At 48.8% G+C, this 70,733-nt stretch overlaps 1 protein-coding gene across 3 annotated transcripts; it reads left to right on the forward strand.

The window, feature by feature from the left end:
• Positions 1 to 23,971: 23,971 nt before the first annotated feature.
• On the forward strand, positions 23,972 to 56,452 carry TBX4 (T-box transcription factor 4). 3 transcript variants are annotated; one of them, XM_054457130.2, is made up of 9 exons: positions 23,972 to 24,101; positions 27,997 to 28,182; positions 29,043 to 29,137; positions 37,289 to 37,408; positions 38,979 to 39,126; positions 50,095 to 50,247; positions 51,344 to 51,432; positions 51,543 to 51,772; positions 54,348 to 56,452. In XM_054457130.2, exons 2-9 carry the CDS (start codon positions 28,000 to 28,002, stop codon positions 54,965 to 54,967), a joined length of 1,638 nt encoding a protein of 545 aa, XP_054313105.2. In that variant the 5' UTR covers positions 23,972 to 24,101; positions 27,997 to 27,999; the 3' UTR covers positions 54,968 to 56,452. The 3 variants fall into 3 exon arrangements, with proteins under 3 accessions (XP_054313105.2, XP_054313104.2, XP_063513154.1); XM_054457129.2 differs by having other exon boundaries at positions 54,351 to 56,452; XM_063657084.1 differs by lacking the exons at positions 23,972 to 24,101; positions 27,997 to 28,182; positions 29,043 to 29,137 and adding an exon at positions 35,460 to 35,881 and having other exon boundaries at positions 54,351 to 56,452.
• Positions 56,453 to 70,733: the final 14,281 nt, after the last annotated feature.

A 70,733-nucleotide genomic window follows, 5' to 3' on the forward strand; every position in this document is an offset into this window, starting at 1 on the left:
GATTTATATCAAGCATTTGATGCACTGGTATATGGTGTTTAATGTTAGCTATTATTTATTACTATTGTTCTTATTTCTATTTTTCTTATTGAGTATATGAGTATACATTTTTCTTATTAAAACAGCAATGTATACTCATTACAGAAAAATTTACAAATGAGCCAAAGAAGAACACCCACAACCCTACACTCCCAGAGAGAACCACTGGTCACACCTTGCTGTGGATCCCTCCCGAGGTGTCATTAATTTTTATAAAGCTTGGATCACTCCATACATACAGTTCAGTAAATGGCCATAATTTATTTAAGTAACCCATAAATTATTTGATATTTAGGTTGTTCTAACTCTTTGCTCTTACAAATAGGCAAGAGCACAAGTAATTGACTAAGCATTAATTAGGAAGATAAAAGAAAACCCTGAAAAATTATAAAAACTGGACACTAATGCTGAAATAGGCACAGAGGATGCTCAGTAGTTAATCAAAATGACCTCATCCGAAAATCCAATGGCTGACTTTTCTTTTCTAGATCTGTTTTATTTCATAATTTAAAAATATTTTTTTAAAGTAAAGAGGGAAAGATTACCTGACAAAATTTGTTTTTAGAGCTTAAAAACTTCATGTATTTATGATGATGAGAATTTTTTTAAAAAGCTAAATTTGCTCAATGGATTAGTATAGGCATTTTATCCCTACCTGTGCATTCTTTTTAAAAAGTATTTATTTATTTGTCTATTTCGAGAGCATCATTTTATCCTTTTTATTGTATATTTTAAGGTGTACCACTTGATTCGATATACATTGTGAAATAATCACTGCCATAAAGACAACTGACATATCCGTCACCTCACATAGTTACCTTTTTCATGTGCATGGTGAGAAAACTTGGGATCTACCTTCTTAGAAAATTTCAAGCATATGGTAGAGTATTGTTACCTATAGTCATGAGGCTTTATATTAGATCTCCAGAACTCGTTCATCTTGCATAACTGAAACTTTGCACCCTTTGACCAACATCGTGTAATCTTCCCCTTCCCCCAGGCCCTGGTAACTATCATTCTCTTCTTTGTTTCTAAGAGTTTGACTATTTTAGGTTCCACATACAAGTGAGATCTTACAGATTTGTCTTTCTGTGTCTGGCCTATTTCACTTAGCATAATGTCCTTCAGGTCTATCCATGTTGTTGCAAATGACAAGATTTTTTTTCTTTTTTAAGGTGGGATAATATTTCATTGTATATGTATGCACCACATTTTCTTTGTTCATTCATTTTTTTTCATTTTTTTATTTTTTCTTTTTTTTAAGACTGAGTCTCATTCTATCATCACCCAGGCTGGAGTGCAGTGGTACAATCTCGGCTCACTGCAACCTCTGCCTCCCGAGTTCAAGTGATTCTCCTGCCTCAGCCTCCCGAGTAGCTAGGATTATAGGCGTCCACCACCATGCCCAGCTAATTTTTTATTTTTAGCAGAGATGGGATTTCACCATGTTGGCCAGGCTGGTCTCGAACTCCTGACTTTAAGGGATCCACTGGACTCAGCCTCCGAAAGTGCTGGGATTACAGGAGTGAGCCACTGTGCCCGGCCTTATTCTTTCATTGCTGATGGACATTTAGGTTATTTTCATATCATTGCTATTTTGAATAATGCTGCACTGAAAATAGGAGTGCAGGTAACTTTTCCAGACCTTGATTTCAATTCCTCTGGACAAGTACCTAGAGGTGGGATTGCTGGATTATATGGTACTTCTATTTTAGTTTTTTGAGAAACTTTCATACTATTTTCCATAATGGCCATACCAACTTATATCCCCACCAACAGTATACATAAGGGTTCCCTTTTCTCCACACCCTCACCAACACTTATCTTTTTTTTTTTAATACAAGTTGAGTGTCCCTTATCTGAAGTGCTTAGGACCAGAAGCATTTTGGATTTTTTTAATTTTTTTTGAGATGGAGTCTCACTCTGTTGCCCAGGCTGGAGTGCAATGGTGCGATCTCGGCTCACTGCAAACTCCACCTCCCAGGTTCAAGCAATTATCTGCCTCAGCCTCCCGAGTAGCTGGGGTTACAGGCACCCATCACCATGCCTAGCTAATTTTTGTATTTTTAGTAGAGACGGGTTTCACCATGTTGGCCAGGCTGGTCTTGAACTCCTGACCTCGTGATCCACCTGCCTCGGCCTCCCAAAGTGCTGGGATTACAGGTGTGAGCCACCATGCCCAGCCGTGCATTTTGGATTTTTTTTAAAAGCTTGGAATATTTGCATATACATAATGAGGTATCTTGGGAATGGAAACCAAGTCTAAACACACAATTCATTTATGTTTTATATATACCTTATACATATAGCCTGAAGGTAATTTTATACAATGTTTTAAATAATTTTGTGCATGAAACAAAGTTTGTGCACACTGAACCATCAGAAAGCGAAGGTGCCACGATCTCTGCCACCAATGTGGACAATCTGTGGTTGTTTGGCCTCACCATCATGCCTGAATCTGAATGTATATGCTACTAATTAAACAATCGTGTTCTTACATTTATTCACACATAAGTACTTAACAGTAAGAAATATGACACACCTTTTTTTTTTTTTTTTGAGACAGAATCTCACTACTGTGTCGTCCAGGTTGAAAGGCAGTGGTGTGAACATGGCTCCATGCAGCCTTGACCTCTTGGGCTCAAGCAATCCTCCCGCCTCAGCTTCCCAAGTAGCTGAGATTACAGGCACACAACACCATGCCCTGCTAATTTTTTAATTTATTTCTTATTTTTGTGGAGACAGAGTCTCAGCATGTTGCCCAGGCCTGTCTTGAACTCCTGGCTCAAGCAATCCTCCTGCTTCGGCCTCCCAAAGTGCTGGGATTAGAGGCATGAGCCACCACACCAGCCAACAACAGATTTTGTCTTAGAAGTGTCTTTTTGATTTTATAAACGAACATGATTTCTTGTTCTGTTATGAATGTATGCTGCTTTAGTCCTTCAATAAGCCCATCATACATTTTCACCATGCCATCTACAGACATTTTTTCTGCAAAAAATGTTAACAATGTCATCTTCATTGCCACTATTATCATGATCACTTTGATTTGGAGCCACTTGGCTATTTCATCATCAGCCAATGAGTAAATAACTGGAGCCTTATTATCAATGTCAAGAAACCTTTTGCTGTCTACTTCTAACTTACTGGCAGACTCTGAAGGTATATTTTTTGCATATGAAAGAAGGTCAGATATCATTTTGTTCTCACTTGACACCAATTCTTTCTCACTTGATACACAATTATCCAAAGTCACCACCTTGTTCATCATCACTGAACATAGTCAAAGGTCAGAGGTTGCACCAGGCATGCACAACTATGTCTTTAGTCACTGTGTTGCAAGCACTGGCAACAGTATACGCGGCATCCTTCATATCACCTCCTTTTGAAAACCGTCTGCACTCATGCCTCTGTTCACTGCTGCTAGCATTCTGTTCAATAAAGTGTTTTTACATCTACTCTTCATTGACCTAAGGATACCCTAGTCACATTGAATTAATGTAGTCACATCTGAGGGAAAGTACACGGCATAAACATTATTTTTTTGTGAGAATTTCAGCTGGAGAATGAGCAGAACAGTAATCAAGGAATAACAAAGTCTTACATCATCGTGCATTCCAGCTTCCCTGCAGTGAGTACTAGCCACTGGTACAAAATGTTTGTGAAACCAATCATAAAAGATGTCCGTGATGATCCATGCCCTTTTGTTAGCATAATAGCAGACTGGTAAGAGATCTCCTCCTTGATAACAGTGAGGATGCAAGCTTTTGCCAATCACAGCAAGTTTATACTTACAGATGCTGGCTACATTAACACATCCCAGCAGGGTTACTCTATCCTTGGCATCTTTTTTTTTTTTTTTTTTTTTTTTTAAAGACAGAGTCTCGCTCTGTTTCCCAGTCTGGAGTGCAATGGCGCAATTCTGGCTCACTGCCAACCTGTGCCACCCAGCTTCCAGCGATTCTCGTGCCTCAGCCTCCCCAGTAGCTGGGACTACAGGTGTGCGCCACCACGTCCTGCTTTTTTTTTTTTTTTTTTTTTGTATTTTTAGTAGAGATGCAGTTTCACCATGTTGGCCAGGCTGTTCTCAAACTCCTGACCTCAGGTGATCTGCCTGCCTTGGCCTCCCAAAGCGCTGGGATTACAGGCATGAGCCACTGTGCCCGGCCTATCATTGGCATCCTTAATTCCTGTCTCATCAAGTGTAGTCAGCGTGTTTGTGGGGCAATAATGCCAAAACAGTGATATTTCATCAGCATTATAGACTAGTTCTGGTGTCAGATTTTTGTTAGTGATGACTCGGGCAAACTTGTCAATGAATTTCTCTGCTACTTCATGATCAGCAGATGCTTTATCACCACAAATCTTTAAAAATTTAATGCTGTCTTTTCTTAAATTTCTGAAACCAGCCTGTTGAACATTCACAGTTCCCTTCAATTTTCTGTTCACTGTGATAGATCTTTGCTTGTTTCATGATCAGTAGCCAGTATTTACTGCAACACTTTTGAACCCATTCTTTCAATACATGATCGCGATCTTCATTATTAACTTTATGCACTGTTTTTCTTTTTGTTGTTGTTATTGTTTTTTTGTTTTGAGACAGTGTCTATGTCACCCAGGCTGGAATGCAGTAGCTTAATCTCAGCTCACTGAAACCTCCACCTCTCCAGCCCAGGCGATCCTACCACTTCAGCCTCCTGAATAGCTGGGACTACAGACACGCATTACCACACCTAGCTAATTTTTTGTTTTTTTGTTTCTTTGTTTTTTCAGACAGAGTCTAGCTCTGTCGCCCGGGCTGGAGTGCAGTGGTGTGATCTTGGCTCACTGCAACCTTCACCTCCCAGGTTCAAGTGATTTGCGTGCCTCAGCCTCCCGAGTAGCTAGGACTATAGGCACATGCCACCACACCCAGCTTATTTTTGTGTTTTTAGTAGAGATGGGGTTTCACCATGTTGGCCAGGCTGGTCTCGAACTCCTGACCTTGGGTGATCCACCCACCTTGGCCTCCCAAAGTGCTGGGATTACAGGAATGAGCCACCATGCCTGACTGATTTTTAAATTTTTTTTGTAGAGATGGGGTTTTGCCATGTGGTCCAGGCTGGTCTTGAACTCCTGAGCTCTAGTAATCTGCTTGCCCCAGCCTCCCAAAGTGCTGGGATTATAGGCATGAGCCACTGCACCCAGCCTGTTTTTCTATTTTGTTTTTTTTATTAACTTCTGTTTATTGCTTTCAGCATAGAACTTCAACAGTTTATCCTTCTGTTTCTTCAGGTCATATATGGTGGTCATTCCAACACCATACTCTTCTGTAAGACATTTCATACTTACACTGCTGTCCAGCTTCTCCAATAGCTTGATTTTCTGTGCTATAGATAAACATAACTATGTCCTCTTTTTCTCACCACTGTTGCCCACAGGAGTATCTGAAGGCCTTTTTGACATTTTCAATAATATCTTTACGCCACAGAGCAGAGAATAAGCCAAAAGAAATATCACAGTAAGTAATGCACATAGGTATTGGCCCCATGTGGGGCACTGTGGAGAACCTGAAATTGGTGCATCTGGCCTGCACACCATTTTAAAAATGAGTTTTTAAATGGGTTATGCCATTTTATAACCCTTGGTGGATGTGCTTACATGTGGAAATCTGGACATGTGCAGAAGACATGTCACAGCCGAAGGGGGCTGAGGGTGGATTCCCCCTTGGGGATGCTGAATAAATTGTGTGTTGTGTGCCTGCATTTTCATTATGGCCAATCATATGAGGTTAGATGTAGAATGTTCCACTTGTGGTGACATGTTGACGCTCAAAAACTTTCAGGTTTTGAAGCATTTCAGGTTTTGGATTTTTAGAGTAGGGATGCTCAACCTGTAATGACCATCCTGACAGGTGTGAGATGATATCTCATTGTGGCTTTGTCTTGCATTTCTCTGATGATTAGTGAGCACCTTTTTATATACTTGTTGGCCATTTGTATCTCTTCTTTGGAAAAATGTCTATTCAGGTCCTTGGTCCATTTCTAATCAGGTTATTTGTGTTTTTATCGTTGTTGTTTTTGTTTTGCTATTGAGTTGTGTGAGTTCCTTATATATTTTGAATATTAACCCTTTATCAGATATGCGGTTTGCAAATATATTCTTCCATTCCACAGGTTGCCTTTTCAGTTTGTTGGTTGTTTCCTTTACTATACAGAAGCTTTTTAGGTTGATGGAGTCCCACTTGTTTGTTTTTGCTTTTGTTGCCTGTGCTTTCGGTGTCACATCCAAAAGTTTTTGCTATGCTCAATGTCAAGGAGCTTTTCTCTTATATTTACTTCAAAGAGTTTTACAGTTTCAGGTCTTATGTTTAAGTCTTTAATGCATTTTGAGTTAATTTTTGTATATGGTTTAACAGTGGGATCCAGTTTCATTCTTTTGCAGGTGGATATCCAGTTTTCCCTGCAACATTTATTGAAGAGTCTATCCTTTTCCCCCATTGTGTATTCTTGGTGTCCTTGTGAAAGATTAGTTGACTATAAATGCATGGGTGTATTTTTGGGCTCCCTATTGTGTTTTATTTGTCATTGTCTGTGTGCCAGTACCATATTTCTTTGATTACGATAGCTTTGTAATATAGTCTGAAATCAAGGAGTGTGATTCCTCCAGCTTTGTTCTTCTTTCTCAAAATTGCTTTGGCAATTTGGGGTCTTTGGTGGTTCCATATGAACTTTAGGATTGTTTTTTCTATTTCTGTGAAAAATGCCATTGGAATTTTATAGGAACTTCATTGAATCAGCAGATTGTTTTGGAGTATGGACAATGTAACAATATTAATTCTTCTAATCCATGTATATGGTATATCTTTTTATTTATTTGTATCTTCTTCAATTTTTTTCATCAATGTTTTATAGTTTTCAGGGTACAGATCTTTCACCTCCTTGGTTAATTTATTCCTAACTATTTTATTTTTTTGATGCTATTGTAAATGAGACCATTTTATTAATTTCTTCTCTGGGTAGTTTGTTGTTGGTGCATAGAAATGCAACTATATTTTATATGTTGATTTTTTATCCTGCAACTTTAATGAAGAAGTGTATTAGTTCTAAAAGTATTTAGGGTTTTCTCTATATAAGATCATGTAATCTGCAAACATGCAATTTAACATCTTTCTTTTTGAATTTCTTTTTTCTATTCTTCTTGCCTAATTACTTTGGCAAACACTTCCAGTACTATTTTGAATAGAAGTGGTGAGGGTGGGCACACTTGTTTTGTTCCTGTTCTTTTTTTTTTTTTAAATTATACTTTAAGTTTTAGGGTACATGTGCACAACGTGCTGTTCCTGTTCTTAAAAGGAACAGTTTTCAGATTTTCTTTGTTGAATATGATGTTAGATGTGGGCTGTCATATATGACTTTTATTATGTTGAGGTACATTCCTCCATAACTCATTTGTTGAGAGTTTTTAATCATGAAAGGATATTGAATTTTGTCAGATGTTTTTTCTGCATATATTAAAATGATCATATATTTTTTATCCTTTGTTTGTTAATGTGGTGTACTTCACTTATTTTTTTGTATATGTCAAACTGTCCTTGCATCCCAGGGATAAATTCCACTTGATCATAGTGTATGATCCTTTTAATGTGCTATTGAATTCAGCTTGCTAGTATTTCATTGAATGCTGTTTGTTTATTGATTTTCTGTCTGGTTATCTATCCAAGGTTGAATGTAGCATATTGGAATCTTCTATTACTATAATATTGCTGTCTGTTTCTCCTTTCAGTTCTGTTGTTATTTGCTTTATATATTTAGGTGTTCCAATGTTGGGTGTATGTACACTCACAATTGTAATACCTTCTTAGTGAACTGACCCTTTTATCATTCATTATATGATGACCTTCTTTGACTGTTGTGACAGGTTTTGACTTAAAGTCTATTGTGCCTAATATAAGTATAGCTACCTCTGCTCTCTTTTGGCTTCCATTTGAGTGGAATATCCTTTTCCACCCCTTTACTTTCAGCCTGTGTGTGTCTTAAAGCTAAAGTGAGTCTCCTGTAGGCAGCATATAGCAGGATCTTGTTTTTTAGTCATTCAGCTATTCTGTCTTTTGATTGGTGAAATTAAGTCATTTATATGTAAGGTAATTATTGATAGGTAAGGACTTACTATTGCCATCTAGTTGTTTTCTGTTTTGCAGTTCCTTTGCTCTTTTCTCTATTGTTGTCTTCCTTTGTGATTTAATAATTTTTTATAGTATTTTGTTTTGATTCCTTTCTCTTTGTATTTTGTGTATCTACTACAGAATTTTTTCTTTGTGATTACCATGGGATTACAGAAAACATTCTAGTGTTATAATAGACTATTTTAACCTGATAAAAACTTAACTTTGATCACATACAAAAACTTTAACTTCTTTTCCCCTACATTTAATATTATTAATATTACTGTTTACATTTTTGTAATGTGCATTCATTAGTAAATTATTGCAGCTATAGTCATTTTTAATACTTTCGTCTTTAAACTTTTACACTGGTGGTAAAAGCAATTTACATACTACCATTACAGAATTAGACTATTCTGAATCTGACTATACATTTACCTTTGCTAGCAAGTTTTATACTTTCATGTTTCTTATATTTAGTGTCCTTTCATTCCTCCTTCTTCTTCTCCTTCTTCCTTCCTCCCTCTCCCTCTCCTTCTTCCTTCTTCCTTCTCCCTTCTTCATCTTCTTTCCAGTGCTCACTGATGTCCTTTCATTTCAACCTGAAGAACTTTCTTTAGTACTTCTTGTAAGTAGTAATGAACTCCCTCAGCTGGAAAAGTCTTTATCTCGCCTTCCTTTCTTAAGAATAGATTTGCTGGGTAGAATATTCTTGGTTAGCAGTTGTTTTTGTTGTTTCAGCACTTTGAATGTGCTGGAACTTCGACTCATAATGCAAATGTTGTTTTGTTTCATGTCCCGTAAGTTACACAGGCCTTTTTCATCCTTTCTTCTTATTGTTCCTCTGATTGGATAATTTCAAATGATCTGTCTTGGAGTCCACTGCTTCTTTCTTCTGCTTGAGTCTCCTGTTGAAACTCTCTATTGAATTTTTCAGTTCATTCTTCATATTCTACAGCTCCAGAACTTCTGTTTGGTTCTTTTTTATGATTTCTATCTTTTGGTTGAATTTCTCATTTTGTTCTTGTATTGTTCTCCTGATTTTGTTTAGTTGTCTGTGTTCTCCTGTACCTCAGTGAGCTTCTTTAAGTCACTTATTTTGAATTATTTATCAGGCAATTCATAGGTCTCAATTTCTTTGGGATCAGCCACAGGAGCTTTATTTTGTTCCTTTGGTGGTGTCATGTTTTCTTAATTCTTCATGTTCCTTGAAGTGTTGCATTTCTGTCTTTGAAAAAACAGTCTCCTCTTCCAGTCTCTACTAACTGGCTTTGGAAGAGAAAGACATTCACCAGACAATCAAGAGTTTGACGTCTTTCAGGCCTTTTCTATGGATTCACCTATTCCACTCTCTTGTTCCCCCTTGTGGGGGTAAATCTTAGGATTGTGTGCCTACTCTCAATCCTGTAAAGTCAGGCCAGGTGTTGAGGGCCTCCTCTTAATTTTCTCCAGGATAGTGCCTTGAAGTGTTCAAGGTTGTGCACCTTCTCTCAACCCTGCAAAGTTGAGATAGCTGCTGATATCTATGTGCTGTCTGGGGGGATTTGCGTGTGTCCTCTGTGGTGGCTTGCACTCACTATCTGTGGAGGCTCGGGTGCTCTGTCTCAGGAATGCATAAATGCCATCTGAGGACTTTTTTGCATGTGCCATTTCAGGGGCACATGCAGAGTGGTGTGAGTCATCCAATTGAAGGTGTTGAAGATGAGGCATCCCACAGGGTTTTCATGGTTTTCAGACTCCTGGTGGAGTCTCAAGCCAATTAATAGGGTCTACAGCTGGTTTTTGAGACTGTGTGGTTGCTCCTAGCTCCCCCAAGACTATTAGCTGTGTGATCTTCTCAGTGATCTGGGTGGGGAGAGGCAGAAGTGAGCCTCTTGGGTAACAACCTGTGAAGTTGGGGAAGCTGGACACTCACTTCACTCTCACTATCCCCCATGGAAGAAACTGTGGACTTGGGGACTGAGCTATGCTGCCTTGGGAGTAGGGTGATGTGGGTTAAGTGAAACTGTTCTTCCTCTTTTTCTTTTTTTTAGGTGGAGTCTCGCTCTTGTTACCCAGGCTGGAGTGCAGTGGTGCAATCTCAGCTCACTGCAACCTCCGCCTCCTAGGTTCAGGTGATTCTCCTGCCTCAGCCTCCAGAGTAGCTGGGACTACAGCCGCCTGCCACCATGACAAGCTGATTTTTTTTTTTTTTTTTTTTTTTTTTGCAGAGTCTCACTCTGTCACCTAGGCTGGAGTGCAGTGGTGTGATCTCAGCTCACTGCAACGTCCGCCTCCCGGGTTCAAGCTATTCTCCTGCCTCAGCTTCTTGATTAGCTGGGATTACAGGGGCGTGCCACCATGCCCGGCTAATTTTTTGTATTTTTAGTAGAGACAGGTTTTCACCATGTTGGCCAGGCTGGTCTCAAACTCCTGACCTCAGGTGATCTGCCTGCCTCAGCCTCCTAAAGTGCTGGGATTAGAGGCATGAGCCACTGCATTCTTACCTTCATCAACGTATCTAGTTTCAATTGTTTTTTCTTTTCTTTCTTTCTTTTTTTTTTTTTTTTTTTGGCTTAAACAGAGTTCTATAATTGCTTCACTGGACTCCTGGTTTCCTACTTGAGGTACTCTTCTTGTCCATGGATGGCTGTCAAAATTGATGTTTCTATGGAAGTATGAGGACTGGAATCTCCTATTCCACCATCTTGCTGTCATCACTCTGGCAAAAAGGTCAAGTGGTTATCTCTTTTGTTTTCTTTGCAGTCTGCCATAATTGCCAGATTCTTTCCAATGAGGACATTTTACTCTAAAGTAGTAGTAATACCATGGACAATGAATGAGTCTAATCTTTTTCAACCAAGTTCATTTCACTTTCAAGTAAATCTATTTACTCTGTAGTGTTGTAAATGCTTCCCAAATATTTAGTAACTTGAAATAAATGAGTATTATTTTGCTCATTTTACAGATGAGGAAACTGAGGACCAGAGAAGCTAAGTAGATCACCCAAGGTAATACCTGAGATGTATGCACCCAGTGGCCAAGTTCAACCACCATGTCATGCTGTCCCCAAACCCCCTGGGCCAAATTGCACGTAGTTTACAGCCTGTCCCAGGCTGACAAGGAGGTGACAATTGCACTAAGCTTTATGATTCTGAAGCCTGGAATCTGGAAGCCATGGAATTCCAAAAGTCTGAAGAGGCCCCCTCTAAGTTGTGTGGCTTTGGGAAAGTCTCTTACCTCCCCTATGCCTTTGTTTCCTTATTTGTAAAATGTGTGTGATACCATCTGTATTCTTTCCTCCTCCTCAGGGTTGTTATGAGCTCAGGTATATGTGAAAATGTTACATAAACTGTGAAGGATGTAGGTAGGCAGGAAATCAAGGGAGCGATATCAAAGAGATGCCGTGTGAACAAAGGTGCATTAAAAGGACTGTGAAGGCCATTGTGAGGGAGCTGTGTGAAAGGGAATTTGGTTCCTGAGGAGGGGTAGTGGGACTGGGGTAGAAACAGGTTTGGTGTTAAATCTTAGAGGACTTTAATGTCAGGTGATGCACGGGGATGTTACTGACAGTGAAATAAGGAGGGTGGGCTATGAAGAGTCATCCACTGAAAAATACAGCATGATTGTCGGGTTGTCTTCAGCCACTCTGCTGGGTCTCTAGGCCCGACTCTTGAGTGAGTGTGAGAGAGGGAGCTCCCCAAGACAGGCCCTCTGGGCAGGTGAGGACTCCAGTGATGTATAGTGACTTGCTGGCAAGTTTTAGTCAATGCCCATGAGAGGGAAGCTGGCACAGGAGGCCAGCATTATGGTTCTTTCCAGAAGCCCAGGAAAACCAGAGTGTGAGCTTCTCCCATTTGGTGGGTCCTTCCAATTTGTGGTAGCCAGCTCATTTGATCCTCCAACAGCCTGGAATGGAGATGAACTCTTATCTTCCCTCCACTACTCTGCTCTTCCTAGTGTCCCCAGTGACTCTAACTTCCTCCTTCTCGAATCCTTCTTAATACGGTTGCCAGTAGTTTACATTGCTGACCTCTCTCTTGCTCCTGAAAGGTTCTTTTGCTGCCAGGATTGCACTCTCTCAGCCAATTTTTTAACTGATTCTTCTCAGGCCCCTTTGCTGATTTCCTTTCTTTTCCACACCCTCCAAGATTCCATTCTTGGTCTCCTTTTCTTTTTCAATGAATTCTCCCTCAGTGGCCTCATCAACTACCAGTATGAATGCCCACTGTGTACTCATGTGTCTCAAATCGTGATCTCCAGACCCTGTATTTCTTATCATGACTAAAATGAAACTCATCTCTGCCCATACTCACTGCCTCTTCTCTCACTTAATGTCATCACAATTACAAAAGGTTCTGTGTCAAAGCTGTGACAATGTACCTGGTTGGTTTTAGCAGAGAGGGGATTTTTTGGAAGCATGGGGCAATTCACTGACATGAAGAAAAGTCTTGAAGGTCAAGACTCATAAATAATGAAGGCCAGAGCAGCTCTGGGAAGCTGAACAGTGGATACAAGTGAATGGCTTCCCTAGGGAATGAAGACTGAAGAATGTAGTAGAAGAACATTATCTACCATGTAGTGTTTGTTGAATCTAAAATGAACTGTACAGTTAAGGAAGCCGAGGCCCAAAGAGGATGATTCAACTTCTATCCCTTCATTCTGCCATTAGGCTCGAGATTGGAATTACAGGAAGAAAGCATCTGAATGCACTAACTAGGGTCACATGGTCTTAGCTGGCGGTAAGCACAGCCCTTTCAGTGATGGTCCTAACAAACTGTAACTCAATCCTGATATTGTCAATCTTGTTTTTAAAAGCCTCTAGAGAATGATTCTTTCTCCTAAAACTCAACCAGCATTCTGAATCTGAAAAGGGGGGGATGAAGTCTGTGTGTAAAAATATCACAACTGTCCATCATACTCTGGCCCAGAAACATCTTTAACTTCTGCCTCTTCCACACTTTACTTCTCCTAAATATCTTTCTAATAACTTCCCTTCCCTCATGACTCCTTGCTGCCAGTCTCTACCTGCAAATCTATTTGCAGACTACCAGTCATCTTCAACAATACATTCTGGGCTGGGCACAGTGGCTCATGCCTGTAATCCCAGCACTTTGGAAGGCCAAGGTAGGCGGATCATTTGAGGTTAGGAGTTTGAGACCAGCCTGGCCAACATGGTAAAATCCTGTCTCTATGAAAAATACAAAAATTAGCTGGACGTGGTGGTGGACGCCTGTAATCCCAGCTACTCAGGAGGCTGAGGCAGGAGAATCACTTGAACCCAGGAGGCGGAGGTTGCAGTGAGCCAAGATTGCACCACTGCACTCCAGCCTGGGCAACAGAGGGAGACTGCATCTCAAAAATAAAATAAAACAAAATAAAATAAAATAAAATAAAATAAAATCTGATCAGTCCAAGCTTCTCCTTCCCTCCCCCCGCCCCCAAAAAGAACCCTTTATGGTTCCCCATTGCCATTAGCTGAAGTTTTTAATATGGTTTACAAGGTCTTTCCCAACCCTTATCTTTCCACAAGGCTTCATTTACCACTCCAGCCCCACTACTCCTCAAACAGGCCTCTCTATGCCTATGTCTGTATTCTTCCTTTCTCCTGGATGCCTTTCCCACATTCTCTGTCTCGAAGGATCCCATTCATATTCGTCTTTCATAGATAGCATCAGATCTCACCTCTCATGGAGACTTCCTCAAACAAGCCAGGATGAGTTGGTTAATCCTTCTTTTGTACCTCTTCACACTCAGTAAGGACTTAAGATTATAGCCCTGAGCACATTTTATTATGGCGTTTGTTTACAAGTCTGTCTTCTTCACTGGACTGGGAGCTCCTCTAAAGTAGGCCCTGAGTTTTCCTCAGCTTTATTGCCCTGGTGCTTAGCATTGTGCCTAGCATGTGGTGTTTGGTGAATTTTAAGTGAGCTGTACGGATGAGGAAACTGAAGCCCAAAGAGAACAAGTTGCACACTTAGAATGAGCAACCTCCCTAATGGCAATCAAGTTGGAGAGATAGTTGTGATCAATCAGATTGGGCTTTGTAATCATCTAGGCAGTTGCTAAAGACTGGAAGTAAAGGGTAGTCACCAGCTATCTCCCTTTGCACTTTGAGAAAATAATGCTCAACAGGCTCAAACTTAAATGGTCAAGAGGGATTTAAGTTAAAGAAGAGAAAGACCTCCTTGTTCCTGGGTCTGGTAGACAAAAAAGTGAGCTGACTCAGAACGTTTGTGAACTTTTTTGCCTCTGGAGGCTTTTACAAACAAGATAGACCTTATTATCAGGGCTGAGTCGAAAGTCCTGTTAGAGGTGGACAAATGGCTGAGCTGACGTCTGAAGAAGCTGCCTCTTGAGGAAGCCCTTGAGGGGCAGAGGAACCAGTGAGAAGACTTCAGTTCCCAGGGAGGTCAAGGATGCTTGGGGGAGGGGGAGACAGAGGAGGGGGCCCTTCCTAATTAAGCCTCTACCCACGAGTGAATGTGAGGCTAATAAGGCGGCCCCATTCCAGGGCACCTCCACACCCAGCCAGCCGGTCTGCCTGTTTATTGCCCGTATGGAGATCATTAATGCCTCCTGACACTGGGGTCACTCCCGGGGTCAATCCCGGAGCCCGTTCTGGAAAACAAGGGGAAATGAACTTCCCAGCACATGTGGCTCAGCCTTGGCAGGGAGGGGGACTCTGGTCACCCCACACCTCAGCTCTGGGAGAGATCAGCACTCCAGGCAGTCAGACCCCCCAAAACAATCCCTTCTGCCCATGCTGGACTCAGGGGGGGTGGTCCTGGGGAAAGGCGAGGTGGAGGCCCTTGTCTGGGCCGGGACAACCCCCACTGAGGCTGTCCCAACCGACAGACAGACACTAATCCCCTGGCGACGGACTGGGCTGGTGTCTGGGAGCTGCAGCTGCAGCTCAACAGGGGCCAGGCTGCTGGCCGCAGGTGGCGGGAAGGCGCAGGCCTGGTGACCACGTGGGCGCGAGCTTGGGCCTCGGCCCCACCCTCATCCGCTTCCCCCTTGTTGATTGGGCCCCTTCCCCCTCCGGAATCCAAGATGGTGGAGGGGGGTGGGCTTCCAGGGCAATTGGAGCTTCAATTGGTGGAATGCAGGCCCTTTGAGCTGAAGGACAGCCTCAGTAGCCACTCAGGGTGCTCCTGCTGGTGACGGTGGTGGGCGCTCAGCCGCGTTACCTCACACTTAAGCAGCCGAGGTGACCTCAGGAGTCGGTCTCCCGCAGGCTGGCGAGAGCCACAGTGAGAACGAGGAAACTCCGGACGGCCTCTGGGCAGGCCCCTTACCAGCCTGGGGCGTCTTCCTCGATAATGGAACTGAGAATCAGTCCCTACCTGCCCGGCAAGAAGACGGGAAAACCTCCAACTACCTTGGAGAAAATCAATAGGATTATGAGGTTAATGCCAGAGCAGGCTGAGTGACAGTTACCAAATAAATGATCTTGGGAGGACATGGCTGAGGTTAAACGAGGCCCAATAAATAAAGGAACGTGTGCAAAGGAGAAACTTAAGAAAATGCCAGGACGCCGGAGGCGGGGGGTGGTGGTCGGGCCTAGGGACTCCTTCCTGTCCTCCCGTCGGGGACCTGTTGAGTTTCCCAGAGGAGCCACAACCCCGAGCCTGCCTTTCACAACCTGCAGACTCGGGTCTGCACCCTGTTCTGTGCCAGTGTTGGCGTAGCTCCAGGGCACAGCACTCCTTGGACAGCTGCATCCCCCCGGGCTTTGGAGACTGAATGAGGGAATGGAAAGTCTTACTGTGGAGGTCTGACCAGTTAACAGAGCCCCAGCGTGCCTCTGACTCCTTAGAGAAAGGACCAACTGCAGCAAGAGGGGTTGAAGCTGGATGTGAGGAGGCACTTCCCGTACAGATTGATGAACAGAGCTTATGGGCCTTGGAGGCAAGGAAGTTTCCCGTAGGCCTTCAGCTGAGTGTCTTTTCTTCATGAAATCTGCTAGAGAACGGTTTTGGTGACTGAGCAGTAGGCAAAGTCCCTTCTCCAATTTCTTCCAAATCTTCCCACTGATGCCTACATCAAGCCTCCTTCCATTCCCTTTTCTACTTTGCCTGCCCCTTTAGAATTGGGGATTGAAAAACCCAAGCACAGAGAGCAGCTCTGGGTGAGTGGGGCCGAAGGCAGATGGGGGACGTTTGAGGAAGAGGGCAGCAGGGAGAAGAGGGCCTTGGTGACATGGGATGGGGGCACTCAGGAAGCTCCAGGACACGCTTCTTGGGACGGCAATTGGAAAAGAGGCTTGAGCTTGGTACAGACTGCCAGAAGGGCCCTGTGATGTGGGGAAGGAGCGGAAGGCACCAAGGAAGTGCCTTTTGTTGGAGTTTCATTCAGCTTTGTTGCCATGAGTCATTTGGCTTTGTGTTTACATAGTGCCTTCATAGTAATAAATCAGACTGAAGGAAGGAGAGAGAACGGTGTTCTGAGCCTCCGGTGCAACCCTGTGGTGTGTCCCTCCGTACCCAGGGCTGGATTGCCTCTGGGGCAGTAGGTCTGTGGCCAAGTAGGTGGGGTGTGGGGTAGGAGCAGAGGGTTCTTTGCCCGGTGGCCTGTTATAAAGGATTTTATTCCAGATGAAAGCGCAATTTTCCTTATCGTCACTTGTTTCTGATGTAGTCAAGAATTTCCCTTTTTAAAAATTTGTATTTTATAGAGATAGGGTCTTTTTGTTGTTGTTGTTTGTTGTTTGTTCATTTGTTTTTTGAGACAGAGTCTCACTCTGTCACCCAGGCTGGAGTGCAGTGACGCAATCTCAGCTCACTGCAATCTCTGCCTCCCGCGTTTAAGCGATACTCCTGCCTCAGCTCCCAAGTAGCTGGGATTACAGGTGTGCACCAGCACACCCGGCCAATTTTTATATTTTCAGTAGACACAGGGTTTCACCATGTTGGCAAGGCTGGTCTCCAAATCCTGACCTCAAGTGATCCAGCTGCCTCAGCCTCCCAAAGTGCTGGTATTACAGGTGTTAGCCACCGCGCCCGGTGGAGATAGGGTCTTGCTATTAAATATATTGCTCAGGCTGGTCTTGAACTCCTGGGCTCAAGCAGTTCTCCCACCTCAGCCTCCCAAAGTGCTGGGATTTACAGGCCTGAGCCATTGTGCTGGCCTAATTTGCCTTTTTTGTCCAAGGCTGTGTTCTCAGCTAGAAAGGGCCATCAACACCATCTTTGCACATGAAAAGCTTGCAGCAGAGTCTGTGTGTACAACGCTCTTCATTCTGTTAGCAATGTGTCCTGGTGAATGAGCACCCCACTCCTGGGGTCCTGCTGGCTTTCTTCCAGTAGCTAACGTGGTAAGAGTCTGCAGGAGACAGAGAATGATGTTCTTAGGAACATCAAGGATACTGGAAGTGCCCTCTCTTGGAAATCTGAAGAGAGAGATGATTAAGTTTTTGGTCCCTGGGTGAGTATTTTATTTTTTAGCAAATGAACAATAATAATAATGAATAGGTTATGATCTTGGGTTCTTGAGCCCTATAGGTCCAGTAACCTCTTTACTTACTGTGAGACCTTGGTCAAGTCCTATTTATAATGATACCTGTATTTGAGTGTTACCATGTGCCAGGCACTATACATGTTACTCTTACAACAACAATGTGAAGGAGGCTGTGTTATCCCTGTTTAACAAATAAAACCTGCTTAGGCTAAGAGACTGGAGAGCAGTTTACTTAAAAGCATAGGCACTGAAGATTCAAACTAGTTTGGCTTTAAATCTTGACTTCATTTCCTGGTTGTATGACATTGGGCAAATTATGTGACCTCAATTTCTTCATCTGTAAAATTGGGTTTATGATAGTAACCACCTGATAAGGTAGTGAGACTGAAATGAGATAATGTGCATAAAGTTCTTAGAATTCTGCCAGGCATATTGTAGGTGTTTGATAAATGTTAGCTATAACTGTGAGCCCTCAAAGCACTTTTATCTATGTACTGTCACTTCATCCTTTCTGCTACCCTATGAGGTGGCTGTTGTTATTAAATTCATTTATAGATGAGGAAGCAGAGCCTTAAAACTCTGCTGTAGCCTTAAAACTCTGACCTAGAACATGCTGTAGGTCCCTCTGTAAACAGACCTGAATTCAGGCCTTTAAACTTCAAATTCCAAGCATTTTCTGATACTCTCCCATTCTTGAATTCTAATTTATTTTAGCCCTTCATTCAGAAATATCCCCAAGGAACCGAATTTAAAGCCAAATTGGGATTATCTATGCTTAGGAAGAATGCAAAGGAGAAAGGAAAAAAAGGGAAGTGTTGAACAATTAAATAATATCTCTGATTTAGGAATTTTTTTCACCTAGCATAACCCTAGGAGATATATCTTTCTCTTGTAGTGAAATAAGCATGTATTTCAGAGAAGTCTTACTGGAGGAAATGGAAGGAAGTAAGGATTCAGGAGCATGTAGTGTAAGGATGGGGGAGGGGAAAGCTGACCTTCTACAGAAAATCCACCAAAGAAAAAGGTCTCTGGATCAGGAGGTCTAGATTGCTCAGGCTATGCAAAACCCAGACTTGATCATTCATTTGTTACCTCTGTAGTGTCTCAAATGAGAGTTAAAGGAGGGATCCATCTGTGCTGTTGGTGAATCACTGTCTCTGCTCTCAGTCCCAAAGGGGCTCAGACCAGTCTGCCTCACCCAGCTCAGAGATCAAGGCAGCCCAGTCCTCAGTTCCTTCTACCTGGAAGTTTCTGGTTCTCCCTGACGGGAGAAGGTCTGGGAGAGCAGGGTGAGAGGTCAGGTGAGCAGAACTGCATCTGTGGTGTGAGGGGAAGCACCTGCAGCAGCAGCAGCTGCCACCTCTACCCATCCCCTCCTCGGTCCTTCTCCAACTTCCCAGAGGGAGCTCAAGCTGCTGCCCCACAGCTTTCCTGAGCTTGCTAATCTGAATGGGATGTGGGCTGAGGAATCTGGAACCAAGACTTGGGGCTACTGGGTGACAATAAAGCTACAGGGGGACAATAAAGCTACAGGGGACAGATCAATTTCCTGCTGCCTCATCCATCCTTTCCCTTTTGGAGCTTAATAAGAATCCCAGGCCTTAGACGACAGCATACACAGAAAAACATAGCTGGGAAAGAAGTGAGGAGGGATTTTGTTTCCTGGTTTTGAACGGGAAGGCACAAGCACATGCGCACTCAGGTAAGTAACTTTCATTATGGAGGAAGGCACTCAGCACTGAGCTGGTGAAGCAAGAGGATGGCTTGAGCCCAGGAGTCTTTGAGGCTGCAGTGAGCTATGACTGCATGCCAGCCTGGGCAACAGAGTGATACCCTGTTTCTTAAAAAAAAAAAAAAAAAAAGAAACACTGAGCTGGGAACTTTTACATATGCGTCAGGAGTATATTTAGCTGTAAGTAACAGAGATCCATCCAGACTAACAATGATGAAAAGAAATAAGGTTTATTTTTCTTATTTATAAGAAGCAGGCTGGCACTGGTTTACCTGCTCAATGATGCCATAAGGAACTCAGGCCCTTTCTGTTTTTCCTTGGATATCCTTAACATATTGACTTTCATCCTTCTTGCCTTAAGGTCTCTAGAGGGTGAGAACTTCAAGGATCTCATCTGCAGGGGAAAGGAAGAGCATATCTTCCCCTTTATCAAGAAAGCAAAATATTTCCCACAGCCTTTCTCCCCGCCAGTCTTCCGTTTAGGTCTTATTGGCCAACACTGGATTACGTGGCCATCTCTAGCTACAAGAGAGACTAGGAGAGCAGAGAACAGGATTTTCATAGACTAGTGGTTCTCAGCCTTGCCCGGAACTCCTGGGCTCAAGCCATCCTCCTGCCTTGGCCCCCTGAGTAGCTAGGACTACAAGCGGCGCCACCATGTCCGGCTTTGGCTCTACTCACAGAGATTCTGACTCAGTTGGTCTGGGTTAGAGCTTGGCATTGGTATTTATTAAGTAAGTGCTCCAAACACCTAATTTTTTAAAAATTGTAATTGCTTTTCACTACACTATGGTGCCAGCTCATCCTCCACCAAAAGGTCATCCTTAACCAAAGCCACCCCAGGCTCTAGGGAGCCACCCTACTGTGCTGACTGGCATCCCCCACTTATCCTGTAGCCCCTGCTCTCTCTGAGATTATTTAGGTGATTAATTACTCAGCTTGCAGGTCATTCATTAATGAATTTGCAGTTAGTGACGGGTTAGTCAAGTAGTTGGGTAACTAACAGAATGGTCAGTTGGCCTTTCCTCCTGTTTGTGTGTCTAACACACAGTAAGCATTTGATATTTCTTTGGATGAATGAATCCACAAAATAGAGAAAAAAATGGAGTTAATACAGTATCAAATGAGATGGCAGCTGTGAAACCACTTTGTAAATGGTAAAACACTGTACAGATAAAACAATAAACATTTATATTAGAAACTACTTTTATTTTTTCTTTGTTGTTAAATTTTATTTATTATTATTATTTTTGAGACAGACTCTCACTCTCACTCTGTCACCCAGGCTGTAGTGCAATGGCACTATTTCGGCTCACTGAAACCTCTCCCTCCCAGATTCAAGTGATTCCCCTGCCTCAACCTCCAGAGTAGCTGGGACTACAGGCATATGCCACCTTGTCTGGCTAATTTTTGTATTTTTAGTAGAGACAGGGTTTCACTGTGTTGGCCAGACTGGTCTCAAACTCCAGGCCTCAAATGATCCGCCTGCCTAGGCCTCCCAAAGGCCTGGGATTATAGGCATGAGCTGCTACGACCAGCCGAGAAACTACTTTTTAAAATTCAGGGCCAGGACAAAGTCTGTTCCTTCACCATTCACCAAAGAGTTACTGTTTCCACAGTTCTGATATAGAGAACTACCATGTTGCTCTGCTGCTCATAAGCCAGATTTTATTCTCAATTATAGCAACTTTGTCAGCACTTAGTGATAGCATTATATGCTTACTCCTTTTTCCTTGATCCTAATGTGTTTTTATACTTGTGTTTTTATTAGCTAATTCTGGTTATAAACCACCTCAAGCCTTTTGCGGAAAAGAGAAAAGTAGAATAAATTTTTAAAATACTTGGGAGCTAGCTTTTATCAACCATACATTAATATAGGCAATCCTCACAATAAGCTAGTAGGTTGGCATAATTATCCCCATTTTATATGAGCATTAATGGACTTGCCCAAGGTCACATAGCTGCAAAATGGTGAGCCAGGAATCAGAGCTAGGTTTCAAAACCAAGGTGAGCCTGCTACCAAACCTGAGCACTTTTCCCCAAGCCAACCCAAATCAGTGTGACCGATGTGTGGCACAGTCAGTTATTTGTTTAGCTAGTTGAGGAGGATTTTCATACTTTGAACTCCTCAAAGTAGTTTTGGAGAAAAAAAAAAATTGGTCGTCTCCTCTTCTTCCCAGGCTCTTTTTCAGCAAATACTATGCAGCATCCATTTCAAGCTTTTCTATTATTTTACATACGACTAAGAAGAAAAAACGCTGCTAATTAAGCTATGACACACCGCTAGCTATCAGATGCATCTCAGTTTCAGAGATACCAGAATGTGAAAAATGTGTGTCTTAGAGTCAGTTAAATGAGGTATTCCATTCTAATAATGGGGAATGTGCGTACAGAACCTCTCTCGTTTACTCACTTGCTGACTGGTTTGCCCCTTCCTTTTTACTGCCAAAAGCTTACCTGTCCCTTCCATATCTCATTTCTCCATGTCATCATGAACCTGTTGATATTAATTTAGACTGTCTGCCATGAGTCTCCAGAAAGCCTTGCACTTATAGGAAGGTTCCAGTCTAGTTTGTTTGTTTGTTTGTTTTATTAAAGAACTATACTATACAATCTCAGTATGAACTTCCTCCAATGACTGTCAACAAATTCTTTCCAGAGTCTGGCCTAGCTCTAGTCTTCCCATTGTACCTGGAGATTCACTGCCCTCCCCGTTCACCATTCCACACAGTAGTTGGTTGCTTAGTCTGTATACTGTTTATTTGCAAGGGATTTCCCTACAGGCTGTTGGAGAGGTCATGCGAGGGGGCTTGCGAGCAGAAGCTGAGGCATGTCATCCAGGTCTCCCTAACACAGGAAACACAACTCCCCAGGCATCTCCTGAAACACCAGGGCCTTCCCTTTCTCCATTCCAGGAGTCCGCAGGATTGGGGAAGGATTCCGCTTCTCCACTCCTCTTGTATATTATTTCCCCTCCCTGGTTTGAGACTCCATGAGAGGAATGGTGATGGGGTGGTGGGATCTGGTACTGCAATGGTGATAGGGACTTGAGTAGCGGCCCACTGTTGAGCTGGATTTCAGGCTGCTGACAGCAGCAGCGACTGGCTTTTCTGAGTTGGTGTTTTGCTTCCGCCTTTGAGTGCCGGGTGGTAAAGAAGGCATTGATGTTGGCTTTCCATTTCCTAGCATTAGAACAGGGACAGACCCATCCAGGAAAATAATTTCCCTGTCCTCTTCCCTTCAAGCTGATTTTGAGGTCAGAATCCGGAAAGGGACAGAGGCTGGTTGAGGACACTGGTGGAGGGAGGGATGCAGCCCATGCTAAGCACTAAGGGACCACTCTGGGGATCCTTATTGATGAGGATTCTGCTGTCTTTGCAGATGGGTGGGCAGGCCTATTTCTGCCCCAGGATTCTGGGCATGTGACAGACGGGGAGGCTGGGGCACAGGCTGGGGTCCACATGGGTCTGTCTGCCAGTGGAAAGGCAGGGTCCTTGGGAGGTACAGGCAGAGAGAAACAGAGGTAAGTGGAGACAGAGAGCTCAGAGGCTGGGCAGGGAGGTCTAGGTGCTGAGCGGGACTCCCTTTCTGAAGCGGAAAGGACCGGGTGGCTGGGAGCAGGACGCTCCCCAGTCTCCACTTCCTAGGGCTTCCTCTTCAGCTCTCCAGGATCTCAACGAGCTGCCGCGGAATCCTGGCCCTGGGCCGCAGTTTCCCCAGGAGGCTCTGCCAAGCCTGGCACCTTGCAGCCCGGCCTGGGCTCTGTCAAGGCCCGAGCCGGACTCGGCTCCACTCAGAGGCCGGCCCAGCACTTGCCTGCCGCCGCCGCCCCGCACCCGGCCACCGGGCTTCCTCCCTGTCCTCACCCCGACCTCCGCGGCCGACTTCGAGGCGCGCCAGGCCGGGTCCAGCGCCCGCGGCCCCCTGGGCCGGGACAAGGAGGGCGGGTGAGCAGAAGGGCCGTGCCCAGGGCCTGGAAGTGCGAGGCCGCGTGGTGGGCATGGCAGGGAAGCGGAGCGTGGGCCTGTGAGGCGCGTGTGCGCCTGCGACCTCGGGACCAGGGCTTCCAAATGAACAGCGCGCACGGCTGGGAGCGGGGCTTGGGGAGCGGGGCTCTGCGGGCGGGGAGCCCGCAGCCGGGGATCAGTAGAAGCCGCTGCCTGGAAGCGGGCGCCGGCAGGGGGTGGTCAGACCCGGTCTTGGAGCGTCCTAGTCTTCGGGCACGGCGGGGCCGGGCGAGCCCTCCTGGTTGTCGAGCCTCGGCTGAGAGCCGGGCTGCTCGACCTTGCTTCCCGCCTCTCTAATCTAAACCATGCGGGGCTCGCAGCCCCTACCCGGCTCGCGGGGCCCGAGGGCCAAGAGGAGGGCACTGGGCCGCGCGGTGGAGGAGCCGGCGGCTCGCATGGGGCTCGGGGTCTTGGGGACCGCGACGCCGGGGAACCCTGGAGCCCCCCTCCCCGGGGGACAGCGAGCGCGGACTGATTGACAGCGGCGACGTCAGCGCGGAGGGGGGGCGGCCCCAGAGGGAGGGAGGGAGGAGGAGGGAGTTGAGGCCCCAAAGTGCAGCCTTGGAGATCAAGGGCCCGCTCCAGATCCGGGATGTGTCCAGCCCCGAGGGCACGGCGGGCAGCTGGACCCTGACCCAGCGGCGCGGAGTCGGAGCCCCGGCCGTCCCGCGCTCCTCGGACCCGAACCTGCAGGGGACCTCGGGCTGCTGGCGCCTCCGCATGCGGCACCGCAATTAGGGTGAGTGTCGGTTCCAGCCGAGTGCGGACGAGCTGGGCGTGCGGGGCTGGGGCCACAGGGGCTCAGGGTTAGGCTGCGGGGTCGGACAGAAGGATGAGCTGGAAAGGGGCGAGTCACGCGACCCGGGGAAGAACTTCAGGGGCAGTCAAAGTTGCAGGAAGGCGGCGCGAAGTGCCTTGGGTCGGGCCGCCGCCTCGGCCCGACACCCAGTAGTTGGGGCACGAGCCCTCCTCTCTGAGTAACGCGATGAATTGGGTCTAGAGACCCAAGAGCATAGAAATATCGACAGCGCCAGCACCCTAAGAACAAGGCCGTGACAGGCGGAGCGGTGGCCTGGAAATTGGTGTTTGCAGAATACGCAAGGCCAAGGAAGAGGGCCCCGGTACTGGAGCCCGTGTAGAAATATGAGTGATCAGAACACTAGACTCAGAGCTTTTGATGCAACAGACTAGTCAAAGCAAGGAACATTATATATAAATAATGATCGATGATTAAAGATTATAAGAATGTGAACAATTACCAAAGAAAGGGCTAATCGGCATAACTGATATAACACGTGAACTTTCAAATAATACAATCATAGTCACTTTCAGAATCAAGTGAAAATAGTAATCATGATTTTTAAAAGGATTAAAGACAAAGTCATTCTAAATAGAGGAACAATGTAAGGACTGTTTATTAAAACCAATTGCACTAATATAACATATAGTAATAGTGTAACAAATTACCAAACTGTAGGAAACTAGGAAACGAACTGTAGGAGAAAGATGAACAATGAAAATGCTATTAAGGGAAATACTATTAGTGGTGGTGATATAATAATATAATGTATTATTGATACTATAGTGAACTATTAAAACAAATATTAACTAAAATCTTAGGAGCAATAGTAATATAAATAAAGACATATTAACAAGAATTGCTGGAGTAATATGACAATTTATGACCAATGTATTAATAGTCACAAGAACATTATAAATAATGGTTGAGTAATAAGAAGTATTGTACCAATGTGATGAAAAATAATCAGAGTATTAAGAGCTACAACAATGTTACAAAGTATGACAAAGTAACAAGAAGTAATGATGTGATGAAAAATAACTAGTGAGTTAAGATCTGTAACATTACAAATAATGACAAAGTAACAAGATACTGTCAGGGTGTGTTGAAGAATAGTACCTGGAGTGTTATGAGCAAGCCTAACAAAACAAACTGTGGTTGGATAACAAGAAGTATTATAAGGATGTGAAGAAAATTAACATGAATTTTGAGAACAATTATATAACAAGTTATGGTAAACAAGAAGTTATTGAAACAGCCTGACAAAGTATAAACAAAATGAAGAGCAAGCAACGGAAACGTATTAGGGATACAAAGCAAAAATAAAAAATAACAATAGATTGACGTGACCTATGAATGTGCCAGGCGGGCCTGAAATGATGGAACAGTGACAGGAAAACAACAAATTTAGTAACAGTAAGTTAACGAATCAAAGCAGGGCTTTAACCATACAGTATTGAAGATACAAAGTAGTAATAATCTACGCGATAGGATATTCTCAAAGTTTCCGAACTAACCAAAATACTACTCTGGTAATAAGGACAATTAAAATATTTTAAAAAACAGTACGAAATAGTAACAGTTCCCCTAGTGCAAGAAACATATCCCCCAGTAACCTAAAAATGAAAAGAAAAATGCTGTCGTCTTTGGAAAACGAGGCAGCTGAAGGCAACAGACCCCATCGCAAAAGCAGCGGAGGTTGCGGGCCGCACCCGCGGAGGAGTGGATGTGAAGGACAAGCGCGGACCGCTATGCGGTGCTGAGTGCGGGACCCCGCGGTGCTGAGTGCGGGACCCCGCGGTGCCGGCGGCGGCCGAGCGCGCCCAAGCTCGAGGTCCGAGAGGACCGCGGGGACGGCTGCCCCTGGCCAGCCGGGCGTGGAAAAAAGGAAATTGCTGGGAAGGGGGCAAGCTGTCGCGAGGTCAGGATGTGGCTTCGTGGCGGAGAGAAAAGGAAGAGGCAAACCCTGAGCCCGAGAAGCAGAGCACCGCGCAGGCCTCGTCCCCAGTCCGAGCTGCGGGACCGGCGTCAGTGGACGCGGGCGGTGAACCAGCTCCTCACAGGGCAGGACTGAGCGCGTAGGACTGAGAGCGCAGGGCGCGAGCCGCAGGGCTCCGCTGCACGGCTCTGGGTGTGACGAGAGCCCAGCAGAGGACCCCATGGCCATGCGGGCCAAGCGCGAGACAGCCCCTCCTTGCGACCCCGCAGGCCGCCACATCTGGGACCAGCGGATCGCTTGGTCGCTGGAGCCGATCCCGCCGGGGCCCTAGATATAGTTGGACCCAGCGCGCTGGCCGGAGCGGGCAGCTACCCTACTGGGGCAGCGGCCCCCTGTGTGGGGACTCCTAGGTTTCCGAGGCTCGGCCCGCGTTCGCACGTGGCCCGAGGCGGGTGCTGGCGCTGGCCATGTCCAGCGAGTCTCACTCCCTGCGGGCGGTGGCCGAAGACTGGTCGGCCTGTCAACCTTATCTTTACGGGTTTTTCCCAACCCAGACTGGCCCCGGCCCCTTTTTATCGCCTGGGTTGCACTTGGCTTGTTTACTTTGCGAGGCCCTGGGAGTCGAAGTCTAAGCCCGGGATGAGGAGGCCTCTGAACAGGATGGGCGAGAGGCCTGAGCCCGGGGATGCTCCGGGAGGGCCCGGGGAGAGCGGGAAGAAGGTAGGAAGAGAAAGGCGAGACATTCCGCCTCAAGAGGGGCCGTCAGACCTACAGAAAGCCCCGCTGGAGCGCCCAGGTCCAGCAGGATGGGGAAGAGCAGGGAGGTGGAAACGGGAAGCGGAGCAAGCGGGGCACACCCTTAAGGGATGCGGGCAGGCTGGCCTCTCAGGCTGTGCTCTCATCCTGACGCCCCAGGACCTGCTTCGGGCAGGGAGCAGGCACCTGAGTAGGCGAGGGAATCAGCCAAGACACCCGAAGAAATGTAGCTGTGCCAGGCAGGGCTAAGCGGTTCCTGTGAATGGGCCCAGCCTGCTGGCCTGGTCCTTCGCTGGGAAGGGTGTGGGGGTCTTTAGGCCCAAAGCAGAGCCCTGTGGCGCTAAAATGTGCCTGAGTGAGCCTGTAGGTTCGAACTCGAGCACCAGGCAGGGGAGGCCTGGGCTGAGGGCAGAGCCTGGATCAGTCACCCAGGAGAGTGTGGCTGCTCAGGCTGGTGGGATGCTGTGTGAGGGGCTGTGTTTGGGTGTGAGGCTGTCTGTGCCAGAACGGGTAGAGGATGTGTGTGGACGGGGAGTGTGTTGGAGTGAAAGCCTTTGGTTCAGGAAGTCTCTACCTCAGTGCTGTCTGAGGGGTTGGGTGAGGGCAGATGGGTGAGCTGGGCCTGAGGTCCTGAGGCCCTCTCTGCACACAGGTGTGGAGCTGCAGGAGCCTGGGCCCTGCCCTCCAGCCTGGCTCTCCTTTCCTGCATGGCCAGGAAGTGTCCTGGCTGTCCTGGGCCCACAGAGAGGCCTGGACCCCAGTCATTGGGGAACAGCCGAGAAGACCCAGGCCTCAGGCTCCACCAGAGCCCAGTAGGAGGGAGGGACTCGGGGTGCAGCTGTGGCAATGCCGAGAGGGCGGTCCCTCCCCTAGACCTACTCATCACAGAACCCCACACCCAGGGGCAGGCAGACATTGAACTGCCGCAGACCCTCCCAGGTCCACAGCCTGAAAGGAGGAGGCGAGGGACCTGCCTTCCTTGCGGGCTCCCTCCTCCAGCTCAGGAGGGGGCGGGGTCCACGTGCTCCAGGGCTGCCTCCGCGCGCCCCGCACGAAGTCCCGGAATCGGCTGGAGAGGGCCAGGGGGCCTCTGGCGAGTGTGGACCTGGGCGAGTGACTCGTTGTGTGCTGTGCCCGCAGGAGATGCTGCAGGATAAGGGCCTGTCCGAGAGCGAGGAGGCCTTCCGGGCCCCGGGCCCAGCGCTCGGCGAGGCCAGCGCAACCAACGCCCCCGAGCCCGCGCTGGCAGCGCCAGGCCTCAGCGGAGCCGCGCTAGGCAGCCCCCCGGGACCCGGGGCCGACGTCGCCGCCGCCGCCGCGGAGCAGGTAGGGCTGCGCCAGCCGTCGGGTAGAAGTCGGTCGTCGGTCTGCCTGCGGGGCCGCCTGTGTCCATCTTTCCGTCCGATTGTCGGCAGGACTCGCTTTCAGGAGGACCTGCCTGCATTCAGGACGGTCTGCCTGTTCGTTCTCTACTGGACAGGGCTCGCTTTCTCTGCCTTCTGGGTCCTTCTCCACTTTGAGCCCTCGGGGCTACTCTGGGACAAGCCGGAGCTAGAGCTAGAGATAGAGGAGAGGGCGGTAAGAGAGAGGGAGACCCCCGGAGCATCTGAGCGAGCCTGGACCAAGTGTCCAGCTCCAACAACCCGTAGAGGGCCTGGGACCGAACGGCGGAGGGGCAGGAGGAGGCCACCCCGCCGGTGCGCACGGGAGCCGCTGCGGGGCTCCGAGGCCTCTGGGACGTCGCCGAGGGCTTCACAGTGATAATCGGACAATCACAGTGCACAGGATGCTGCCTGGGGATCTGTGTGCACTATCTGCAGACGCGCGCCTGGCCGAGGGTGCGTGCGCCTCTCCCTGTCTGTGTCTGCCCCGGGAGCCTGTGGCTATGGCCCGCCACAGAAATGTTCATGAGTGAGCAGGAGTGTCGTCTAACCTGCGCTGGCCACTATGTGTGTCCTCTGCGGGTTCCTCCGTAAGTGCAGCTTCAAAGGAGGAAGTTTTAGCCACCGATTAATTCTTCTGTATTCACGAATAGTTCAAAATCGTTCTGTGAAACGAAATCTGGAGCCGTGGGCTCCGGGCGGGCAGGGTTCCGCACAGCTCTTCGGGTCTGGTTCTTCTTTCCTCAGGCTCCGCGTGGAGCCCTGGGCCAGGCAGACACAAGTTTCTCTCCCTCCCATCCCCAGACCATCGAGAACATCAAGGTGGGGCTGCATGAGAAGGAGCTCTGGAAGAAGTTCCACGAGGCGGGTACCGAGATGATCATCACTAAGGCTGGCAGGTCAGCGCTGGGAGATTTACTTCCGGGGATGGCGGTGGGGAGCAATGGGGGCCGGGGGGTCCCTTAGAAGTCCTCTCGGCCCCGGCCTGGTGGCCTGGGGAGTCCTCTCTGCCTCCTCGGGCGTCAGTGCCACCTCCCTTCGCAGCTTGGGACTGGGCCGCCAAAGCCCGCAGGGGACCACCGCAGCCGCGCGGGGCTTGCGGGAAAGACCGAGGGGAGGAGCAGCGCTATGCAAATAAATCCAAACAGGGATCGCGACGCCCAAAGTCCCAGCTCCAGCACTTTTGGCCCCCTGGGGGGCCGCTTTGCCCTCCTCCCTTTGAGGACCTGAGGAGGTTTCTCAGGAATGCATTGATTGGGGACCCAGAGATGCCTCTCAGCAGATGGGGAGAGGGAAGTAGACTATGCTGTTCGGTTTTCATACATTTTCGTGAGTGACTCGAACCCCAAGTTTTTCATCCCAGGGGCGCCGCTCTTCTGTTTCCATCCCCATCTCTGGCCAACGGGAAAGCACTACGTTGGGCTCCGTGTGTGTTGTTGGGGGAGCGGCCCTCGGTGGCTGCCAGAAAAGGATGATTTATAAAGTGGAAACATCTTTAAAATGCGCTGGTGTCTGTGGGAGAGAACAGGGAGGAGAGGATGAGAGGAGGAAGACTCACGGGGGGTGGGGTGAGTGAGAGATTCGCTGGGGCTGGTGGGGTGGGGGCAGGAGTGTGGAGGAGAACGGTTATCAGGTGAAGGCGGATTGCTGTAGACAGAGACCCTGGCAAGTTCAGGTTCAGGAACTCCCTCCCCACCCACTCTATCCCCTCCACATACACACACTTGATTTCGGTCCCTGAGGACAGATTAGGTGTGAAAATGTCCCTTTGCCTGGATGTGTCTCATAATGGGGATTTTGAAGGAATAACATGATGAAACCTCAAGTGCCAGGGATTTGGAGTCAGACCATGGTGGGTGAGGGATCCAGTTCCAACTCAGCTACTTTTATCTGTGCAACCTCAGACAAGGTACTTAAGGGTCTCTGCTCCCTCTCCACTCCATCTGTAAAAGAACAGGTCTTGCCTCATACATTGTATGTAAAGCACCAAGATCCTGTCACATGCAAGCACACAAGAAGTGCTAGTGAATAATATTAGCAATAATTAGAGAAGTGTCCGGCATCCCACTCAGTATTTTCTTCTACTTTTTAGAGAACTCAGTTCTGCTGAACCACTTAGCGAATGATAGACTATTCAAAGGAAACAAAAAGCCGGCTGGTTTGCTGTGTGCAGCGTATGGGGTGCTGTGGTCCTTCCTGTCTCTGCTCACTGGCAGGCCTTATAAAGTTTCCTTTATTTTGTTGAGGGTGGAGGTCTGGGCACTTGGCCACCCTCAGGTCTTAGCCAGGGAGGTGGCATCACCACTCAGGGCCTCTATCAGGAGACAGAGTAGGTTTATTTTAGGGCTTGAGCTTGCTGTATTTTGGGGATGGAGATAGGGAAGGAAGACGCATGAAGGGGCTGGCAGAGGGTGCAACATGGAGCAGGCATTGAGGACAGTGGAAGCCAGGTGTCACAAGCCCTGCCTCTTTCTGGCTGAGTGCACTTGGGCAAGTCACAGTCTCCTTGTAGCTCAGTGGTGTCAGGGAAATGGTGACCATAGACCTATCTGCTGTCCCTTCCTTTTCTATCACTGTGAAACTCAAACCAGGGAATCACGTGGATGATGGTTGGTAAATGGATAATCCACTTGATGAAGTGCGAAGGGGAATGGGGCTATTTCTTGTGCCTGCTGGTGTGGAAAGAAGGTAAGAAAGAGAAAGTTTCAGAACTTCCATTTTTAGGCAGCAGAAATAACCTTGTCTCTTGAAAATAACTGGCCAGCATGTTCTCTGGGCATGTCTGGCCTCTGGCATTTTAAACAAAAGACATTTTTTTTTTGTTTTCCTCAGTAGTGTTTCCCGCATCTGCATGGGTCCTCCTCCTCCCTCTCCCAACACATACACTTATACACACACTTCCATAGGCGGCCAGCTTCAGGCAGATGTTTGTGCTTGATCCTAGTTGAGGCTTAGAGATGGACCTTAGGGAATTATGATAATATTTTTAAAATGGCTGTGATGATGTTGGCCAATTATGGATCCATCACAGCTTTTCACTTCTCTGGCAGAAAGTTATCCTTGCACCAGGTCTGGTTCTTAAGAAAATCACTAGTCTCATGCCCCCAACCCCTCACCCCTCACAGACCCCATTTCCTCCTTCATAGCTGCCCTCCTCCTTCAACAACCACTGTATTGCTCTGATCTACATTACTTAGGCTGTGGTTCTTCAACATCCTGGGCAGTGCCTCTCCCTGCTCCCCAAATTCTGTGTGCCTCTAGTGGAACCCTTCTTGGTACACTTCCATTTGTCAGTCTGGGCCTTGCTGCTAAACCTGGAATCACAGCTTCCTAGATGGCTAGAGCTGGAGGAGAACCAACAGAACATAAACCAAACCCCAGAGAAGGGAAGTTAGGCAGTTACCAGGTCCACACAGGAAAACAGATGAGACACCCCACCCCCAGAACACAACCCCTACTTTGATAAGTTCCCTTGATTGCTTTTTTACGGGGTCCTATTCAGTGTGGATTGTGGCTCTGCCCTAGAGACCCTGGTTGATTAGGGACATGATAACTGCCATCTGGCTGGGCAGGAGCAGGCTCTGGAAAAGGGGAGCCAGAATGTTCTCAAGCCAGGTTGAGTTCTCAGATCACAAGTTTCCTTCCTACCTTAGCCCTCTGGGTCCTTGAGAGTCTTGAAGGTCGACAGAGAGAAGAATCCCTTTCACTGGATAGTGACTTTGAACTGCCAAACAATTTGGCCTGGTGAATAAAATGCCAACCACAGTGGGAGCTACCAGTTTCTGAGTACTCAGCAACCTCCATGTCAGGTGTGAAATGGGGGCCACAGCCCTCCGCAGCCCGTCTCAGTCTCTTGGGTCTCTGTGTCCAGAGGGTTGGTGCTGATAGCCGCAGACAGCAGATCCCTCTCTTGGCCTCCCCACATCCCTGCCAAGCTTGATACATGTGAGAAACTGCATTTTCTCCCAAACATAGATAAAAGTGAGCTCCACAAAAAAATTTAAATATAAACCTCCCCAAAATGAAAATTGCCTAACTGTCTCACTGCCCTACTCCTAGGTCATGGTTTTGCCACCAGATAAATCTCCACTATCAGCCTTCATAGCCTGTTGAGTTCAATGTTGCCTGTGTTAGTGACAGTGAATTTGCGTTTGAAAAATGAACTACCGATGAGAACTCCTGTTGAACCTGTATTGTTTGTTATTCTGAGGCAAGGATTTGGCCCGGCTTAATCCGGGGCTTCAAAGCCAATTGCCCTCACTCTGTATACAGAGCGTCAGAGCCCAGTGGCGTGGATGATAAGAGAAGTAAGGGTTGAAGACACTGGGAAAGTGGGTTGGGGAGAGAGTGCTTTGATCTCTTTTTAAAGTATTTTCTGAAAGCAAAAGTCTATCAGAAGGAAGTGCCTTTAAAAAAATCTAAGAGAAGCAACTGATCTTCCAAAACAACATCCATTCCACACACTCTCACCCCTGCCCCTCCCTCAGGGAAAAGATTTCTTAAATATGCTTTGGGTGAATTAGAAAACTGTGTGTGTATGCCTCTGTGTATGTGTGTGAAACATGGAAATCGATTTATTAGCTTCAAAATCAGAACTCACTTGGCTACAAAAGGCTTGGTCTCAGTGTAGGTGGCACCAGCAGCCCCACTCCTAACCCCCAGCCTTGGATGCGGGGCCCTGGCCTCTTCCCGGCACACCCAGGATTCCTCCTGAAAAGCCCCACGGACATCAGGGTTGGAGAAACAAAGGGTTTTCAGGGACCCCTGCCGTTTTACTGCTGTAGGGTTCTTTTCAGACTCTGAGCTCCAAGGCGCCTGTGTATGTGTACACACATACATAATTTTTAACCTAAATGTATTGAAGTGGAACATTCCTACAGAAGAGTCCACACGTCTTAAGGGTGCAGCTTTACAGACTTGCACAAAATAAACACACTCGTGTAAGCTTCATCCAGATAAAGAAATAGATCATCACTACCACCGCCCCAGAATCCTTCTTGTGTGCCTACCCAGTCCGAGCCATCCCCACCTTTGAAACCGCTCTCTAGACTTCTGACCCCTTCTGGCTGGTGTTCCCCTACATTAAGGGAGGGTCCGTGTAGCTGTTCCTGGAGTCCCCAGGGACCTCCGAGAAAGTCGGGGCTGCAGTGGGGTTGGGGCTTGGGGGACCCTCCAGGTGGAGAGAATCTAGGGGTATCCCCTAGTCTCTGTCCCTTTCCCCAGGAAAGGGGCTGAGAGTAAGCGCCTTGAATTTGGCCACCGCTTTGGCCGGGGAGCTCCTGCGGCTCTCGCAGCGCAGCTAGAACTTGCGTGTTCCCTCAGCAGTGAGTTCGCAGTTACGGGTTTGTTGCCAGAATAAAAAAAGCCCCAAACCCTTGCCCCGCGCCCCGCGCGCCTCCAACACCAAGAAACGTCCGAGAAAGCTTATCTTAGCAGTTCATTCTAAAGCCATTTCCGAGTATGAATAGATAAAGGCTCCAGCCCCGCACCCTTTCAAGAGCTTGTTTCATGATCAGAGGAGAAGCCCCGGGCTTTCATCTCCTCCCGGGCCGGCGAGCAGGCGGCTTGTTTATTCCCCTGGCGGAGCCGTTTCCGCGTGTGCTGAGGGGAACCCCCATCTGTCTGGGGGAGCGGGGAACTGGGGGAGCATGGAGAGGGCGCTTGGGGCGCGGAGGGAAGGTGCGGGGCACGTGGAAAGCGTGCCGAGGGGCTGGGAAGAGGGAGGGACAGGAGGACGGGGTGGGAGCAGGGAGAGGGTAGGGGGCGTAGGTAGAGCGTGCAGGGAGGGGAGCGGGGGAGCGCGCAAGGAGGGGGCGCGTTGGGGCGGACCCAGAGGTAGAACGCAGAGTGCCCGGAACAGGCGGGCTTCTCCGCCAGCGCTGGTGGCAGGGCCTGCGTGGACACAGGCGGCACCCGCAGTGTCTTCCTTCTTGGTCACCTCCCCCACCCCAACACACAAACAGGGAGGCGTTGCTTTCCACCGTAGGGTGTTGGTTTTCAGGTACATTCTATGTCGTAAATCACAGAAACAATTTACATCTCACTCCATCATTTCAAACCTTTCATTAGAGAGGCAAAGCTCATAGGAAGTCACAGCTCCCAAACCCAGCCTGGCCTCTGTGGCCTGAGGCATGCCACGCTGGGGAACACCCCCAAGTCAGGCGTCTAGGCACCAACTTTAGTCCCTTCAAGAACCCAAGGGCAGATGCCCAAGGGGCCTTGAATTCTCCCCTCGACCTGGGCAGGAAGCCAATGGAGGGGACAGAGGGGGCCTCACTTTCACAGGCAGCCCTTTCCCAATGCTGGGTGGATGCTTCCTCCTTCTGGAGCCACCTAGGCAGGGAAACGATAGTGCTTAGGGCCCCCCACCCACCCCAGAGTGGGTTCTGCATGGCTCAGAAGCAGTCCCCCAACTAGATCCTGCCAAGACCTAGACATCTGTTGCATTGAAGGCAATGGAACTCCCTGAGGCAGTTCAGGCCCCAGCAGGGGGCTTTTGAACTCCCCATTCAGACCAGACATCCTATGTCCCTGTCCCCCAGCTTCTGAGCGCTGCTGCCTTAGGTAGAGGGGAATTGGTGGGCAGGGGAGGTGAGGCTGGGAGGTACTCCCCTTCCCTGTGCCGATGCCCACATCTCCTTATCAGTCAGGAATCTGGCCTATGATCAGCTTCCAGCAGGGGCCAGGTCCCAAGACACCAGCTTGGGCTGCAGAGAACAGGCTCCTCAAAGGCCTTCCAGAAAACATTTAGTCAGTGTCAGCCTGGCCTCCTGGGCTGTGGAAATGAAGCCCAGCAGGGAGAAGGATAGGGGAAGGCCAGGGCCCTTTAGCCTCCTCTCAGCCTAGGCTATGATGCCTGCCAAAGTGGCAGTGAGCCCTTCACTCCTGGCCCCCTATGTGGACACTGGCCCTGGAGGGAAGCCATGGCTGCCCTCTGCTGTTGCCACCTGGAATGATGACAGGAAACAAGCTGAGTGCAGGCCCCCGGTGCCAGGCCAGCCCAAGTATGGCCAGGGCTGCCCCCATTTTGTGGCTGTTTCTGTGGCAGTTACAAAATGGTGGCCTGGAGGGGGCAGGATTCTTGGCCTTACCCCAGGGAAGGGGGAGGCGAGGCAGCTGCTGCCCTCCCTGCTTCAGCTGTTGGCCCACCAGGAGAGAGGCAGGGCCAGGAAAGGGTGGTGCAAGCTCCAGCTGCGCCCCCAGGCCTGATAGGGGGGCTGGTAAGCAGGAGGCAGGGTTGGGTTCCTGAGCCCCTCACTTCCCCCATTCCTGGAGAGGGGGCGGGGTGGACATTTGAAAATGCTTTCAATTGACATCTGAGACAAATTCTTCTACAAGGTTTATAAGTCCCTAGACTTGCAGCTAGAACTTCCCTCCTCCCTCCAGGCACGCACACATCCACACATGCGCACTTGCACACCGCTCACATGCGCCTGGGCACACACACCCCACATCCCCAGGTCCCCACCCTGCAGTGCTTGCACAGGCCTCTCCTCCAGCAAGAGAGGGGCACAGGCGGGGCTGGGTGGGGCGTGGGCTGGCAAGGAAGTGAACCCTCCACCTTGGTCGGGGTCCTGGCCTGGGCTTAGGGCCTGCCAGCTTATAGAGGCCTTGATCCTTTCTGGAAGCCCTGTTCTGTCCAGGTAAGCTGGTGCCCCTGGTGACAAAATAGGGGCCTCTGATCAGCTGTTTGTGGCATCTTGGACAGCTTCTCCAGGGTCCTGTACTGTCTTGGGTTAGTGAGAGGCGGAGAACCACCTGGTGGTTGTCCCAGAATGGACCAGCCGGGCAGTGGCACAGCTCAGTGGGGCTTAGTGTCTTCACTGTGTCTTCAGCTAGGTTTGGATCCTGTTTCTCTTGGGGAACACCTTTGTGGAAGATCAGCTGTGGTGGGGGGTGGAGTCTGAGGAGGATTGTGGGAAGTTCCGTTCTTCCCTCTGGTGAAGTCAGGGACCTAGTGACTAGGGGAGGGAGCTGTGCCCAGAGCGTTTGTGTATGCGCTGTGCTGTTGTGTGTGCGTATGTGCTGAGGGGTGTGCGGAAGCCCCCTCTAGAATGTGCCTTGAACCTCAGGGCCCTGGACAGCCTTGGCATGAGCTGCAGGAAATGACAAACTTTCTGGGTTTTGGTGAATCCATTTTCACAGAAGTAGGTCATACCACTTCTCCATTTACTTTGCTGAGGGTGGAGTGCAGCAGGGGTCCGTGGTAATTCACGCAGCAATCTATGAGATAGGCGGTAATGTTATCCTCATTTTAGAGATAAGGAAACCAAGGCACAGAGAGGTTCAAGCAAGTTGCCCAAGGCTTATCAGTGGGGTCCAGGCTGTGACCATGGCAGGTGGTTTCAGAATCCATGCCCTCTCTTATCCATGAGGCTCCCGGACCGACTTTCCCCTGATACTCAGGGTGCACAGGTCCAGGTAAGGTGTTCATAGGGAGAAATACCCCTGATAGACACACTGGAAGAACCCAAACCTAGCAGGGTTTTGGACAGCAGTCTCCTGTTTTCCTGAAAGCTGGTTTTAGGCCTAAGGATTTCCACAGAGGCATGACCCAGAGGAAGCAGCTCATTATTTATGGAAGCAGCTGACGGGGGTTTCCGGCCCCCTGTAACTGCACCCCAGAACTTCAGTTGTGTGTGGGCTGGCAAAGGACAGGAGGGAAATTAAGGCAGCAAAGTTGGCATCAGAATCTGCTCCCACAATCCTGACTGGGGTCTCTGTGCTTCAGCTGCTCACAGGCACTAGCCCCAAGTCTTAGGGGATTATGGAGGAGGGGATAAGTGAATTTGGGAAATGGTGTAAACTCTCCTCCTAGACACAGACTGATAGCTGCAGGGGCTCAGAGACAGCAGCCAGTGCCACCTTTTCACTGTGCAGCACGGGCAGAGGGGGAAGTGAGTTGTGCAGGTCACACAGCTCTGACCAATGCCAGGATTGCTGGCCAAAAGGGCAGCACCTGTTAGCGGCCTTCTGCCCCCTTGCTCACTCTGTTCCATCTCTCCTGGTGCTCTGTCCACATGCTCCACCTCACCCCTCGGCTCCCCCAGGAGGATGTTCCCCAGCTACAAGGTAAAAGTCACAGGCATGAACCCCAAGACCAAGTACATCCTGCTGATTGACATTGTCCCTGCCGATGACCATCGCTACAAGTTCTGTGACAACAAATGGTAAGTGGACCCTGACCGCATCACCCACCTTCCCTCAACTGCCCACTTGCCACGCCCCCACCTAGTGTTTTGTCCGGGGGATTTCTTAGCTACCTGAGTGACTGCCCAGGTCTGCAGGCTGGAGTCCATTGCCTGGAACTGGCTGTACAGAGGCTGAGGTGGTCAGCGAATGTCTGCATGCCTGCTTCAGGTGGGGCTGGGGTTGGGCTGAAAACCAGCTGCATGTTTGGGAGTTTGGTGGATTGCAAGTGTCTGTACTCTCCTTATGGCCATGGGTAGTCAGGATTTGGTGACTATGCTCTCAGGTGACAGACAAATCATTAACACTGGCCAGATTTAGACTGTCAGTGCTTCACTGTGGGGAAGATGGGAGCAGTTCTCTTGGGGACTTTAAGAGCAAGGCCATTACCTGCTGTGTGGGGCCACTCTCCTGTTTCTGCATGCTCTCCTTGGCTTCAGGCCCCTCCAGCCATCCAGATGAAGGGAGGCTCCACCAGGCGGTTGGTGGATGGGACCCTTTGGCAAGGGGCTGGGAGACATACAGAGGTAAAGAGACAAAACCAAAAGGGGCCAGGTAAATAAACGCTGGGCTAACTTTCATGAGGCCAACTCCTTAGTCCCTGACTGCCTGGGAGCTCGGAACAGGGCTCCGAGAGTGAGCAGCCAGCCAGGACACTGGGCTCCATGGCAAGTGAGCCACAGAGCTGGAGAGATTGGGCCGAGGAGGCAGGATTTGGTGGCCACATCCTGGCAAGGGCCATGTTTCTGTTTCTTCTCCCTCTCTGGGCTAGAACTCAGAGCAGGCTCTGGCTGCGGGGAGAGATACCAATGAATTTCTTACCATTGTTTTGGGGACCAGCCTTTTGAGAATTGTCTAGGTCCTCTGAGAAGCTCCCTCTAAATAATATAATTTATAACATGTGACAATCATAATCATACCAGGTGTAGTGGCTCATGTCTGTAATCCCAGCTACTCTGGAGGCAGAGGCAGGAGGATGACTTGAAGGTCAGGAGTTTGAGACCAGCCTGGGTAATATAGTAAGATCCTTGTCTCTACAAAAAATGTAAAAAGTTAACTAGGCATGGAGGTGCATGCCTGTAGTCACAGCTACTTGGGAGGCTGAGGCAGAAGGATTGCTTGAGCCCAGGAATTGGAGGCTGCAGGGAGCTATGATCATACCACTACAATGGGTGACAGAGTGAGAACCTGTCTCTTAAAAAGAAAAAAAAAATTAAATCATAAGTGTAAATATACATAGAAGTGCCTAAATCTCCTCACAATATCTTTGTGATTAGCCCCAGTCCTTCAATTAAATGATCCCATTTCTCTGTAACCTCCCCTTTTTTTTCTACTGCAGTAAAATAAAGGAGATTCAGAACTGCTCTCTCCTCCTCAGCATCCTCTCCTCTGTCCCTCACACTCCTACCCTTGAAGTACTAATTTGACTATGTGGTGGGACCAGCAGCTATTTTTTTCTCTGGTCAGTGGGGGTTTGCTCCAAGAGGGGACAGGGAATCTGGCCTCACCAGCCCCTGGAGTAATCTCCTGCTCTTACTGCTCTGTTGGCAGGATGGTGGCAGGGAAGGCTGAGCCGGCCATGCCAGGAAGGCTGTATGTCCACCCGGATTCTCCTGCCACAGGGGCCCACTGGATGCGGCAGCTGGTCTCCTTCCAGAAGCTGAAGCTGACAAATAACCACCTGGACCCCTTTGGCCATGTAAGCATGGGGGCTGCCCGGCCCCAGGAGGCAAGTCTGGGGCAGTTTTAGGGGTGGGACAGGCCAGGATGGGGATAGGGAGAATCCACTCCGGGATCCAGCTCCAGGCTTTGGCACTCACTGACCAGTTTAGGGAAGGAGCGCAAGGCTCTGAGGCCTGCAGAGAGCTGGACTTCCTTTCCGGCCACTTACTGGCTGGGTAACTCTGGACAATTGTCTCAGCTTTTTTGAGCCTCACTTTCCTTGTCTAGAAAATGGAGATGACCATATGTACCTTTCATGGTTGTGAGACTTAAATGAGAGGGTATACAGGAAGCACTTTGCATGTAGGAGGTGCTAAATAAATGGCAGCTATGATGATAAACGTGACGGGTCAGATCTCAGCTTCAGTTCCCCAAAATCTTGCCTTGCTGGAACGTAACACAAGAAGGGTAAGCCTTTTCGAGCAAGAGTCACGGATGTGTTCCAAAGCCCCTCTTTGGTGTGTACTGTCTGCCTGGACTGACAGCCGCCTGCTTCTGGAAGGAAAGACCTTGCTCTGGCTCACATGGTAGCTCCTGCTGGGTTTAGCCTGGTCCTTACAGAAGAGATTCTGAAGCCCCAGGGATGCTGCTGACGCCCCATCCAGGCTGCCCAAGCTCATTCTTTCCCCATCTGGCCCTGGCAAGTCCACAAAAAAGAGATTTTTATGTGGAAATTTTTAGCTCAAGTGTGTGGCAAACAGAAGTCTGGGGACCTGGTATTATCTGCCAGGGCACAGGCCCCACCCCTTGAGACTGCTCGTGGTTACTGGGGAAGTGCAGGGCAGAGGCAGTGGAGGCTTTGAGATGCAGGTGTGGCTGTTGGGGTTACGAGATGTGCAGGTATGTCTCGCTTTTACGCCCCAGCTCTGAAACATAGTTCCTATGGAAAACTCCAGCCATGCTTCTTTTCTGATTGATGGGTATGTAACTGGCAATGAGCTTTTAGTTTTAATTTCTCAGAATCTGTTCAGTTCACTTCTGAGTCATTGGTGAGCTATAAACGAGCATCTAGGAGAATGCTTAATTAACACAGTCAACTCCTGACTTATCTTATCTGGTTTGTGAGTCCCTATACTGGGTTTCCCATACAGGGCAGGGAGATTCCCAATGGGGAGGATCAACCAAGTTCCCACCTCCCCGAGCCCCAGGGCATTTCAGCTGAGAGGCAGAGGGGCTTCCTGGGTCTCCCTGGGCACCATCCTGGTCAAGACTTTGTTCTCAGTCAACTCCTACCCAGCTTCCTATGCTTGGCCAGGCTGTGGCACCAGCCTCAAAGGGTAGGGAGGGTCTCTGTGTGGGGAGGCTAGGGAACCTGGCCCACGACTGCACACACACACAGACCCCATGGGGGGTGAATACAGAGCTTGTGGGGAGCTGCATCTTTGGGTGGCCATTTGTCCCTAGGGATCCAAGCCTGGAGAGGATTTTGGATGCGCCAGCTTCAGCTTGTTGTCAGGGCTACCAGCCGCAGGGATGTCTCAGAGGACACCTCTGCTTCCCCGAACTCTAGAAAGTGAGAGTGGAGGGAGTTAAGGGATGGAAAGCTGCGCCTTCTTTAGGAAGTGGGAGAGAGCGCTCTGGCCTTCACAGCCCAGTAGTAGATTTTCACAGCCTGGTTAACCTCTTCAGTGGCTCTCCCTGGGTCTGTGAGTGGTTTGTGATAACCTGCATAGAAGTCAGGGCAAGTGAGGCTGCTTGATGGGCTTGTGATGCTGGGGGTGCCCCTGGCTACACCTGTCACGCCTGCCTGGGGCTTCCCTTGCCTTGACGATAGGGATACTACCCACGGAAACTCAGCTTTCTCCCTGGACGAGTGGGTTGCAGAGCATCTTCCTTCTCCCTTCATCCCCACACTTACCCAGTACTTGCAGTTTATTGGCTACAACAGCCCTGTGGGTGTGGTAGGGCCCAGGTACTGTCTCAGACCCAGGCCTTCTGCTTCCCGGTCCAGTGTCTCTGGGCTTCTCCACTGCCTTTCTGTACCCAGGGCTCTCGCTGCGGTATCTTCACCTATTCAGAGCACCCTTGAAGAGGAAGCAGCCTCTGGCCATTCAGACAAGGGCTGTGGAGGGACATATCAGGGCACAGCAACCCATTTGGACATTGATTTTCTTCTGCCCCTTGGCCCGTGCCCGTGGGAGTGGTGAGCTCCCATTGAAGGATGAAGGAGTCACCCTTCTTGGCTTCTCGGTGCAAGAGGCCGGGGAAAAGCCACGTTGTATTGGGAATTGCCCTTCCTTCTGCACAACCACTTCTACATTTTCAGCTTGCCCTGAAAGCTTCCAGGCCTCAAGGGACTTTCTCCAGCCACATGGGCTTGGACTTTTCTTGGGAATCCTCATGGTATCCCAGAAGCTTGAGTAGCTGCCTCCTATTGGCAGCCCTCACCCCCAACTCCTGCCCAAAAGGGCGGGCTCTCTCCTCGCAAAAGGGCAAGTTGAGAGCTCAGGAGAGTGGCTGTGGTATCATCTTGGGGTCCAACAGGTGGACTCAGTGTCCTTCTAGCTTGGAGATCCCTGGGCCCAAGCCATTCCATTTCCTCATCCCAGGAGATGAGCAGGGTGGCTGAGAGCCCATGTGTCTGCTTGCTGGTGCCTTAAGGCTTCAAAGAGCAGGAAGCCCTGACTGTCGGAGGCGGGGGTGTGGAACAGCTATTTTGGGATAATCCGGGTTTTCCTATCATTCAAGATTCCTTTCTTCCATGAATGCTGCTCTTCTCTGAAGTCTGAGGACCTTAGGTTGAAGTCTTGGGCCTGGTAGCCTGTCCTGTATGGCAGATGGGGCCCTGGAACAGGAACCTCTCAGACCACATGGCCAGAACCTCCTAAAAGGACTGAGCTCTCACTAGAGCACTCCTTGTGGGTTTTTGCTGTGGGATTAGGAAAGCCTTTACAGCAGAAACCCACAAGGAATTTTCCAGTCCGAACCTTGGAAGGCAGGTTCAGGAGGGCAGATTCAGACCTGGGAGTCAGCTCCAGTCCCGCAGTTGGGCCAGGCAGGAGCAGAAAGGACCATGGGGCTGGGGCTGGATGAGCTGCCTCCAGGTGGCCTGAATTTAGCTTTGCTTCTGCTGTTCTGCTGGCCACAGAAGCTGCCTGCCCACTGTCCCTCCTGCCTGCCACTATCTCCCATGCCCAGCAGTGTCTTGTGCCAGGTGACTATGAGATGGGAAAGGAAGCTGCTTCCCTCGGCTTTCTTCCTCTTCTCCTCTTCTGAATAAGCTTCTAGCAATACCTGGGCTTCAGGAAGTCGGGGAGGGCCTCACTGGGGCATAGGTGGGACCTGTATCCTGTAGCACGATGAGGAAATGGTGGCATGCAGTTATCCCGGATTGCTGAGGAGGGAGGGCCAGTTTATGATTTCTGACACAGTGAGTCCAAATGTTGGAGGGGCTGCATTAGCCCCTGGGCTAGAGGTGTGGACTGCAGTTCCTCAGTCACAAAGTAGCACGCATTAGTCCCCTTAATATGCGACTTCCCTCTAGCCACTGGGCTTCATAACTGACATAGGCCTGACTGCCACACCCTTAGGCCTGGGACTATCTTCCCACCTTCTTCGCCTAGGTAGCTACTCCTGAGCTGCAGGATCCAAGCTCAAATGCACCTTCTTCAGAGAGAAAGGTTGGGGTCCTCATTCCATGCTGTCAGAGCACTATGCACCTTTTCATGCTAGTACTTGCCAAAGTTTTAATTTTATACCTATTTGCATCTTAAAATTTTATTTATGAATAGGAAATATTTTCACAAGCTTTAAACATAAATCATTGAATAAATTAAAATGTCTACAATACGACATCTCTCTCTACTTGTTCCTGATCCACTGTTTCTTTCAACCCCCAGTACAGGCAACCATGGCTACCAATTTCTTTTCAGCAATTTTTTTTTTTTTTTTTTTTTGCACATAGGCAGAATGTGTAATCTGGAATCCCCTCTTTTACACACAAAAGGTAGCATACTATAGAAACATTTTTTGCATTTGCTCTGTAAACTTAATAATATTTCTTGGAGAACAGTCCATTCAGAGACAGCTTCCTCATCCCTTTTGCAGCTGCACAGAATTATTATTATTTTAATTTTTTTTGAGATGGAGTTTTGCTTTTGTTGCCCAGGCTGGAGTGCAGTGGCGCGATCTTGGCTCACTGCAGCCTCCACCTCCCGGGTTCAATCAATTCTCCTGCCTCAGCCTCCTGAATAGCTGGGATTACAGGTGCCTGCCACTACGCCTAGCTAATTTTTGTATTTTTTTTTTTTTTTTTAGTAGAGACAGGTTTTCACCATGTTGGTCGGACTAGTCTCAAACTCTGACCTCAGGTGATCCACCTGCCTCGGCCTCCCAAAGTGCTGGGATTGCAGGCATGTGCCACCGCACCCAGCCTGCAGCTGCATAGAATTTTATCAAAATGATTGTTTCAGAAATCGTGTAGCCAGTTCTTGTTAAAGGAATTAGATTTTTTTTTATTCTTTGCTCTTCTGATTAAGCTTGTACATATGCCATTTTATGCTGTGCCAAGTATATCTGTGAGATAAATGGCCTGTTCAAAGGGTACATGGATTTGTAACTTTGAAAATATCACCAAATTCCCCTCCTTGGGAGCTGTACTGATGTATATATTTTCACCACTGCTATGGCCTTACCAATAAGGGTGGGAGAACAAACTTGTGGATTTTTGTCAGTTTGACAGGTGAAATGTGGATATCAGTTTTAGCTTTAATGTGCATTTCCTTTATTATGAGTAAGGTTAAGCATTTTCTTTTAATAAATTTCCTCTCCTGTGAACTGCTGTTCTCATCCTTTGCTCATTTTTCTTGTAGGTTTTCGATATCAATTTCTAGGAACTCTTATAAATCAGGAGGATGTAGCTCTTATCTGTGATGAGTTACACATGTCCAGGTTATCATTTGTCATTTGGTTTTGCCTGTAGTGATATTCCCACGCTGATGCTTTTGATTGAATTGATCAGTCTTTTCCTTATAGATTTTGGATTTTGAGTTATTGAAAGCCCTAATCCGCTCCTTACTTATAAGAGACTTTTCTTTTAGTATTTTATGGATTTATTTTTACATTTCAACCATTGATCCTTTTGAAATTTATCCTGGCATTGATTTGAGGTGTGAATCCAATTTTTTTTTTTTCTGCAGAGCTATCCAGTTGTCCCAGCATCGCTAATTGAGTCATCCCCTTTCCTCCCCTGGTTGAGGTGCCTTATTTCTGAACACTAAATCCCCATATGAATGTGTGCCTGTTCACACGCCAGTCTTTTAACTGTTGAGACTGGATAATAGGTTTTAGTGTTTGGCAGGACTGGGCCTCCTTGATCTTCAGAGTTTTCTTGGCTAGTCTTGTCTATTTTTTCACATAAACTTTAGAATAAGCTTGTAGTGTTAAAAAAAGGGGCTTATTTGTATTTTTATTGGATTTGCCTTAAATTATAAATTTACTTAGAGAAGACTGATAGGAAGGCTTTTCTATTTGCTGAGGGTTTTCTGGTCCTTCAAAGCGTATTCGGGTTTCCTTGAAATGGCCCTGCACGTTTCTTGTTAGGTGTGTCACCTGATTTGTTACAATAATAAATTCAGCCTTTCTTTCACTACATTTTCTCACCACTTATTTCTGCTCATTTTCGGGGTTACTATGTGACAACCCCACCAGATAGTAAACCATGAGGTTTCCAATCACTGTGACATTCTAGTGCCTAGCCACCGTGTCTGGCAAGCCAGTGGGTGCTGGTGGATGGTAAGTGCATGAGAAACTCCTGAAGGGGGTGGTTATTAGACAGCAAAGCCACTTCCCCTGCCAGGGGCAGATGTCCCCCCAAAGCTTATGCTGCTAATTTGCCAGTGGGGACCCAGAGCTATTTATCTCCCTCTTTCCTCCTTTCCTCCCACATTTGCTGATCCCTGACAATGTGGCAAGCCCTGAACTCCAGATCGGGTACCACCCTCCCCAGCCAGGTTAAGGTATGAACTCAGGCTTGGAAACTAGTACCAATTCTGGCTGTGCCTGAAATCGGCTGTCTGATGCTGGGCAAATGCCTGCACCTCCCTGACCCTCAGTCCCTTGCCTGTTAAAATAAGCGCAATAATAATTAATACCTACTTTATACGGATACTGTAAAGATTAATTTTATGGTGGATGTAAATGACTTAGCACAGGGCCTGGCACATAAGCTATGCTCAGTAAGTGCCAGCTGTTACTGCTGTTGCCATGGCAGAAGGCAGGAAGGTTTGGAGGCCCCACTGTACCACCCCAGTGTTGCTCCCGTGGGAGTGAGGCCTAAGGTTCCCTGGGCAAGGCCTCTTGAGTGGGCTGATGGGCTCCCTGACTTAGTTCTAGTTTAAATTTTCCTTGGATGCACCTCTTATCATTCTGGGTCTCAGTTTTCTTTCTTTTCTTCTTTGGTGTTTAAGCTGAGATCCTGTCACTGTCCTAACCTCTTTGTAGGGCTGGGGAGGATCAGAAGGATGATGGAGAAGGTAGTCACAGAAAGTAAAATTATGATACAGGGTAAATCTGGTTTTAGTATCTGACAAAATGGACATTAGCCACACTCTTGATGGGCTAGCATCCAGATAACACGTGTTCTGTGTTCTGTAGGGCCCGCTGACCCAAGTCCCTTACAGTGTTTAATTGGCACCTTCTCATTAACTCTGAGTTTGTTGAGAGCAGTGTGTGCTCTCTCACAGGCCATCTGGATCCTGCTCCAGACTGTGTCTCCAACCAGCTGTGTGTTCCTGGGCGAGTCACGTCTCCACTACTAGCATTCTGTTCCTCATCTGTAAAATTAGAGAGCTGGACACAAATGATCTCAATGGCCTGCCTCTCCATGCCCTAATGTTCTGTGATTCCAATGTAGATAGATCTGGGCTTTATTGGCCAAGCACGCTATGGCGATCTCTTGAGGAGAGGGATGTTTGGCGCAATTGCCGTTGTTAAAATAGAACAGGCTTCTGAATTGTGGCCAGAACATAATGAATCCCATTTCTGTGAAAGAATGATGATGACGGAACCAGTCATGTAGTGGGGTTGTTGACGTGGCTGGCGCATTTGGCCCCATATCCTCTGCAACAAATATAAATGTGAAACTCTGGCAAAGTAGTTTCATGTGGCGCCTGAGGAACTTCCGAGCAAAGCCAGGTGTGTGAATCACTGAGTTGGTTTCACATTCTCCCGGCTGATGGGACTAAGGCTCAAGTTTATACTTGTCTTGGCTCAATGGGTGGGACTTTCTTCCAGATACCTGTCCAGGTTCTAGACTGTCAGTCAGAAGGAGTGTTTGGGGCCACTTAGTCAAAGGCCCCACTTTACAGATGGGGACCCCAATGGTTGGAGAAGGAGAAGAGCTTGCTCAGGATTTGACGCTGGTGAACAGAGATCACGAAGGCGTCTGCACCCTTCTTGACTTCTCTATGACTGGGGTTACCCTCACCTAGTGGCTCCCACCTGCCCCTGTAGGACTGGCAGCTTCCCTCTCTGCAGGTTTCCCTGTGAGCCTGGCTGGTTCCCTGCCTCGGAAGATGTGTTGGGCAGTCTCTCTGCCCTAGTCGTCAGGGACTTTGTCTGATGGGCTAAGGAGTTTGGCCTTTATTCCAAGGGTCAAGAGGGAAGAATCAAAGGTGGATTGTGGATATAAGGCATTTATTGAGCCCTATATAGTGGCAGCAGTGGTAGGAGGGGATGTGGGGGAAAGAGGAGGAAATGCAGAAGGCCCTGCTCTTAAGCAGTGCATATCTTCCTGAATTTCCCAGAAGGTTCTGAGCAGGAGAGTGAACTGATGGGATGTGTTTCAGGAGGAAATGGAGAGAAAGTAGATGGAGGTAGGGGGAGGCTGTCCTAGCAGCCCAGCCAGAGATGGTGGGGCCTGAGGCAGGGATGTGCAAAGGGAATGGAGGGGCTTTTGTTTTATAGATAGAGTCACAGGAATCGGTCACTGAGTGGACCTGGAGGTGGATGACAGTGAAGAGAAGGGGAGTTGATGATGATACCCAGAGCTTTGACCAGCCCACAACTGCTTGTGACTGCCCAGGTGTCACAGGAGCAGGGTGGCTGCTGCCATGTGTCCTAGTGTCCTGCACAGCCTTCATGAGGTGCTGGTGCCTATGGCTCTGTCCTGGGTTCTCTCAGCCCACAGTCTCTGTTCTCCCTTTGTGCTGCCACCTTTGGAGAGCTAGAGTGACTGGGGGAGGACTTCATGCCAAGGAGCTGGAACATCGGGGAGCTCGGGGAGATCATCTCTGCACATGTTTCATCACCACTTTTGACCTGGGAAATGCCTTAGAGATGATCTCGTCTCTAGTGAGCAAGCAAAGACCAGAGAGGAGGGGACTTGCCCACGTTCCCACAGAGAGTTTGTGGTCGTGGCCCAGATCTTCCCACTCTCAAACCCGACCTTGCACTCACTAGATCCTGTCTGGGGCCAAAGGAGCCTGGAGGTACAAAAGGATAAAAGGTATATCCCTTTCTCCTGAGGAGTTTAGAGCTTAATTGAAGGGACAAGAAGAAATAGGAAGCTACTAGGATGCAGAATGACAACCAGGTAGATAACACATGAGAAGTAAGTTTCAGAACTGGGCGTTCAGAGCAGGCCTTTGTACCTGAGACTTCCTGGAAGAGCTGGGTCTTCCTAGAGGAGATGTTAGGCCCAGAAGGAGAGAAAAGAATGGGAAAGGAAGATCAAGACAGCAGAGGGACCTGCATGTGCAAAAGTGCACAGGTAGGAACTGGGCATTCCTGGAGCTATCAGGCCACCTCCCAGGTATTCCATTGCTGGATCTTCCAGGAACGTGGGTCCTTTGTGGACACCTACAGCTCTGTGAATACTGCATGGTGATGGAGTCACCTAAAGGGGCTGGGAGGTGTTTTCCAGGCCCAGTTCCTCTCACCACAGGAGCATTCCCAGCGTCCTGGAAAGGGACAAACATCGAGGCCTCTCTGAGCGGGACCTGTGTCCCGTAGCCTCACTCTGCATTCCTCACCTGGCAGGCCCCCAGTTGGGCAGCAGGTCCCCAGCTGCAGGACCTGGTTTGGGGTTTGGGAGTTATGTACTTGCCTCGTGAGGGTCCGGAGGTTTGTCACTGAGGGCTGAGGCGGAAGTGGCCAGTGCAGTAGGCAGAAAGTGTGGTTCCTGCTGGATGGAGTCACCCAGCTCAACCAAGGAGCCCAGGGAAGGCCAGTACCCACAGCCCAGGTCCTGGCCCACCCGTTCCTCAGCTGAGCTGGTTCTCTAGGCTATCCCTGTGCCCCAGGGCACGATAAGAGCAGAGTCTTCCCAGACTAAGACTTTGGCCAAGGCTTGCCATAGAAGAGCCTGACTCTGGCCTTTCTCTTGTCACTCTGGTCACTAACGGGTTAAACCTTTCATTAAGCGTCAGTGCCAGGTCCCATCCCTGGAAACCTAGAAGGGTGGCAGCCCAACGACCAACCCAAGGAAAGGGCACTGCCAGCTACAGAGAGGGAAGCCCAGAGGGGAAGGGGACCCGAGGGCCCGCCTGGCCTGGCCAGGACAGAAACGAAAGGGTTAACAGAAGCCGCAGGGCTGATAAAATGCCCCAAATTCCTGGTCCTGCCTTCAATGGGGAGGGCGTCTGGCAAATGTCAACGATGAAAAATACATTTTAATGGCACATCATGCAGCTGCTACCGTGGGGCGCAGCCAAATGAAGCAGGTTTGGAGCAGCAACTACTGTGAGCGGCCCCCGGAGGCTCCAGTGGCCGCGCCTCCAGGGCGCTTTGCTAAGCTTTGTCCAGCCGCGGCAACCCGCCTCCCCCAGCCCATGGCATCCTCAAGGGCCCTTGGGATCGGGGGCCTCTAGCCTTCTATGGCACTATTTTGGAAACTGTGCCGTCTCCTACCTTAGCACCTTGAACGCTTGAAGAGCTTCTCTGAGGGCTGGGAGCGGCCTTGGGCAGGTCTGAAGGCAGGATACATTTGGGTCTCCCCAGCACGCCGTCAGCAGGCCTCTGTGAACGTTGAGAAATGCATAAACAAGGCTAGGTGTGGTGGCTCACGCCTGTAATCCCAGCACTTTGGGAGGCCGAGGTGGGCAGATCACTGGAGGTCAGGAGTTCGAGACCAGCCTGGCCAACATGGTGAAACCCTGTCTCTTCTAAAAATATAAAAATTAGCTGGGAATGATGGAGCACACCTGTAATTTCAGCTATTTGGGAGGCTGAGGTATGAGAATCGCTTGAACCCAGGAGGTGGAGGTTGCAGTGAGCCAAGACTGCGGCACTGCAGTCCAGCCTGGGCAACAAGAGTGAGATTCCATCTCAAAAAAAAAAAAAAAAAAAAAAAGAAGGAAAGAAAGGAAAGAAAAGAAATGCATGAACAAATGAGCAATGTGACAAAAAAAGTTACAGTGGGACATTTTCCTCAGCTTCCTCCCTCTCTCTTATCCTGCAAAACCCAAGTATTTCTAGAAGAGGCAGGTCATGTGTAAGAAGGGTATTGAGAAGAGGTGAGGCTGGAGGGGGACCCCTGAGGGAGGGAGGTTACGTGTTATGTTCCCATTTACGAATGTGGAAACTGAGGCACAGAGAAGCCCAGTGACTTGTCTGAGATCAAACAGTGACTCTGTGGCACCCTGGACTTTTGCTGACAGCTCAGAATTCCACCTGCTACACTGTGCTGAGTTCACAGTGGGCTTTGACACTGTTAAGGGCTTACTCAAGTTCTCCATTACCGCAGGGAATCAATTGGTCACATCAGGAGGGCCTGGGGCTGGGCGTTAGTGCTGGTGCAGAGAAGTTAAGGAGGGCCAGGGTGGGGAGAGTTTGGGGCCCAGGGGCCTGGTTCTTCACTTGGGAGCTCCAGTCCTGGTCGGTAGGCCCCGGATCCTGGGCTTTGAGGAGAATGAGAAAAACCAGGCCAGGGCCAGATGAATGAGGTCAAGGGCCTGGGGCTTGTGGATGGGGACCTGGAGCTCAGCATGAGACCCTTCTCTTCCAGATCATCCTCAACTCTATGCACAAGTACCAGCCGCGGCTCCACATCGTTAAGGCTGATGAGAACAATGCTTTCGGCTCCAAAAACACTGCTTTCTGCACCCACGTGTTCCCAGAGACCTCCTTCATCTCTGTGACCTCCTACCAGAATCACAAGGTACAGCCACTGCCCCACAGCCCCACTTAACACCACCCTGCATTCTCTTCCACCATGCAGAGAGGCAGAGTGTGAAGCCAGAGTCCCAGCAGGCCTTGGGCAGGCCCAGTGCAGGGACCTCAGAAGCCTAGAGTCCCTCGGAGCCGTGAGCAAATCGAATGATGAACAGAAAAGGACCCTAGATATGTCCATCTCCAGCACAGAGGAATTACGATCCCTGTGTTTTGGGGAATGGAGAAAATTGGCAACTGTAAAAACCAGGACCTTGGAGCCTGCCTTGTGGTTTGAGCGTTGGGCCCTTTCATTCCACAATGTTCTTTCTCCTGGTTCATCTCCTGGTGCCTTCAGAGAGAGGGGTAGGGAATGGGGATAGGAGCCCTGGGGTGCTGTCAGCTGGGGTGTGGAAGCAGAGCCTGAGCGGAGGCCCTTCCCAGGCTGTGGTCAGAGGTGCCCCAGCCACCTCCCCCCATCGCTACTGCCCGGCCCAGCCCGGCCACCCCCACTGCGTCCCAGTCACTGACAGCCATGCTCTGCTGCCCATCTGCTTTCCACAGTATGCACACAGGGACTGGCAAGGTGGGCAGGGGTCACTGGGGAAGGGCCATGGCTGTGGTGGATTTTAGGCAGAAAAGTGACAGAGTCGGAACTGCATCTAGAATGGTCACTCAGAGACTGATGTGGTAGTTGCACAGACTCAGGCAGCAGGCCCGGGATGCTCACTGGGAAGATGTTACAGGTCCCCAGGAGAGACCCATGGGGACAGAAGTCCGGCAGTGCAGAGGGCTGGGGAGCAGGAGAAAGAATCGGAGGGTGGAGAGCAAGGAGTAGGGAGCCAGGGACAAACCAGGTGTGAATGGCAAGACCCACTTCCCCAGACCTGCCCCAGTTCCGCCTGTGCCTGGGGTTGGGGAGGAGGGAGGGCCAGAGGCCAGTCCAGTCCCACCCTCCTCCCCAAGGAGGGTATTGAGAAGAGGTGAGGCTGGAGGGCGACCCCTGAGGGAGGGAGGTTACGTGTTATGATCCCATTTACAAACGTGGAAACTGAGACACATTTGTGTGCCTCACACTGGTGACCCTATGTGTTTTCTCCCCACAGATCACCCAGCTGAAAATTGAGAACAACCCTTTTGCCAAGGGATTCCGGGGCAGTGATGACAGTGACCTGCGTGTGGCCCGACTGCAGAGGTGGGGCTGCGGAGCCTGGGGGTGGGGCGGGCAGATGGGATGCAGGCACGTGGCCTCTGTGTATCTTCACTCTCTTCCTGTCTCTCCTCCTGTCCTCCCCACCCCTTCAGCAAAGAATACCCTGTGATTTCCAAAAGCATCATGAGGCAGAGGCTCATCTCCCCCCAGCTGTCGGCCACACCGGACGTGGGCCCCCTGCTCAGCACCCACCAGGCACTCCAGCACTACCAGCACGAGAACGGGGCACACTCGCAGCTCACGGAGCCTCAGGACCTGCCCCTCAGCACCTTTCCCACCCAGAGGGACTCAAGCCTCTTCTATCACTGCCTGAAAAGACGAGGTAGTGCTCTCCTGGTCTAGAAGCCCTAGAGGGTCAGAGGAGGGGTGAGGTTCTCCCCGAAACCACTCTGCAGCTCCCCCCCACCCCCCAACACACACACACTCATCTGGTGCTTGTGTGGCCTGGGAGAGTGGGCTTGAAGGGTTAGGGATCACAGCTGGGTGCAGGGCCATCTTTTCCAGTGCAGGGGTGCTGGTTCTCATCTCTCATGCTGCCTTTGGAACCCTCACAGACAGCTTGTAGCCCTGGTGTCCCCAGACACCTTTCCAAGTGTTGCTTTGCAGTCACTGCTCTGAAAGCCTCATGGGGTGAGCTGGGCTCTGCCTGGAAGCGCAGGAAGAGGCTGACACTTCCCAGTCCAGAGGTTTTGGGATTGGGGCTGTTATTTGTCAAAGCAAACTCAATTCCAGAACAGGGAGGGCTTGATGTCTCACGTGCAGGGCCTTCCACCCAATCATTCCTTCCAGGATCTGCAGAGGCTGCTTGAGAGTTGAGATGAGCTATTGTGGATGTAGGTGGGGGCTGGGAAGACAAGCCACAGCACCCTCTGTGCCAGGCCTCTTCGTAAAGAGGAGGAGCCCAGAGCTGGGCACCATCACATCTGTGCTCTGTGCCAGGTCTTGATCCCTCCATGGATAGAATTGCAATGATTCGTGTTACTCCACCAGAAGACCTCATGGGGCCGCTGAAATTCCCTTTGGAATGAGCCTGGGGACTTTTGCTTGCCATCCAGAATGTTCCCTCAGCCCTGGTCCTAGGGACTAGCCCAGCAGAGCTCCGAGATCCCCTGTACAAGTCTCGTTAGAACTCAGTGACCTAGAGCACGGGTTGGCAAACTGTGGCCTTCAGATCTAACCCAGACTGCTGCCTGTACAAAATAGTTTTTACATTTCAAAACAATTGAAAAAAATCAAAAGAAAAATATTTCATGAGATGTGAGCATTATGTGAAATTAAAGTTTTAGTGTCAAGTTTTACTGGAGCACAGCCATGCTCATTTACTTACAGGTTGTCTGTGGCTGCTTTCATGGGACAACAGCAGAGTTTTGTAGTTGCAACAGATACCCTGCGGCCCACAAAGCCTAAGATATTTACTATCTGGCCCTTTGCAGAAAAAATTTGCCCAGTCTTGACCTAGAGTGAATAGGCCACCTGCCAGGATCAAGAGCTTAGCGCAGGGAGAAGAGAGGGATTTGGAGAGAAGACGGAGAATCGGGCTGAGAGAGGGGCAAAGGAGAGAGCTGGGCAAGGGAGAGGAGCAGGTCTCCCTGGGCAGGGCAGATGCCACCAGCAGGGGCAGAGGAGAGAGGTGAGTACAGGCCTTCACACCCACTTAGCCCCTCTGCTTCCAGCCCCGTGGGCGCACACACAGACTCCCCAAATGAATCCCTGGAGGAAACAGGAGGAGGGAGGCCAAGATGAGCCATGGATGAGTGGGGCTGTTGTTGTTGTTGTTGTTTTTTGAGACGGAGTCTCGCTCGGTCTTCCAGGCTGGAGTACAATGGTGCAATCTGGGCTCACTGCAACCTCTGCCTCCCGAATTCAAGTGATTCTCCTGCCTCAGCCTCCCCAGTAGCTGAGATTACAGGTGTATGCCACCATACCCAGCTAATTTTTATATTTTTCATAGAGATGGGGTTTCACCATGTTGGTCAGGCTGGTCTCGAACTCCTGACCTCAGGTGATCCGCCCACCTTGGCCTCCCAAAGTGCTGGGATTACAGGTGTGAGCCACTGCACCCAGCCCAGATGAGTGTTCTTAAATTGGCTCAGTGGGCTGCTCCCCAAACCCTCAGGCCTGGGTCAGCCCTGGAACCCAGGGGAGGTCATGCCACTCCAGATAGTTAGGCCTTCCTTGTAGAGGATGTCGAGAGGCATACACACATGATTTGTGGCATCTGATGTCATCTTTCCCCAGAGTATCTGCTTTGCCTGAAAAGTATGTCACCTTTTTCACTTATTATCAGTTCTATTTCTTAATTTTGTAGACACTGTGGTGTTGGAATCTGTGTAGTAAAAATCTGATGGCTCTTCTTTAAACACATGTGAGGTTAGTTCATCTTCTAAAAGCAACAGAAACATGCCTACAAGTGGCTTTGGCTCCTTGAGGTCTTCCTGGGAGCTGAGGATGGAGGCAGAAACCTCACGGCCTTAATTTTCTGGCTACTTCAGACAGATGTGGCCTCTGGGCATGGGCTGGCCTGGCAAATGCCTCCACTTTCCTTGGCCAGGGAGGGCCTAGCCTGAGAATGCCACTGCACACCAAGGCCTCTCACTCTCCCAAGAGTCAGGCTGGCGAAGGATCAAAGCCGAGTGCTGCCTGGCTAAGCCTGGCCCTCAGTGTCCGTTGATGTGGTGTCCCCCGTGGCCTCTGAGTAGGGTCCGTAATCTGACCACTTCTTGGCGGCTGCCACCCTATAAAAGCTGTGGCTGATTGAAATGGCTCTGGGAGTGCCATGGCAACATGGGGAGGGCGGGCCTGGAGGGACAAGGACAGGCTGTCCCGGCATCCAGCAGGGTGCTCTGGGGCCTGGGCTGGTGGAAATGGTTCTTCCTGAGTGTTACTTTGTCTTTCAGCAGATGGTGCCCGCCACCTGGACTTACCTTGCAAGCGATCCTATCTGGAAGCCCCCTCTTCGGTGGGGGAGGATCACTATTTCCGTTCCCCCCCTCCCTACGACCAGCAAATGCTGAGCCCCTCCTACTGCAGTGAGGTGACCCCCAGAGAAGCATGTATGTACTCAGGTTCAGGGCCCGAGATTGCCGGGGTGTCTGGGGTGGACGACCTGCCCCCACCTCCGCTGAGCTGTAACATGTGGACTTCAGTGTCGCCGTACACCAGCTATAGCGTGCAGACGATGGAGACTGTGCCATACCAGCCCTTCCCCACGCACTTCACCGCCACCACCATGATGCCGCGGCTGCCCACCCTCTCCGCTCAGAGCTCCCAGCCACCAGGAAATGCCCACTTCAGTGTCTACAATCAGCTCTCCCAGTCTCAGGTCCGAGAGCGGGGGCCCAGCGCCTCATTCCCAAGAGAGCGTGGCCTCCCCCCGGGGTGTGAGAGGAAGCCACCCTCGCCACATCTAAATGCTGCCAATGAGTTTCTCTACTCTCAAACCTTCTCCTTGTCCCGAGAATCTTCCTTACAGTACCATTCAGGAATGGGGACTGTGGAGAACTGGACTGACGGATGACTCTCACGTCTCCTCCGCAGCCCCGGGACTGTGTTGCTCCAGTATTAACCTCTGTGGGTGGCCTGCACTCTACCAAGAAACACAGGAAGGTATTCCAGAGTGTGTGTGTGTGTGTGTGTGTATGTGTGTGTGTGCACGCGAGCATGTATGTATTTGGAGAGCATCCATCTTCTGACATACAACTGAGGTCATGACAAGGAAAAAAAAAACACCACATTTATCTAGGAAGTGATTTTGGCTGCAGGACCTGGGTCTATTGTTATCTGACATCTCTTGACATGCCCATGGGTGGGATGGGAGTGGAGGGTTCATATGAGTTATTGAGAGGGTTTTATAATGGTTGATTTACTCAGGGGCCAGGTGGGGAGGTCTCTCCCATGGGGAAAGATTCTCACTGCTGGGGCGGGAAGATTCTCACTGCTGGGGCGGGAAGATTCTCACTGCTGGGGCGGGAAGATTCTCGCTGCTGGGGTGTGAGGGCTCTGTGCACACCTTAGAGTTCCTGGCTTTCTCTTTGCAAGGGGAGCTGAGAATCTGGTTTTGGTAGCAGGAGGCCCACTCCTTTGACTTCTGGAGAGTCTGTGAGACTGCCTGAGAGGTGGGCTCAGCTAAGCCACAACGTGTACTTTGATAGTACAGCTGGCTGCTCAGTGAGTGGCCTAGACATTGATGACTGGAGCTCTGAGGTCTGAGGGATGACGTTCGGAAAGGGTCATGTGCTAAATGTCACCTGAGGGGTATTTTTAAAGGGTTTTCTTTTCCTTCAAGAGGAGGGAAAATGCAACCAGTAGCATCTCTGTCATCATTCAGATTTTGTAATAAAGTACAGAGCCCTTCCCCCTAGGTCCCCAACATACAGTTTCTCACTCTGGTGTGTGGAGAGTCGGCCTCCCAGGCACCATACCATCTGCATCCTATGACGGGCAATTATGAAACACGCCTCAGCTGGCATCATCCCCAGGAGGCCACGATGGAGCCGATGTCTGGCATCTCCAGGGCCTGTTCTGCTCTCAGAAAATCTACGCTTCTGGAGCGAGAAAGCCCAACAGAAATAAAGATAATTGAAAAACAAATTTGTTTCTTCCAGTAAATTCAGCCGGTGAGCTCAGAGGAGCAAAGAGAATTCTCCAGTGTGGCGCTCACAAAGTCCTCAGCCCTGCGTTTTAGCATTGAACACCACCAGGCCATCAGTGTGGCTGGGGTGAACTCTCCATCAAACTTGGGAAATCACTAAACTCTTTGCATGCTGAATAGCTATTTATATATTATATAAATAAATAAATATATATTTTATATATATATCTCTCTCACAAATGCAGGCCACATGTCAAATTCAGCTTTGCTTTCTACAAATGAATGAACTTAATAAAAATAAACTTTGGAGGGGGTATTTGGAAAGACGTCTATTTAAATTTTTATTACATGTTTGATATTAAAAACTAAGAATGGTTTAGATAAAACATATAAATAAATATATATATATAAACACACACACACTACAGATAAAGCTTTTTTAGAAAACACGTTAGCTAACAGGTGATATGGAACTTCAAGTGTTTTGTTATATAGCATGGACGTTTTATTTTGCATATCGGAACATAAAGCCATTTTACAACTGTGAAGTGTGTGGATGCTCTTTATTACTGACTTGTCATTTCTTGGCTCTGCAATGGCCTCTGCCTCTTTTTTGCTGGTATTTTTTTTCTCAAGTGTCAGGTGAGGCCCTCAGTGCCTCTGAACATTTGTACCGTGGAGCCTCTGAGCTCAGAGTGAAGTCACTTAGGACCAACAGAGCAATTGTACCTTTGATCTCATGCTACTCCCCGGGTTATGAATCTGGACTCCAGGGTCCACAAAGACCCCAGAAGGGCAGGGCAGGCAGTAAAGCAAGAATCTGTCTCCTTTCAGCAGTCAACACATAAGCTGGCCATTTGTGGGAAGTGGTCTCGTAAGTAGGGAATTCCTGGTGGGATTTATGCAGCTGCTTCAGAAAAGGAACTGAAAAGCAGGTTCGAGTCAGCGCCGGGGGCTTCCTGGAGCAGTCAGGGGCGTGAGCTCATCACCACCATCATCCCAGAATGGGTGAGTCAAGGCCTGGCAAAGTCCCCATTCGCCTGCACCTTTGCCAGGTCCCTGAAGCTTGGCCACAAGATGGAGAGAGGAAAAACAAGGTGAATCCAGGCCAGGTTCACCCTAGATTGGAAGAGGCAGGCGTAGGAAGGTGCTGCTGGGTGTCCCTCCTTACAGCCTTGCCACCTGCCCTGAGCCTCATGGCTTCTTCCCCAAAGCTACTTACCCGCATCCACCATCTCCACTGCAGGCTGGTCTAGGAACCCAGGAAAAGAGAAGGCAAAGGAGGCATGCCCTTGAATCCTTGCCCTGTCAGGACTGAGATGAGATTTCCTGCTGGGTAAAGACTCAACCTTGTCTCCTGTTTCTCCAGAGTCCTTTTGTGGCTCTAGGCTGCTCTCTGGCTGGACTTCTTCCTGCAGAACAGGAAGCCAAGCTCCATCCTCCCTTAGCTGTTGGCGCACACCTTGGGCTTCTTGGTCATGGAGAAAGATGTTAACTGAGCTTGGCTCAGGGGACAGGGAAAGGGAGGGCTCTTCCTAACTCCCACCTGCTGTGCTCTTTTCTTTCTGGGTGAAGACAGCACATCTGGGACACTCCACACCTTCTAGAGCGCAGGCAGAGGGCTGGAGGCAACGTGGATGTTCCCAGGTTCTCCCCAAACACATGGTTGGCTGAGTCTGACATGAAGAAAGCCGCTTCTTAAAGGGGTATTTTGCCTCGAGGCAGCCCACGGTTTCTGGCCAGCTCGCTGTGAAGCGTGAGGTCCCTGGGCTTCCCCACCTGGGCATGGCCAGAGCCGGGCCTGCAGTGGGATTTGTGGAACTTTCCTGCCCCTCTGAATCAACAGCTCAATAAAAAGGGGGCACATGGGATATCCTGAAACAAAGGGCACCATTCAGGAGCGCCAACAGGTCATACATCATCGGCCAGAAACCTGCCACATGAAAAGGGTCTGCTTCTGCTGTGCCCTGCCTGGGAAGGGGACAAAAGCCAATTAACGTTCAGCTGCATGTCCATGGGAAGGCGGCCCTGGGGGCTGTGCTCTCCAGCCCAGGGCCAGGCCCCTCGGGGGAAGCCGGGGCAGACCTCTCAGCAGCAACTCAGCCACAGACAGTTGGCCCTCAACCGCAGAAGAGCCTGGAATAACAAAAGGGAGAAGGGAAAGAGAAGCTGGGTCAGACTGACAAATTGTTAAAAAACCAAACCAACTTCCAGCCTTGGCTGGGCCTCAGGGGGTCAAGAGGCCTCGGCTCGCCCCACTAATGGAGCCTGCTGGAGGAGTAGCAGCCCAGCCTCGCAGTGTCTTATCTTACAACATAAAATTAAAACCCACTTAAAAGGCCGGAGGGCATGTTAACATTCCCCCTGCTGTCTAATTGAAGTAGTTCCCAGCGCAAAGGATTTCACTTGAAAGATGTCTCTGTCCCAGCCCGGGTCTCCAGCTCAGCCAGCAGGGGAAAGGGGTTGGCGGGGTGGGGGGAGGGGGCAGCGACTGTTTGCTTGCCACCCTCACCCAGGCGGCAGGTGGCGACAGCAAAGGTTAGAACAGTCTGGGTTGTTTTGTATTTTTTAAAAATTTACAAATTCATTAGCAGCTATGTCAGCAGAGGCCACACTCTTGACAAGAAGACCTGGTAATGATTCAAACGTGGTGAGTCCTGCAGTGAAACCTGGCTGTTCCTGCAGCCGAGAGATTTCCATGCCATTCCCCGGCAAGCCCTCTCTCCCCCCACGCAAATCTATGACAGGTCTCCAAGGCATACGGAACCAATCAGGGACATCCTGTCAAGGTGATGAACTTGCACTGGCCATCCCGAGTAATGGGAACCAGTCAGCCTGAAGCCGGCCTGGACTGAAAGCCAAGGTGACAGCTATTAAGCAATTGTGCGCCGAACAAAATGGCAAAGCGGCCGGGTAATCAATTCAATTTCGATGGGCAACCCGAGCAACCGCAGCGGCTGTCGCAGCTGATTAGGGAGGGCCGGGCTGGAGCTTTCAATGCGAGCCCGTCACAGATCAGAAACAGGCCCGGGATGAAAAGGGAAAGAACCGTCTCCTGAGAAGCAGGCGATGAAGGACTCTGTTTTATGTGACTGGGTTCTTCCTCCTCTCCTTGAAGAAAGAGGAGAAAAAAAAAAGCAAGCAGTTTGGAGATTAGATAGTTTTCTTTTCAGCCATTTATCATTATGAAGGAAAGTAGACAGCGCAGGGGCGGAAGAATCTCCAGTGGGATTTCTGCGAAGTCTCACTCGGAAGGGCCAGGTTTACATGATGCAGCTCAAACAGCCCTGCTTATCACAGCAGCCTGACGGGGTCTGCAGAGCATCGAGGGTTCCTCTTCTGTAACAAGGGCGAACAGGCCCCAGTGCCCCGAGGAGTGCAGAAATTCTCCTGCAGAAACCCCAAACCAGCACACTGCATCATTTGTGAAAGTTAAAGCCTGAGTCAGAATAACGGGGAGAGGAGGAAAAATGGCAAAGGAAAAGACGAGGGGATTGTGCACGGTCCCTGCAGGGGAGGCCCCAGTGGTGGCCCCCCATTTCTCCCTGGCCCAGGTTGGGGCAGCAGAGGTCCCTGCTGTGTCTGCTGGCCTGTCAGCACTGATCCCAGTCTGGTGGCCGGCCCTGGCAGCCTGCTTGAACATTCTAGGCTTGTGTTTGGTTGTTCTGTGCAAGGGTTTTGGGGTGCAGAGCAAGGGGCACTCACAGGCACAGAAGCCGAGAGAGAGAGGCCAGCCATGGGGATGTGGAGGGGTTGGAAGAGGCTTGAGAGCAGACAGCAAGGGATGCAGAACCAGGAGGAAAAGGGCCATTTTGGAGCCAAGGGTGGGTCTTGGGGCAGGAGGGCTCAGGGCTGGGACTGGGCCGGTGGTGAGGGAGGAAGGCTGACCACCTCCTCTTTGGAAAACTAGAGCAATGGGTGCATATTCAGATAATTCTTAGAAGAATCGCAAATGGAGAATTGACCTCACTAGTCATCTAAAATGCAAACTGAAGGGATAACATGCCACTTTCGTCTACCAGATTAGTGAACATTTAAGAAAAGGTGTTGGGAAACTCTCTCGGTCATTGCTAGTGGGAGTACAGATTGATATGGTTTTTCTGGAAAGAGCAATTTGGTAGCGTGGACAAAGACTCTAAAGGTGTTCATTCCCTAAAGAAAATAACCAGGAATACGGACATAGTTTAATACTGTATGATATTCATTGTGGTTTTACTTTTTAATAGCCCCAAACTGGCTGAAAGTAAATTGGTAAATTATGAGATACTCACATTCTGGAATATGATGCTGTCATTGAAATCATGTTTACAAAGGGCCCTTAATGATATGAGACTTGATTTAAAACTAAGTGAAAAAAGAGGATCCTAATGTAGAGTACGATTTCAAGAACATTTGAAGTGAAAACAAAAAGATTGGTGTGTAGCCAAACTATAGATCATTACATAGCAGTTAACAAGGGGATGAACTATATCTGTATATACATGAAATACTATGTGAAAAAAAGTTCCTGACATATGGTCTCCCATGTGTGTGCAATACAAAACAAAAAACCACTCTGGAGGTCCCAACATCGATTAAGCAGAAATGTCCAGGAGATGGGGTGCATTTATGTGTATATGATATATGCATGTATGGTGTATATGTATGACGTGTATTTGTGTGTGTGTGTGTTAGGGACACAGACATGATTTAGAAGAAATTGCTTATGATGATTCCCTCATATATCTCTGTTTTGTTTAACTTGTTACAATGGGCACGTATTATTTCTGCAATTAAAAGATTTAATTAAATTAAAAAAAAAAACAAACTTGTGATTGTAGAAGTAACCAAAGAAAAGAAAAAGAAGAAAGGCTAAAAGAAACTGTTCCCAGTGCTAACGGCAGTAACGTCAGGATGTGGTGGATCTGCTGAATCTCTGCCCGGGTGGACGAAGGTTGACTTCTGGGCCTCCTCCCCATGTTTGCTTTCCTCCCCTCCCTGGCTGTCCCCCTCAGACACCTTGCTCCTGCCCAGGCCTGCAATGCTGCTGTTGTTCAGGCTGGGGCTTTAGCATTTTCCACTCCTCCCTAGGTCCTCTCCCTGGGTGACGACATCTGTTCCCACGGCTTCTCTCACCAACATATGCCAACGAACCTCAAGTCCAATCTCATTTCTCTCTCCTGATACCGTCTTCTGGACATTTCTGCCAGAAAGAGATGTTAAGTCCTCCAATTCAGACTGGAACCCAGACTCTCCCTCCAGGCCTCCCTCACATCCTCCGTTTTGGTAATGGCACCACCAGCCAGCATCCAGTTGCTCAAGTCAGAAGCCTGGGCTTCAGTGCCAGCTCCCTCCTCTCCCTACCTGCCCTACCCCAAATGCTCACCAAACTGCAGATTCTACCTCCTAAAGATCTTCTACATCTCTACACGTTTCCTCTCTTCCAGCAGGCCTGGCAGCGTCTGCTGTAATGGCAAATTTCCGGGTCTGGGCAGGCCAAGATGTCAGCTGTGTAAGGCTATGGAGCTTGGGGCTGCTGTGAACGGTCCTCCTGGGCCCTAAGCTGTCATTCGTGGAGTGATGGTTTTCTGACATGTGGAGCCAGGGAACTGCCCACGCAGCAGATGCGAGGCCACTCAACGAGAAGACTGCTGCCTTCATTGGCGACCCTGCTTTCAGCTCTGCGTGGCCTGAATCTTGTGCTCTGGCTGCCACGTTGCGTGTGGTGAGGAAGCAGGGCACTGCTACAGGCCATCCCCCAGGGTCACAGGCTGCTGGAGAGGCCTGTTGCTTCCTAGGGGCAGGTGGGCCTGGGAGTACTGGATCAGGGGTTTCCAGCATCTGACCCCCAAGCCCTGACACCTCTTTCTCCTTCAAAGGTTCCAAATGGTCTCTTCCTTCAAACCCTTCCATGGAAGGCCACTCAGTCTATGCCAAGATGAGACTGGCCTTCCCTCTCTCTCAAGAAGAGAAAAAAACCTGAAACAAATGAAACTAAGGCCAAGAAGCCCCCAAATATGGCTCCTTGTGTAAAGACTCTAGCACAGGGCCTGGCACAGGGCACGCTTTTGGGAAACAACAGTGCTCCTGCATCCTTCCTCCCTTCACAGCCTGACCTCTCTCCCTCTTTCCAACCCTAGCAGGTACCTGCACGGGCCATCGGACAGCAGAGGAGGAGCCACTCGTCAACCTGCCTGCAGATAAGCTATTGAGCAAGACAAGTCTCTCAGCATGTGCTAATATAAACCTCTGGCATTGGGTGTAAGGAATTGTGAGACTCCTCCAGATATAACTGAGTGAATAATCTGTGGCATTTAGAGAGCACTGCTCTAATGGGAAGGTGGAAAGTGTACTCCTATTTTATGACTGAGCACATTGAGGCTCCTCTCAGACCCTTCCCAGATGTCATGGTTTCTTCTTTTAGAAACACCCTCAACAGGAGAAATGCTCATTCCAGCAAGAGCCACCAGACACCCCCGGTTCTGAGAATGTAAGGCAGCTTTGTGTGCCTCTCCTTTTCCAGGCCAGGCAGGACAGTGCCAAGTAGGGCTCTTTGGGATTGAGAGCTGATCAAAAATGGGGAGGCCAATGGCCACAGGGTCTTTGGAGGCTCAGTTGGTGAGTTCTGTAGAGGATCCTCCAGCATCAGGTTTGACAAAGTCTGAACCAGGTTTTACTTATTTATTTATTTATTTATTTATCTATTTATTTTTAAACAAGGTCTCGCTCAGCCACCCACGCTGGAGTGCAGTGGCACCATCTCAGCTCACTGCAACCTCCACCTCCCAGGTTCAAACGATTCTCATTCTTGTGCCTTAGCCTCCTCAGTAGCTGGGGTTACAGGCATGCTCCACCACCCCCAGCTAGTTTTTATATTTTTAGTAGAGACGGGGTTTCACCATGTTGGCCAAGGTGGTCTTGAACTCCTGACCTCAGGTGATCCTCCCGCCTCCGCCTCCCAAGGTGCTGGTATTATAGGTGTGAGCCACTGTGCCCGTGGGCCAGGTATCCTTTACGCCTGCTGGCTACCTGCAGCCTTAAGAGTTCATGACTTGGCCGGGCGCAAGATGACTTCTACCAAGGTGGGCGGATCACCTGGGGTCAGTAGTTCAAGACCAGTCTGGCCAACATGGTGAAACCCCATCTCTACTAAAATACAAAAATTATCTGGGCATGGTGGCGGGTGCCTGTAATCCCAGCTACTTGGGAGGCTGAGGCAGGAGAATCACTTGAACCCAGTAGACGGTGGTTGCAGTGAGCCACAATCAGGCCACTGCACTCCAGCCTGGGTGGCTGAGTGAGACTCCATCTCATAAACAAAAAAAAAGAGTTGATGACTTAAGACCTACCTTGCTGCTGCTTCTTTTCTAGCCTTCTACCAAGAATAGGTGCTGAATTTTGCACTCGGATCTCCCATTTTCTCCTCAGGGGTAAATGCTATCTCACTGAAGTAGATGTCTCAGCATCTGTGAGGTAGTGGCACTAACTCTGCCTCTTAAGCCAGAAATCCTGGGTTCAATACTTGGCTCTGTCACTTTCTGGTTTGTGCCTGTAAGCATAGCCATTCCTTCTGTGCCTGTCAATGCAATGGAGATAATATTGCAAATAACATCTGCTTCTTGGGATCATGGAGATTAAAATAACATATGTGAGAGGGCTTGGCACATTCTCTGTCTCTGATGTTCCGATACTAAACAGGAACTCAACAAATGCTGGTTCCCACCCTCCTTCCTTCCCCTCTTATGGAAGGGCATTGCTTTAGATTTCAGATTCAGAAAAGGAGCGTTGAATCTGAACTGAGTTTTAGCTTTCTCATCTATAAAATGAGAAAAGAAAAAGACATTTACACTGAGTTTGTTAGTAATCAGCCATCAGCCATTGGACTTGGCACTCTACTATATTAGGATTATTATATCTAATCCTCCCCACAACTTGGTAGGAGAGGCATTATCACCACTATCTCACAGAGGAGGAAACTGAGGCTCAAGGAGGTGAAGAAACTTGCTCGAGGTTATGGGCTAAGGGTCAGAACTGGCTTCAAACCCAGGTCTCTCTAACCCAAAGCTTTCGCTTTTTTCTCTAAGATGCCACTACCACTGCGTGTTCTGTGCCGGTCTTGCCTTCTTCCCTTTTCTCCTAAGGCCACTGGACCCAATCGATGTGTATTTTTAGTGACTTTCTGTTTATTAACAAAAAGGAAACAAACATGTTTTAAAATAAGTTTATGACTTGAAGCATGCAAAATGGCAGAGGGTTACCCTTTCAGAGGATGATAATTTACAGTCACCTCCACCAACTCCAACCACCCATCCCCACTGCGCCATGAACTTGGGTTGTCTTTTGCCCTCCACTTCACAGAGAAGGGGCTGATCAAAGGAGGGGCTGTCATTGCACTAGCTCTCACCCTCCCCATGTGGGTGAGTCAGCTCGGCCCAAGCTGGTAGAGTCAGGAAATAGTTCAGGTACCTCGAAAACAACTGTTTAAAGTGTTTGGGGGAAAATAAAGCGTTTTGGGGATGTCCCTGAGCCCCACTTGGCTTGGGTAGCAAAGCTAGGGTGTCCTTTCCTTGTCTTTCCAACTCTTGGTCAAAATATGCTTCCTTGGGACGACTTAGAAGAGACTTGTTTGGGAATCACTTTTCTTTAACTTCCAGAATTCCTAACTAGGGTGCCTGAAGCAAGGGCTGGGTCTGTGAAATGACGCAGCTCCATGAGGAATGATGGAAACTATGTGAGCTGCTTTTAATAGCATCAAATATGGCACAGCACAGTCCTCCTTCTCCCTAGCCCCCACGTGCTGGTAGCCTGGCCCACATGCTCTGTGGCCCAGACTGAAAAGCCAGTGGCTGTCTCTTCAGGGCGGCCATGGACCTGAATACACGCGGGACACAACATAGGAGGTTCAGGCATTAAGCTCCAGCCTGTCCCATGAAAGACCCAAATGTAATTTTCTGGCCCAAGAAAATGAACGTTTGGCTTATTTTTCTATCAGTGTAGAGGAGAGCACGGAGCTTGGGACTCAGCATGAGGAGATGAGGTCCTGGTCGCATCTGTCACATGCTGGCCGTGTCTCCCGTCTCTCTGAGCCTCCTTTTCTTCCGCACAGCTCCTCACAACCCTTGCAGCGCTAAAGGATGATGATTCCCAAATCATGTTTGCAATCACGAATTTCTCAGCCACGGCAGGGCTCTGTCTGAATCTATAGCAGACCTCTCTGGAGCAAAGTTAGGGACGGAGGAACTAGAACTTCTTTTTCTATTTATCTTACATTTTAAACGTTTTCCAATACTTTTCAAATATCGAATGTCTATATTTGTATAGTAGTACGTATGTATAATTTGTAAATCAATTTGTAAATAAGATATTGGTAGCTTGTGCTTTAAGGTTTCTTTGTTTGTTTGAGATGGAGTCTTGCTCTGTTGCCCAGGCTGGAGTGCAGTGGCACCATCTTGGCTCACTGCAACCTCTGCCTCCCAGGTTCCAGAGAGTCTCATGCCTTAGCCTCCTGGGTAGCTGGAACTACAGATGCACACCACCACGCCCGGCGAATTTTAAAATTTTTAGTAGAGATGGGGTTTCACTATGTTGGCCAGGCTGGTCTCAAACTCCTGGCCTCACATGATCCACCTGCCTCGGCCTCCCAAAGTCCTGGGATTACAGGTGTGAGCTACTTCGTCCAGCCTTAAGGTTTTTTGCTGAAGGGAGGTGAGATTAAAAAAAGTGTGGAGACCACAGGGGGATGGGGAAGTCACCAGGAGGCTCTGCTCACAGGCTGGGACCTCTGCCATTCCTGTCATGCCCTGGGCTCTCCACCATCCTCCCAGAGGTGGATCACCAGAGCTCTGGGTGGAGAGGTCAGGCCCAGGAGTGGAAAGAGAAGAGGCCTGGAGCTTCACTCCTCATTAGATGCCTGCCTAATCTCTGTGAGCCTGTCTCTCCACGTTAATTAGGGGCAATAAAATACTCCTTATCTTTCAAGGTTATAGAAAAGATTAAATGAGATGATAGAGATGAAACGTGTGCTCAGTTCAAGTTGTTCCCCTTCCCCCCACATAATTTGCCTGTCTGCACGGGACTCATTTTAGATGTCTAAAAGAGTGAGATTTTTCTTTTCTGGGAAATTCCATTTATTGACTTTATTGCGTCTCCTGTCTCACAGTTAAGCCTCCTTTACCAGACGCCAAAGTCCAGATCTACGTGCGGTTAGGTGCACAAGGCCAGTAGCAGGAGAGTGACGCTGGGCGATTCCTGCCTGGTCCTCCCAGCCCTCTGAGCGCCCCCCACTGCCAGGGGTTTGGGGCTCATCCAGGACACAGGACAGCATTCAAGGACACTTAGAAAAGAATGTGCCTCCAGCAGGTCAGCCAGCCATCCTCACCAGTGCCCCCAGGAAGGGATGGCTTGAGCTTTGCTCCCTCATTCCAAGTCTGTTGCCACACTCGGTGACACTGGGATATATCTATTGTCAAAAGAAAGTCCCAGCTTTGTTGCTGTGTTTTTGGAGGTCTTGGGCAAGTCCCTCTATCTTTTTTGGCTTCAACATCCTCTGTTATAAAAAGGGATGAGTAATATCTGTGTTGCCAATCTCCTGGCCTTGGTCCACAGGCCAAATGAGATGCTTCTGAATGAAAATACGTAGTAAGAAGTGAAAAGGATTGCGATGAGTAAGCTTCTTGTTGGTCCAGTCAGTGCCAGTCCATGCTCATTTCTTCATGAAAAGACCCACTGATTTTTATAGGGTAAGGAGGGGGAATGATTGGCAAGGCACTGACCAATCCCATTAGCTCTGAGAGGGGGATGATTTAGCATCACCTGCCTTATCAATCTCCCTGCCCTGCCTGCATCCTCAGCTTTTGGGGAGGTCAATTTCCGGCACACACAGAAAAGCCTGTGGCTGTGGCCGGGAACAATTGGCCACAGTGCTCCTCTCGTGTTGATCCTTTCATTTCCTCCTGCCGGGGACAGCGGTTCTAAGTTTCACGCTACTCTTTTGGACTAATCATTTACAACAGCCCTGAGCACTCAGCCCCTCTCTCACTTTGCTGTCCAGCTACTGCTCTGTATGGCAAAGTCGCTAATTGGGACGTGATCCTGCCCAAATGGCAAGAGAGATTCAAGCAACCGGTTCCCTGGACCTCAAATATCCTGCCCCCAACTTTACAGCTCAGGCGGCCATGGAGGAAGCGTGAGTCATACTTGAGAGATGAGGCCGCGGCTTAGGAAAGGCTTCGGCAATGACATTTTTCACGCTTTTAATAAACCCTTGTATTATTAGAACTTGCCAAAGCTGAATTTAATGAAAGTCTTAGGCCCTAAGGCCTGAATTTTTCTTTTGTATCGCAAAATGAAACCAACTGGTTCAATTCAAATTAACCCCAGAAAATGTGAGGGCTTTATATTTCTTTCTTTCCCCCCGCCTTTCTTCTCTCTCTCTTTCTCTGCTCTCTCATTTTGAAATTTTGCTGTGATTACAATCTCTTGGAAGAAAAGGAAATGTACAGGAGGAAGAAGAAACCAAACATGAGAAATACATTCAGATAGTTACAACTTTCTCTATGGGAGTCCTTAAGCAGTTACCCATCACTGATACAAGTTCATATGAGAATTTTTTAAAGGAGAGAATGAAAAGGCAAAAAAATAAAGAGGTCCTCTCAAATTGTACCGAAGACACAATAGAATTTAACATTCAATTTTATGAAAGCTCCTTCAATTAGACCTGCTAAGCATCAATCTTGTGCAATACCGGTGCCCCCAAACAAACAAACAAACAAACAACCATTTCATAAATAATAAAATGACACGTTCTTTATTTTTCAGATTTCTGAGGCTGAGCCCTTGGAAACTACCCTGGAAGGGGGCAGTATTAGGGGTGGTAAAGCAATGTGCCACTGGGCACCTGGCCTTCAACTATTCAGAAGCTACGGTGGCAGGAAATAGCTCAGCGGCAGCTTCCGTGTTTGCAGGAGCTAATGAAAAGACATCTTTTTTCCCCCTCACAGCTACGTTCATAAACAAATGTTCACTATCCAACCTTCACTCCCATTTGGCACATAGTTCCCAATAGAGCAGGCCTTCAAATGCCTCCTTGTCCTTTATGGAGCAGAAAGGTACAAGGGCTCAGCCTTCAAGGCCTTCCCTGCGGGCCTTCCTGAAGGCAGGTCAGTCAGCCTCAGGGGGCACACGACCTCCACTGGAGCTACTGGACTAGAAAGTTACCCAAGATGTGGGGAGGGAAATGACTGCAGATATCCTGCCTTCAGCATCTAGAGGCAGGCAGTGGAAGGGGGCTGGGAAAAAACCCAGGCCCAGAGCTGCCTTTGTCTTGGCTGATTCCTCCTTTTGGGAATCAGGCTCAGCTCCGATTCCTGCAGGGAAGTCCCTGCTTGGCATCAAGGCTGGTCTCAGGCATAAGATCCTAATTATTTGAATGGTATTTGTTTTCATAGCTCTTTTTTTTTTTTTTAAATGTGTCCAGGTCGATGGCATTTTAATGCCTTATTAAACAGGGGTTTTACAGCAGTCTGTCTGTTCAGTCTCTGGGCCCATGCCTGCACTTTGTGTGCAGGGATTTTATCTTTCCTGCTGGCCGAAAATATTTTCCAAATTCCCTATAAAAGTTTTCGAGATTTCCTAAGACAAATAGAGCTCCACCAGCTCTAAAATGACCTTGATGCAGTCGGAATTATATTCAGACATAGGCTTTCTCCCCTGTTTACACAAAGAACTGAACCTCACTTGTACTCATGAACTGCCGTTATGAGGACACCAAATTTGCTCCACAAATGTGCTGGTGCATAAAAACACAACTGTACCTGGGATGGCTCACCAGAGTCCCATACTTTACTGGTTTCTTCCATCCTCTCAGATGGCCGCCTTGGCTTTGAAGGCAGCATCAATAAAGCCTGTCCCGGATGCAGTTTCCATAAGAGTGGGCAGCAGCTCCCAGCTGAGGGAGCAGCCAGGCCTGTAGCGGGAACATGGCTGTTGTGAAGACCACAGAACCCACCCCTTTTGTTTACGTGCAAGTGTTTAAACCTTTGTGAAAATGAATTGTCTTTTCAGAAAGAAGATGGATTTAGAAAATATTACCATAAGCCACAAGTCAGGCTACTTAGTATTATGGAAAAAACCTAGAACAGACGTGGGTTCAAATCTCCTTTCTGACATGCTGTAGGGTGTGATCTTGGGCAAAATAAAAATAAAAAATAGTACCAGGTTCTTTATTTTTAAAAATGGGGGAAATTATATATGTATATGTCTCAGGGTGGTTGTGAGAATCGAAATGAAGTAACGTGGCTGGGCGCGGTGGCTCATGCCTGTAATCCCGGCACTTTGAAAGGCCGAGGCAGGTGGATCACCTGAGGTCAGGAGTTCGAGACCAGCCTGGCCAACATGGTGAAACCCCATCTCTACTAAAAATACAAAAATTAGCTGGGCTTGGTGGTGGGCACCTGTAATCCCAGCTACTTGGGAAGCTGAGGCAGGAGAATCACTTGAACCTGGGAGATGGAGGCTGCAGTGAGCCAAGATTGTGCCACTGCACTCCAGCCTGGGCAACAGAGTGAGACTCCGTCTCAAAAAAAAAAGAAAAAGAAATGAAGTAACATATATAAAGCACCGAGGGCAATGACTGGCAAGAGTAATTGTAAATAGTAGCTACTATCTCCATTTCCTGAGAGTCCTTAGGACTCAGATGGGCAGAAGCACAACCACTGTGTGCCCTGAGCCTTTGATAAGGATTCTGGAGGTGGCAGGGGAAAGGAGGTCTCAGAGACTGAGTGTCAACTCTGGGCCAGATACAGCTGTAGGCAATGAAACTAGAATTTAAATTCCAATCTGACTCCAAGATCTGCAAGGGCTGGTTCCACTATGCAGATTGGGGAAAGTGTTGAAATTAAACATGGGGAATTATGTCAGTGGCCTGCAACACAGCCTAAGCCTGAACCAGGCCAGATGGGGCTCATTTTGCGGAGGTAGCCTTAAAAAAACCCGTCCAATAGTTACTGTGTAGCCACCAGGAAGCTCCCTCTGAATTTCTATTTTGCTAGGTCATTTTTCAGCATTACCCTTTTGGTGGTATTTCACCAAAAATGCCACATTTAGTATTTAAGACAGACAGACAAATACCCTGGGAAGGAGTTCGTAGGGATGTCCAGCCCGTTCAGAACATTCCTGCTTATTCCATGTCTGCTGGTGTTAAGCACGTCACAACCAAAGATGGAGGGTTGTCTGATGGCTGCAGTACAAAAGGACAATTAACCAGGGGTCATGTTTATGCTTCTATGGTTAGAACCAGTCATTTATTTAACTAAGACTTTCCACTTTCATGGAATCAATGAATACTCTGAATTTCAAGGACAATTGTATGTTTCATTCCTTGAAACTCTATTTGATTCTTTTTCAAGTCAGCTTAGCCTTAAAAATTATTGCTTTTTCTGATGTTCACAATCTCTTCTTTTTTGTATTTAATTATCTTAAACAATTTTAAAATAATTTCTAGATGATAATTCTGTTATCTGAGGTTCCTGTGGGGAGGGGGTGACTAATCTAACTGCCATTTATTCGGTCTACTGATATTTCACAACAGATATTTATCTTTTATTGTTTTATAATTTTGTGAGAATTCATCCTAAGCTAGGGTTTATCTCCTGTCAGATTCCTTCAGAAAAGTTTTGTTTGCTTTTGAAGATTAACCTTTTATGTTGATTTTTAG

Source organism: Pongo pygmaeus, chromosome 19 (assembly GCF_028885625.2).
Source record: "Pongo pygmaeus isolate AG05252 chromosome 19, NHGRI_mPonPyg2-v2.0_pri, whole genome shotgun sequence".
Classification (NCBI taxonomy): domain Eukaryota; kingdom Metazoa; phylum Chordata; class Mammalia; order Primates; family Hominidae; genus Pongo; species Pongo pygmaeus.

Bases quoted from the DNA above. Each gene is read 5' to 3' on its own strand.
- TBX4 (XM_054457130.2), top strand. From the start codon at position 28,000: ATGCTGCAGGATAAGGGCCTGTCCGAGAGCGAGGAGGCCTTCCGGGCC. The intron at 29,138-37,288 runs GTCAGCGCTGGG...CGGCTCCCCCAG, and splicing joins ATCATCACTAAGGCTGGCAG to GAGGATGTTCCCCAGCTACA. The intron at 39,127-50,094 runs GTAAGCATGGGG...CTTCTCTTCCAG, and splicing joins ACCTGGACCCCTTTGGCCAT to ATCATCCTCAACTCTATGCA.